The sequence below is a fragment of the Argentina silus genome (assembly GCF_951799395.1).
Source record: "Argentina silus genome assembly, chromosome: X".
Lineage (NCBI taxonomy): Eukaryota > Metazoa > Chordata > Actinopteri > Argentiniformes > Argentinidae > Argentina > Argentina silus.
Window position 1 is genome coordinate 18254697 of NC_139653.1, and position 60948 is coordinate 18315644.

General features: G+C 39.3%; 1 protein-coding gene across 1 annotated transcript; it reads right to left on the minus strand.

Moving 5' to 3' along the window:
* Positions 1 to 37212: 37212 nt before the first annotated feature.
* On the minus strand, positions 37213 to 60590 carry fam204a (family with sequence similarity 204 member A). The gene is made up of 7 exons (XM_083694996.1): positions 60245 to 60590; positions 60052 to 60139; positions 58181 to 58223; positions 57800 to 57902; positions 49988 to 50077; positions 39270 to 39379; positions 37213 to 38822 (listed from the first exon to the last, which is right to left on the minus strand). The coding sequence occupies exons 1-7, from the start codon at positions 60500 to 60502 to the stop codon at positions 38771 to 38773; spliced, it is 744 nt and encodes a 247-aa protein (XP_083551122.1). The 5' UTR covers positions 60503 to 60590; the 3' UTR covers positions 37213 to 38770.
* Between the last annotated feature and the right edge of the window lie 358 nt (positions 60591 to 60948).

Here is a 60948-nt window from a genome sequence, read left to right on the forward strand (position 1 = left end):
CAGAGTGTCGAACACTCTGATTAGGGTGAGGGGTAGGGTTGGAGTAGGATAATAATAGATAATAATAGTTTATAATAATAAACTTGAAATTAATCTCAACCATTTAAGAGGTATTGAGATATGAGATTGAAGTTTTCTAGCTATGATTGCTACAAAATTGCTACAAAGTGCATGCTGAATATATGAAGTGAATGTGATCTTGACAGAGGTGTTGAGATGTGAATAGAATGTGGTTCATGTTACAGAGATATAAGAATGTGTGAAAGCAATGCCCTCTACATCCCCTAATTTCACAACCCTATTATCCAATTGAAAACGGATCCCCAGTGAACTCCCATTGTGTGCCTCTTTCAAATAATAAATGCACAAAATTGATCTCAGGTCTCTTAAGTGGGCTGTGTAGTTTGAGTTACAGATGGGACCATTTTATTCACCTCTGGTGGCAATTTACACACATGAAAAACTGAGAGCTCTTCCAGAGAACCTGTGAGCCAGAAGTGTTCCACCTGTTTCATAACCTTGTTGGAGCACCATTTTCCAGCCCCCCCCCCCCCCTCTCTCTCTCTCTCTGAGAAATGTATTGGTGTGACAATGTCAAGCAGGGTATGTGTTAACAATTCATTCATGTACAGTATGCACGTGATGTTGAAAGAGCTCCCACTTGCTGGATCTCATAATGTATTGTGACTTCTGCTGTCAGCGACTCAGCTCTGTGCTCTTCTCCTGTAATTTTAACCCATCCTCACTGTTCTTGTGTGCTTTCAAAAACTTGCTCCCAATAGTTTATGTCAAACCAGTAAGGGGGTTATTCAAAGTATTTATACTAGCAGTATGGACGAACGGAAACAGATGACACCGGCAGAAGTAAGTCCAGCCTACTGTACCGCCCCTGCAAAACATATGCACAGATGTGTGCATCCTAATGCGCCCATATTCACATTTTAATTTGGTCTGCATTCACTTTTTCATTTAAAACGTGGTTTTAACAGAAACATATGAACATACATGCAATCATGTCAGCTCTGTATATTGCATTTTTATCTGCAATTTCCTTCAGTGAAGAAGCTCAATGATGCAAGGCTTATGTTTTAGATGCCTATGAAGACCTAATAGTTTTACCCAAATAACCAATAACCACGCCCAGGAATCAATTGTATAGCAGAGGAAAAAAGAATTCTCAGCACTTACAACTTTTTCAATGGATCCTTTTCATGCGGCCGGAACCACTATTTCATTTGTTCATCTGACTGGTGATGCAATCCCTGAAGCCAAAGCCTTCCATTCACTAGATTGTTTTAATGTGGCTGAAAGCACTTGTGCAAATAAACAGCCAGTTACATCGGATAGAATGGAATCCCTGAGTCCATGCGTGAACCAACAGTGACTGATTCCAAGTTGTGCCTTTTATCTTATTAATCCCATGCAATGGAGTTTGCAGGTCTCAGAAAATACTTTAAATTACATCTAAAAGGCTTCAAATCAAGTACTAATTAAATCTGCATTAGCCTTAATGAATCAGAAAAATTGAGACCCCAATTTATTGGAGTTGTATTTATACAAGAGCTGGTTTCAATAATACATGACGCAATCCACTCTTTGGGATGAACTCCTTTTCCTAATGTGAACCTTGTGTGCATGTGTGTGTGCGGTCTGTTTGGTGTGTACCGTGTGTTTGGCCCTCCTCGTCATTACGAGCCTTGTTAGAGGTTAACTTAGCAACATTAAGGCATCTTTAGAGTCAGGAAAACAGATGGAGCAGCATGGTGCCAATCAGCGTCACAGGTGTTTTTAATTGTCTGTCTAATTGCTTCATTACTTATTTCAAGGCCTGAGCCCTGTTGAGCACCCTCTGTGGTTCTATCACATCTGCATTTTGGGAAGCCCACTTCAGCTTCAATGAGCGCTGTCTCCAGAGTTTTAACATGTATCTGCTTGTTACCTTGATTTCCCAAGAGGACATAATTTATTTATTCGCTGGTTCCAACTCAAACACCTTTAATGGAAATTCCCATGACAGTATGTGAGCGTGATGCTTATGACAATTTGTTGTCAGCCATGTCATTTGTGATAGAGTGGGGAGAAAACATAGATGATGCCATTCAAGTCGCTGTTTTTATTAACTGTTTAGAGAACAGTGTCCTAGCGAGGTGCAGTGTAATATTGGCAAGGTTTTCCTGTGTATGCTTTGTTTTACAGCCTCAGTCTCAGTCTGATGCTGAGCAGACCCATGAGAATTCCCATAGAGACTTGCTGTCCTAATGAATCAGCAACCACAAATGAGTGGAGAAACTTAGGAACACTATGTGATTTTTTATTACTGAGATGTCAGCAAATTTGCCAGGTTACCAGAGATCCAATTTCACCCCGTTGATACAGTATGTCAAGATTCTTTGCGAATGACAAAACAAAGCTACTCATTTGTGAACCCTTTATGGCCCTTAAATGAACATATCAAAATATGTTCTAATTTGTCATCCTTACCTTTAAATGACCCTATTTCTGATCAGATTAGCATTGTAAGTGTACAAAAGATAACACTCAGGTCATCAGTGATAATGGAACATTTAACATGCTATGTGCAGGGAGTAGGGAAAATGACATGAGAAAGGACCCACCCTCCAAACCACAGGCACCTTTGCCCACCCACAGAGGCAGATAACCATCCATGCTCATGTCATCAAGTCTGGACTTGTGTAGACCAATTATCTTCTAACCATATGGATGTGAACTGTGACCCTTGGCAGATGTTTGTCAAAGCCCTCATGTACTATATGTGAATGACTGATGGGATTTGTGTCATTTTATGTTATGCTGGGTATGTAACAAGCAATGCCATCTTTGATTATCAAACTACCTTAATTCAGAGCCAGACCTTTCCCCAACAGTAAATTCCAAATGAATGGTCACATTATATACATTTTTATGAATGCATGTGATGGCATTGAGATACAATACCAATAATCAATGGAGACCTGTCCCAAAACGGCTACAAATGTATAAAACAACAATATCAATGGGCATGGATAAAGTCATATTTAGTTATCAGTTCCATGAAATTACATAATGGTCTAGAAACCACTGACGTTCCTTGGTGTGAGAGTGTTGATGATAGTGCCCTATCCAACAGTTTTTAAACAAATTCCATGTTAAAGGGGCAATCTGATTGGTCATCATTTTTTTCTACTTTTAAATTAATGATACATAGCCATTGATTCTTGAAGAATATAACATGAGCATAGTTTAACCCTCTTACCCCATCAGAACCCAAAATATAAGCTCGTTTTACTCCATTGTTTGTAAACAATGTAATTGTAAACAAACACTCTATAGCTTCAAAACATGGTTTAAACTATAACTTTGATATCATGGATGGTCCGTCCTTGTATCCATTGCTCCGTAGATTAATTGAATTGAATTTGTATTTAATAAAGCATTTCATTACACCGTCTACGGCTGTATTCTGTGTATATGACAAATAAACTTTGAATTTCATCCAATTTCTCCAGCCCCATCCCTCAGCTGTTTATCAAAAAAAGTGGCGGGGAGACCACTTTGTTATTGTTTGAATCCCGGATTGCCAAAGCAAAAGTATAAGTACTGTAGATTCCTGAAAACTACAGTAGTTAGACCTCTGGACTCCACAGCTGTTGGGTTGTACATTCATAGAGCTGATGCAAAGATGACAGAGGAGGATAACAGAGGAGAGGTGAAGAGGGAAAGTTTACAATAAAGGATAAGTACGCACTAATGCATAACAGCGTGTGCATTAACAGCTGATATCCGGATATTGGCTGTTAATGCGCTGGAGTGAATAAATGTGTTTATAAAACGGATCCCATAGGTTTTTCGCAAGGATTCCCCCTGAAACTTGGCATTTTAGCTGTAAAAAGTTGACTCCTCAAACAACCGAAAGAGTGCAGATATCCTTGTCAATCCACACCTCCATTGTTCTACATACCCTACAATACCTTGGAATTCTGCAGTGTTAATACGCCACATTATTATGGTTCCCTCAAAATGCTCCCACACAGGCTGTAACACGTAACTTTGTGACAGGCATATTTGGCTATTGTCACTTGTCACAAACTTCCTAGGGGGAATGTCTCTATAAATATTTCCTAGGGGGAATGTCCATAAATATTTCCTCAGGATTTCACAATGTTGCTGCTTGAATACCTATAGCAAATCTGATGTGCAGTTCCCTCCAGTTCATGTGTAAAGTGTCTAGTCTAGAAATAAAATGTCAACATTAATATGCATTAAATATGATTAATGCAAGGCTTGGAACGCAGTTATAGCCAATCAGATCACATTTTATGAATGTGTTTTATAAGAATGAAAGATTGTTACTTTCCCCAAGATCTTTTAATAGGATATTGACATTCTGGAGCAGTGTCCCTAGTGGGGGCTGGTGCCGTTCAAGATTAGGGAACAATGATTTATTTTTTAGTATGCCATTATTTCTATTACAGCATACTGGATGACTGCATTCATATTCCATTCACCCAGCTCAATGTAACATCTATAGGTTTAGGCTATTGCATACCCAGCCAAGGTTTGATACTACAATTTACCCACCCTATACCCATCATGAGGTTGCTACAACCTAGCCTACACATGAAAGTTGCGCAGGAGGAGAGATAGATTGACCAAGGTGACAGTGACACATTCAATACCGCCTTGCACACTCTTGCCTGGATCTAGCTGTGAACACACAGTTCACTTTCATAGCAGTCACATACAGCATCATCACTTTGCTTGTTGTATAATTCCTTCTCTCATCCATGCACTCTTCTCCTCTCACCGTTGTCACCATATTAACGATAATAGTCTGGTCATCTGTGGCTCAGTTGGTAGAGCATGGCACTAACAACGCTTAGATTGTGGGTTTGATTCCCGCTGGGACCAAATATACTGAAAAATGTATGCACTCACTGCAATGTAAGACGTTTTGGATAAAAGCGTCAGCTAAATGGCATATATTAGTTAAGAAACTGAGAACTAACGCACATAACCTACAATTCCAATCAATATTTACAATCACGGAAACTGCAAGCCAGTACACCAGCGAGCCATGGTGGCAACACATTAATAAAACCTAAAGCCTACCTTTAATTGGAACAGTTGCAGTTGGACAGCCTAGTCAGCTAGCTAACATAGTTGTTGAGTAGGCTAAATTAGCTGCATTGGCTAAGTAAGTGAAAGGTAAACTAAGACAGACAAAAAAATACAACAAAAAATACTCTCTCACTCTCTTTCGACTCCTTCTCCTTAATTTTTGAAGAAATTAATTTGTATTTCTCTCTCTAAATACATCTCTCACTCCAGAATTTTGCCCCAGAAAGACACACACACAGACAGTGAGAGTGAACTAGCTAGCCAATGTCCTCTCCACGAGCCCTCACAACTGGGGTCCCCCAGGGCTCCATCCTAGGGCCCTTACTGTCTTTATACCAAATCACATTTCTGCTTGGATGTCATCCCACCACCTCAAGCTCAATGCCTACCGGGCGGCAAAGAGAACAGCCCCTCCCTACTTGCAAGCAATGGTCATCCCCCAATCACTGCCCAATCACTCCACTCTTCTACCTCGGCTGGCCGCCTGGCACCGCCGCCTCTACGTGCAGCGGTCGCGTTATTCAGTGACGGCATTTCACTGTCCTTGCGCCCCGGTGGTGGAAAGAGCATCCCACTGCTGTCATGACTGTAGAGTCACTACCTATCTCCCGCCCTAGACTGAAGACCCATCTCTTCAGGCTACATCTTGACTGTGCCTCCTAAAGACCTCTTCATCCCCACTACCCCCCAGTACAGTTTCTCTACTGTAAATTAAAAAAAATACACTACTTCTAGCATTGTGACTGCTAATGGCCCCTGGTCCTAGTATAGATTTGTTTTTCTTATGATGACTGATGTATATATGATTTAGACACTTTAGATAAATGTACTTGTTATAAGTCGCTTTGGATAAAGGCGTCTGCTAAATGTCTAAAATGTATATTTTTGATTGGATGGTGAGGACGTAAGGTTTGAGAAGCATCCTCGGAAGTTGCTCACTTAGCAGAGAAAATGTGAATTGAAAAAATAAAACCACAATGAATGGGGCTTAACAGAGCAGCGAGGGAGTCTCCAAATTCGCTCTCCTCCATTCCCATTCAGCCTGCAGATACCGAGTTTAACCATTTGGGACCATTGTTGAGACTACTTCTATCTGAATCGATTTTTGGATGTTTGTGTGAGCTGTTTCAGTGCATTTTGTGCAGGAGAATCAATTTACAGTTTTTGTACAGAGGTTTTTATTTTCATCCTCCACTGGTCACTTTATGACACCATTATCTTGTGTACAAATTATTATGTAGTATACAAATACACTGTACCTTCTGGTCATCTGTTTATAGGTCCTCTACAGACAGTCACCTCTGTGCCTTTGGGCTCATGAGAGTTCCTTGAAGTCCCTGTCTAAAACAATACACACTTCTATTAGGAGGTGTATGTAAGACTTGGCCATCTATGGCCTTACAAAACAAGTAACACAAACAACCTTCCTATTTACACCTGTACACCTTAGAAATCATTCCATTACAGAGGAAAGAGTTAATTAAATTACAAAACATTTAAACATAGAATCTCGTCTCCCCCTTGCAAGGTGATGGTGGGCATGTCCAAACTTGATTCTCCCTGACAACAGAGATAATCTACTTATTCAGGCATGCTTGAATCTTCAGAGAATTCAGGACTGTCTCATTTAATGTCAACATTCTAGATAACTCATGCTATACATGATTTATATCATGGGTAAGATAACCATAATTATTGTAATGCAGGAATGATAATGTACAAAGACCTCAAAGAGAGTTGACAATAAGGTGATGTGAAGATCATCTTGAGTTGAAAGTATCAAAATAGTTTGACATTATACTCTTTGTGCAATATACTATATCATTAATAATAAACAATAGTAAGTACTGCATTTCATAGCATTGCCAATACATTTAGTATCTTAAACAGTGGGTATTTCAAAAACAAGTGGTGAAATATGTCATGTGCTTTGCAGTTTATGTGCAATAGACTTGGCATCAGTACAATAGCTATGAGAAGTGATTTATTTTCTTAAAGCAATTAAATGCCTACTTGATCATTTTCTGGGAAAATTTGAGAATGTGGCAAACAAATTAAAAGAGCATTCCGTGACTAAACCTATCCCTTGGATTGGGTGAAACATCACATTCACATGGAAGCCAAACCTTTTAATCTACATTTGGAGGTTTGTGAAAACAATTCAAAATGTGCATTCTATTTATGTTTGCAGCCAATTATTAATTTCAATTTATGTAACCCCACTTACTCCCACAGTTTAATTAATGATGCTTGTTATCAGCTATGTTTAAGAGGTAATGGACAATGCTGAATTTTGAGTGTTTACAGTGCTGAAGAAAAATCCAGCTTTACCCCTTTGTAATGTATTGCCAGCAAGCAAGAGATTAACAGTGTTTGTCATTCTTCCTGCAGCTGTGTTATAATGCATAACAAGGAGGAGAGAAAAAAGCGACAAGCCTATGACTTTGAAATGGTGACTTGAAATAGCTACCATGGTCAGAGTTACTGGCATCCCCCTCCATCACCTAATCCACACCGTAATTCCTGATCTAATTAGAGAAAAGCTTTGCACTAGGCCTGCCGCAAAAAAACACAGGAGGAGAACTGGAGAGGGGAGGAGGGAGGGAGAGAGGGAGGGGAGAGCAAAAATATATAAATTATATAGAGAGGAAGTCCATGCTGTGTCAAGGCCTTGAAAACCACCAAATTCAGTAATCACAGAGGAATGTAGCCTACTATGGCTGCTGCATTGATCTATCGGCTTTATCACAAGAGTCAATACATCATTACATAACATGACATTAATTATTAAATCGTATTGCTTTCTCCACTCAATACAGTAGACATGAATCATTATTTCACTTGACTGCTTCGGCGCCATCACGTAGAGCACCATATTGTCTGTACATATAGGACCTAGCAGTCCTATTGTTTTGTCAACTAGAATACGCTGGTTTAGCCACACTTTGGGCACGTTCCCCAAAAATTTACAATTGACTGGTTTATGCTGCACCTGTGAGTGTGTAGATCATGATTGCTCTGTTGAATGAATCATGGGTTTTGCTAACCTTCAAAAATGTTTAAGTTAATGACCATCAAGTCACACCTAAAAAATAACCAGATTTTGTCCTCTTTTTTGCCAATACTCTAAAGCACAAGTCCACAGGGAGTCTGGCCTCTCTCTCGAACATGAGGAAATAAGTTGAATAGCCAGTGGCCTCATTTCTTGTGCAATTATATGCATGCACCAAATGAGATGCTCTGACTCCACCTTCTGGCTGTGGTCCAGGGTGCCCAACATGTTGAGAAGAATACGGTTAAAACTTTCAGGTTGGGGATTCCCTTGTGGTTGGTACAGGAGTATGGAGGCATTCAGGATTTCTTTACTCATAGCAGGTTAAGCATTTTACAGACCAGTTTGCTGTCAAAGTTACGTCCTTGGTCAGAGTGGATTCGTAGGGGCAGACCATAGAGGACAAAGAAATTCTCCCGGAGAGTCTTTACCACTGTGATGGCTCGTTGATCCTTTGTTGAGTATGCTTCGTACCGTGTTAAGTGGTTAGTAATTACTAACACTGACATTCTTTGAGTCAGGTTCAATAGAAAGGAAGTCCATGCATACTAAATCCATTGGTCCAGAGTTTTGCATATGTCCTCTTTGGCCGAGAGTTTATTCGCATCCAAGTGCTGCACGGAGTGCATCAACAATCTTGTCCGCCATGTGGTTTTCTGGAAAAAAGCTAGACTCTAGGCATTTTGACTGTAGTTTCCAGTCGGGTGTGACAAAGTGGATGGTTAATGACATGTATGGCATGTCATGTTAACTGTGTATATCCCATGCATGCAGCTGTTAATTGGTGTTTCAGTTTCAGGTGAGAGGGTAAATTAGTTTCCATTAGTGTTTCCATCTCTGGCTGTCATCTTTGTCATGTAAATCTTGCAAATAACCTCATCCAAATCTGCAGACTCTCCTTTATCATCGGGTCTAAACCCGAAATGCTGCCATATAACAGCAGTGACATTTATTTTTTTTGGGACCAAGTCATTAGCGCTAATCTTAGCGCTAATTTTTTTCTTAGGTGGAAGAGGTCACGTGCAGCACCCTAAAAGTTACACTTGTAATTCTTTCTCCGACCACGCTAGCAGAGGCGCTGTTATACATTGTGAATTGACAAACAACACTTAATTTGCCAGTTTGATAGATAATGGAGCAGAAATGTTATGACAGTTTTGAAAAGCATACCGTGGGCATTTTCAAATCTTGCGGGATACTGTATTACCATTATACCACCCAACCCTACGCTGTACCACCTGGACTGGTAGATCTGTTGTGATTTTCAAACAGGACGACTTGCAGAAGGTGGGTATGTCAGGCACTGGGATTTCTACCACTCATCATCATTGCTGTCACTTGAGTGCCAATGGTGAAACAGCAAGTCAAGTGTCCACATTCAGGCCTACAGTTGGCAGGGGTTTAATCCCTACACACTGCCGCTGTACTTCAAAGCTGCCGGTGCACCGTATACAGTGTGAAGTGCTACCGAAAGCCACCACAATGTGGTGAGAAGAGTTGTGAAGGATGTTTGAAAAGAGAATGGTTTACCTTATCAGATATAGTGTACATGTAGATTGGCAAAATCAAGTTTATTATTACAGCTCATGAATTGCAGATCACACATTGTCTCACAGCGAAACAGGGTAATTTTAGCGCAGTCTAACATGAATAAGCATGAGTTGGCTTTAATAATGTAAGAGACAGCAGTAAGTATGTTGGGTTTCAGTGGGATTGAGACTGGGTAGAAAATTAGCCCACAGTTATAATAGGGTGTGAACGTCCACATTTTCAGCAAGGGCAGCCTACTGGACATAATCCATCCCCCTGCTCCTGGTTTAACACACCACTCTGGCATCATGACTTGCATCTACATGGAGGATATATGGCTTGTATGAGTCAGCAAAAGCCAAGACAGGAGCATTTACTAGATATGTCTTGAGGTCTTGGAATGCCTTCTCACAGTCCCATCTTGAGCCGAAGGATTCAGAGAGTTTGTAGTACCCCTTGCTTGTCGGTATAGCAACTCCTTTCTTAGACTTGGGAAGGTATCCTTGCAGCAGCTGTTTTAAAGTATGGCAGTGCTTTACAAATTCCTCAACAAAGCATCAATAGTACCCACAAAACCACCAAAAGGAGCAAAGAATAGACACAGTTTGGGGTCTGGGCCAGGTGATGACACCTTCTGTTTTGGCTGGATCGGTGGAAAAATGCCATTCTGTGAGACAAGGTGGCCAACATGTATCACTGAGGTCCTGCAAAACTGGCACTTATCCAAGGTCAAGCTCTCATCGTTCAGCCTGTCCAGCATTTTCAGCAGCTTCTGTTCATGTTCTTCTACCATTTGCTGAAAATCCTCCAGATATACTAGTATTTCCAGGAAGTTCATACCGTCGCCACTGCATTCCATTGACCCTCTGAAAAGTTGCTCGAGAGATCCTCTGTGGCAGGCGAGCTGCTACCAGGAGCCAGGGGTGCGGAGGAGGGGAGTGACATGGGAGAATTTGGGGAGATTGAACACAAGATGGGTGGCAGCGTTCTGGATGAGCTGCAGAGGCCTGATGGTGGAGGCGGGGAGTCCGGCCAAGAGTGTGTTGCAGTAGTAAGGCGAGAGATCACAAGTGTTTGGACCAAAAGTTCTGCTGCTTCTCTGGTGAGGAATGGACGTATCCTTCTGATGTTGTAGAGGAAGAATCTACAGAAGTGTGCTGTCGCTGTGATGTTCGCCACACAGGATAAGTGGTTGTCAAGGATCACCCCAAGGTTCTTGGGAGGAGGTCACAGTAGAGTTCTCTACTGCGATGGAGAAGTCTTGGAGAGGGCAGGCTTTCTCTGGGAGGAAGAGCGGCTCAGTCTTGTCAAGGTTGAGCTTGAAGTGGTGGGCTGACATCCAAGCAGAAATGTCTGCAAGACATGCCGAGACACGTGTTGCCATCTGTGAGTCAGAAGGGGGGAAAGAGAGAAAGAGTTGAGTGTCATCTGCTTAGCTGTGGTAGGAGAAACCATGTGAGGAAATTACAGAGCCAAGAGATTTGGTATAGACAGAGAACAATAAGGGCCCTAGGATGGAGCCCTGGGGGACCCCAGTTGTGAGGGCTCGTGAGCAGGAGTTGTATACCTTGCAGGATAGTGTTAGGCCCTCCCACTAGAGATTGACAGCACTTCATAGCAAATGACTTCAAACAGATGGCTTCCAATAGAAACTAGGTTCTGAGGTTAAGGCAGGATAGCCACAGCAAAATAAACAGCTACCAACAGCACACTGACTATAAACAAGATTAAACTAACTTACTTAGACTGGAGAACAGGCTTCACCACTCACTCAATCCCAAATGCATTAGTCCTGGTCCAAGGTGAGCAGGAGTAGGAGGTGAGTGCAGTAGTTTAGTCTCTGGTAATACGTACAAGCCCCAGACTTCTTGCGAACCACCACAATTGGTGATGCAAAGGGATTTATTGATTCCGAGATTATACTGTTTTTCTGCAACTCCTTTAGATGCTGCTGCACATCTTCCATGTCAGCAGCAGTGAGGCGTCCCATTCATCCCACATCCCATTCATCACATCCTGCCTATCCTTTCTTCCATTCCTTAGGTATGGGAGAATCACCAAAGTTAAAGGATGCAGGTGTAATGAATTTGACAGCTGGAGTATGGTGTGGCACTAGCTCAACAGGGAAGATATGAGCAATGGGCATGCCCCGGTTCAGAGTTACCTCCTTGGCTGAGGTATTCCTTACAGTGATTCCTTACGTTTCACACACACCACACTGGCAGACTGGACCTCTGGTGTTACTTCTACAGCTCTGGGGAGGAAGGGCTCCTTTGGCTGGTCTATGAACACTAAGTTGTCATTGAGTTCTCCAGGGTATTTAGTAATGCCAGTGCCAAGTCTTCCCCAACTGCAGTTAGGGGCTTGTGCTGAGTGAACCATACATTCCCATGTCTCTCTGGGGTGTCACTGACATTGGTTTGTTGCAGGTTCTCGTATGCTTCTCAGATAACAGGGTGGATGGTCAGTGTGTTAAGACAACAGCCGGAAATGGGGGCATTGTGAGGAGTAGTGGAGCACCAGTCTGTTAATTCATCATGTGGAGCACCAGTCTGCCCCTTTACCGGGCTCCAGCTTAGTTGAATTCTGCCATTGAATTCTGATCAGCTTCTGATTGACTCTCCTCATGTCTCTGACAGTCTCCCTTCAGATGACCGTCCTCTCCACAGTTGTAGCAGAAGATTCTAGCCTGAGGGAAGGGTCTGACAGTGGTAAGAAGAGGAGGACCTTCAGGTATACTACTCTGATGAAAGGCCTGACTGGACAGTTCTCTCACTTCCTTCCTAAGGTCATTCAATTCAGCCACTACAGTCACTTGTGGCACAGAGGAGACTCTCACCTCTCTCAGAAGTTGGGAGAATGAGGGGGGGGGGGGGGGGGGGGTTCATGGAATCTGTGGGTCATTTGAAGTACTAGGGCTACCATGTCATTAGTCTGTGTTTCTTTGACTACTTGTTCCATCCTCACTTTATCCATGTCTTCAACAGCAACCCTGCCTTTGAGAAGCAGTCTGGAGCAGTTTGTCCAGTCGATACAGGTAGGCAGACAATTTCTCTCCATTCTCCTGAAATGTGCCTCTAAACTTCACCATAAGATCCTGACAATTCTCCATAGTACCATAGGCAATCTCCAAACTATCAGGTAGTCTCCAGTGGTCGCAGCAGTTCCCAATTTTCATGAATCTCACTATATCTGCAGCTGGGCCCTTTAGACTTTCCATGACTCTCTGCCATTTGGATGACTCAGCGCATTGCCATTCATCAACCATCTGCATTGCTTGCTCCATCCATGCATCATATTCTTTTTCCCCTGGCAGAACAGGCCTCAGTCCTGAGAAGAGTCACAGTTTCCTAGATCTGGGCCCATCTATAGATACTTGACTGCACTTGTCCACTAGCTTACTGATGGCTGTCACCAGTTCAGTGTTAACCTCCAGAGAAGCAGTGGGTGTAGGTTGTACAAGGGTTCTAATATCCCCTATTAAGTTTTCCTGCAATAGCATTCGTAACTTGGCATGAACATCGCTATCACTCTGACCACGTATTCTGATGGAACTCTCTACTACAATCAATAAAGCTTTATCAGTGTAGTGCCCACTCTGACCACGTATTCTAAGACAGCCCAATATACAGATGCCAGACATTAATCTTAAATCGCTCAGGGAAGCCACAGCACTGTAGATATCTAATTCAAGCCATTGATGATTAGTTGAGTCAGGTGTGTTAGCACTGGGCTGGGATAAAAGCCTGCACACACAATTAAACGTCCTGGGACTGAAGAACACTGAATTAATATTATTCACCCAATAAATGATTTATTTGAAATTGTTAACTTAATCTCAACACTTGATAGGAGTCTTGCTTTGACATCTAAAAAAGGTCACTGTTGATACTGACTTTTGTGTCTCCTATAACGTCCGACTGCAGCGGATGTTAGAGTTGCAATGTTAAAGGTGCAATATATAGTTTTTCCCCTCTAAATTGTCACTAAATTACCTTGCTGAATCACTACTTGATGCATTGACAGTCTGTGACAATGCGTGCACCTGGCAAGACCCTGCCCTTCTGCCTGAAAACACTTTTCCAAAATGTTTCTCTGCGCCTACCATTTTCTGTGGCCGTGTAACCTGTGACTTGCATTTATGTGGCTCATTGGCTAGATACTGCCTGGGAGCCACAAGTACAGTACAGTACAGTATAGTAAGCCTTAAGTACAGTAAGCCTGTATTTCTCAGTGCTGAGCAACAGAAGCCTTTGTGTGTGAGTGCCTCTGCTGCTGCGAATGTGAGTGTCCTTGTTTCCGCAAACATTGCCAAACTAAATAACGACTACATTTCAACCACACAGGTTCTTTGCTAGTTTCAAGGTCATGTAACTAAGACGTTCATTGGATAAAAACCTGAATATGATTGACAGATTCATTGTTTCAGTCAGAAGTAGCTTGCATTGAGCAAAGGAAGGGAGAAGAGGACACACTATTCTGAATTGTCATTACAATTCCCATTCCCATTCTCACCTCAAGTTAGCAGTGTTACACAGTGTACAGCCAATCAGGTTGCTTAAAATGAAAGTATAAACGTTCAAAATCAATGTGACCCTTACTGTACAAGAAGCCAACAATTGAAACAAGTCCTTGTTCGGTTCAAGCATCACTTTGATTTTGAACTTTCATCTCTGTCTCTCAGATGTCATCTGCCTTTTGCAGTCCTTACTCGCAGAGAATCCTCTCTCTCACCACCAGTGGCAGTACATTTTCATTGTTGCCAAAGGTTTGCTGGAGGTTTCCTGCTACTGGCAAAATGTCTGCCACTAGTGGCAATAAATGTTCAATTTTGCCAAAGGTTTGCTAGAGATTCACTGATAATGGCAATGGGCTGCAAATTTCTGGCAATATTTTGCGGCAAACTATATAGTTACATATAGTTTGTTGCAAATACACCACAAGTTATTTCAGTAAAACCCACAAACAGGATAATCAACAAAGTCTCAGTTTCAAGCTAACACTAGCCAGGTTAGCCAACAAACTAACGATTGCAGTACTCGTGAACAAGACCGGTGTTGGAAAAGCATCTGTGGTAGGCAGTCCATAAAGTATCTGAAGAGCAAATATATCCGAACAAGGTCCGGTGACCAATATAATCCAACAAAATCTGATGACCAAAAAACAATTAACAAAATCTCGCAATCCAAGAGAACAGATATCCTGCCTGATCAAGGCATGCTGACAGAAAAAGAAACTAAATTAGCTAGCTGATGCTAAAGGGCTGCTATGGCTGTCTAACTCAATGACTGTAAAAGATGGACACATTAAAGTCTGACATCACCTAATTCATTTAAATTGTAGTAGTTTGTGTAGTTGCTACCTTATGACGTCAGCACTTTATGGAAGTAAGGGAAATGCTTCTATCGTCCAATCTGGGCTATCAAAAAAAGAAAAGAAAACGATGGCCAAGGCATGAATGTGTATATTTTTAAATAATTGTAGAACATGAAAGTCACGCTGTAATCATCACACTGTGTCCTGGTCCTTCTGGGAGTCAAATTCCAAAACAGATGCTAGGTTCAAACCTGTTTTAGGCAACTTTCCTGACAGAAAACAACAAAAAGATCAACACTTAATTCCTATCGTCCTTCTCTCTCTCACTCACTTTTTTTCTCAGACAAAACCAACTCTTCTCCCTCAGGCTCTAACATTCAACCTCATAGGTTGTTAAGAACTTGTCATTCATGTTGTTTTATAAGCCTATAGGTTAATGGACATGGAACAGTTTGACTCTATATCACACATGAGAAAATACTGATTTGTCACAGGGCTAGAGTTAAAACTATAATTTATAATAGGTCTCTATAAAGATCTTTATATCTTTTCTTCAGCCCCATCCCTCAGGTGTTTACCATAAAAGTGGTGGGGAGCCTGCTTTGTTGTTTGAATTACACATTGCTCTTTTAATACTAGTCATCCCAAACGGGGGACTGGTGTCATCATTGTTCTGTTTACCTGTTATCAAGCATTGGGGCTTCACATTTGACAGCAGTTTTTTTTTTTTTTTTTTTTTTACAAATAGGCTATTTACAGTAGGTCAGTGTTTAAACAGTTCATACTGCCATCGTAATGGTGGGCTACGTCAATGCCGCCATTGTGGCAGACACCAGTTGTGACACCAGTGCTGACAAAAGCTGTGAAGGATGTTTGAAAAGATCAATTTTTCTGTTGGTATAAATTACTGATAATGCTGACATTATTGGTGTTCCCGACAAATAATCACTAAAATAAAAATTACAGAGAATGGTTTGTGATTGTAGAGCCTTGCTTAATCAGCTTGTTAGATTACGTCCTTCCATGAATGAATATCTTCTAGCGCTCACCAGTGCTTTTTGTGATGATGTTCCAAACTGTTGATTTTGGCAAGCCTAAGGCGTCTGATAATTTTTTTTCCTTTCCAGACTAATAATGGCTTCCTTGACTTTCATTGACACCTCTTTGGTCCTCATGTTGACAGACACTAATAGCAGACACCAAAGGCAAATGTAACGCCTAGAATCAATACTAGACATTGACAGCTCTCTTATGCCTGCACAAATGATGTGACGGAACACACCTGACTTACCAGAAACACCTGTCAAGGAAACTGCCCCATGACATGAAATAGGGAGACTATGTATGTAAAAGTGTTGTCATTCTAGATGGTGGAACCAATATGTACCATATACCATCCAATAAAAGTTGAGAATCTCTACTTTAACCTGAATTTCAAATTAAAATCTTTAGAGGATAGAGCCAAAAGGACAAAAAAAATGTCCCATTACTTATGCAGGGCACTGTAATTTTCCAAGTAATTCAAAACATCCCATTGTTTTTAGATTTCTTTTTAATGTATTGGACTGAGGGTGTTTAGTTTGTAAAGGGCTGTAAAGTATCTGAACAAAGGAGAGATCGGATAAATGGGCTTCTCTATTACCCTTTTCAGACAGAAAATAAAGCTTTAATTGCGCTTCGATAACAGTGTTGATCATTCCGAGCGCACCCTTTCAGACTGATGAAAAAGTGTCGCTTCTGAAGCGTCTGTACCCTTTCACATAAATAGAATATTGCGTTACTTTGTAGAACGTTCGTTTTTTTCCCTGACAACCGTAGTAGCTGTTTACCTAATTGATGATTTTGCTCGAGTAGGATACCTAAACAGTTGGTTTCTCTTTACCAAAGTTGGCTTAACCTCAACTGATTTTATATAAACACCCACTAATGACATGGAGATGCAATTGATCAAATTCTTTTTCGTTTATGTCTTTGACACTGGAAATTCAGTCCTTTTTTCTTTACCAAGTGTTTGCACTACACGCAGCCCTCAGTTCGCAGACAAGGCATAGGAGACACATTTTCTTAAGTAAGAAAAGAAGAAGGATGCGCAAATTTAGCAGGAATCAGAAGTAAAAACTGCAACGGCCACTTTATTAGGTACACCTTGCTAGTACTGGTTTGGACCCCCTTTTGAACTGCCTTAATTCTTTGTGGCATAGATTCAACAAGGTGCTGGAAACTTTCCTCAGAGATTTTGGTCCATATTGACATCATAGCATCATTGCTGCAGATTTGTCGGCTGCACATCCATGATGCGAATCTCCCGTTCCACCACATCCCAAAGGTGCTCTATTGGATTGAGATCTGGTGACTGTGGAGGCCATTGGAGTACAGTGAACTCATTGTTATGTTCAAGAAACCAGTTTGAGATGATGTGAGCTTTGTGACATGGCGGGTTATCCTGCTGGAAGTAGCCATCAGAAGATGGGTACACTGTGGTCATAAAGGGATGGACATGGTCAGCAACAATACTCAGGTAGACTGTGGCGTTTAAACGATGCTCAATTGGTACTAAGGGGCCCAAAGTGTGCCAAGAAAAAATCCCCCGCACCATTACACCACCACCACCAGCCTGAACCGTTGATACAAGGCAGGATGGATCCATGCTTTCATGCCAAATTCTGACCCTACCATCTGAATGTCGTAGCAGAAATCGAGACTCATCAGACCAGGCAATGTTTTTCCAATCTTCTATTGTTCAATTTTGGTGACCCCATGTGAATTGTAGCCTCAGTTTCCTGTTCTTAGCTTGACAGGAGTGGCACCCGGTGTGGTCTTCTGCTGCTGTAGCCCATCTGCTTCAGGGTTCAACGTGTTGTGCATTCAGAGATGGTATCTGCATACCTTGGTTGTAACGTGTGGTTATGTTGCTTTTCTATCATCTCGAACCAGTCTGGCCATTCTTGTCTGACCTCTGGCATCAACAAGGTATTTTCGCCCAGAGAACTGCTGCTCACTGGATATTTTCTCTTTTTCAGACCATTCTCTGTAAACCCTAGAGATGGTTGTGCGTGAAAATCCCAGTAGATCACCAGTTTCTGAAATACTCAACAACCATGCCACGTTCAAAGTCACTTAAATCACCTTTCTTCCCCATTCTGATGCTCGGTTTGAACTTCAGAAGGTCGTCTTGACCATGGCTACATGCCTAAATGCATTGAGTTGCTGCCATGTGATTGACTGATTAGATATTTGCATTAACGCGCAGTTGAACAGGTGTACCTAATAAAGTGGCCGCTGAGTGATGACATCATGATATCAGTGATGACAGTAGCTAATGGTCTCTCATCACACAGTGCACCACTCTCATGGTGATGTCTTTTGGAGATCTGTCCAAAACTATACGGACAGCAAATTTATGCATGACAAGGAGCACTTTTGAATATGTAGCATCCCAAATACGACCTTTGAGAAGAAAACAACAAACTGGAAAACCCCCATCTGCTATAGAAAGCGCACGGCTGTGGTGGTGTTTTGCAACCTCTTTCGAATACCGGACAGTGGCCACTCTTTGGCATCGGTATCTCAACTTTAACTGCTCTTGTCTGTGACATCTGCATGGTAATAAATCTGGTCTTACACAAGAAATATATCAAGTTGCCAACAGGACCAATGCTTGACATAATGGTGGCAGGTTTCTGTAGGAGAGGTTTCCCTATGTGTGCCGGTGCCATCGATGGCACACACATTCCTATAATTGCTCCCCGACAAAATCCTACAGACTACTACAATAGAAAAGGCTGGCAATTGTTATCCAGGCAGTGGTTGACCATGAATATTGGTCAGTTTAGGGTAGGCTATAGTAAGCATATTAGCAAAGTAGTAATTGATCAAAACAATGAAATCAAAGTCAACCTTTAGGCTATAGGCTATGCCATGGCACTGGCAGCAACGGCAGTCTGAGCCTGCCTTGCCAATGTCGCAGAATTGAGCTTTGTCATCAATGTAACAATGTTGCACCTCTAATTGTAGCCAGTACAATGTGTCAGTTTCACAGATAATTATGTTGGATGGCCTGGATAAACCCACAACGCAAAGTTAACTCAGACCTGTACATTTTAGCTGAGGAACATCACCAGTTACCTTTTCCCACAAGGGGTAGGCAGGTTAGAACAAATGTAAGACACACACCCAACGAAATGAGGGCAAAAACCACAGTAGGCCACGATTTACAGCAAAACTAGCTATAATTTTTCGAACCTAACCTACAGGAGTGCCATCTGCTGGTACTTATCCAAATACTCCCACTCAAAACATAGACATTAAACTATTCCTTTTGCTAAATCAATGCCAAATTGTGTAGTTATTGTCCACATGTTGTGAAACAGATCCAGTGTTTATTTGCTTCACTAGTACACCAATATAAGCATAAGACCCCATATAACCCCATGTGAACCACTAGTCTGTTCAGCTCGGATGTTAACTAACTACCAGTATCTTAATTAACTTATTGATCAGCAAGCGGCTTGTCTGATGATGAGAGATGAGTGAGTGAGCACTTGTGTTAATGTTTAAACTTTAACTGTCTTTGGTTTTCGGTTACAGCTGCAGGCTACTCAAGCTACAACTTATATTTACATTTTAGACATTTAGCAGATGCCTTTATCCAAAGCTACTTACAACAAGTACATTTGTCTGAGTAAGTGAATCATCAAGACATCAGTCATCATAAGAAAAACAAATCTATGCTAGGACCAGGGGCCATTGGCAATCACAATGCTAGAAGAAGGAAGAATTACTTTTTTTTCCTCCTTTTTTTTCAGCAGAGTAGTGGGGATGAAGAGGTCTTTAGGAGGGACAGTCAAGATGTAGCCTGAAGAGATTGGTCTTCAGTCTACGGTGGAAGACAGTTAGTGACTCTGCAGTCCTGACAGCCGTGGGAAGCTCGTTACACCAGCAGGGCGCCAGGACAACTGGAGTGACAGCTGTCTCTTCACAAGAGCCTCCTAAAATGCCGCTTCAGCTGCAGCTTGCCTTTTAAGAATATAGCTATCAATCTTTTCAGGTTGCCATCAGTGTTTGAGGAAGATTCAGTCATATGACACCACAGGTGAAGTTCCTGTTCACAGACATAGATCTGATAACAAGATCTGATAACTACCTCAAGCCCCTACCCTCTACCCACTTTTCAGCCTCAAACCAGTCATGACTATTCAATAAAACAATAAATCCATAAGTGATTCAAGTATCTTTCGAGCAAATTTCTTAATTACACAATTGCATGACTAGCAAAGGAGTTTTGAAGTTTGAGTGTGCACTATTTATTACATTCGGTAATCAGTAGAAAAACTAGCATAGATTGGTCAGCTAGCCAGCTGGTTTAGCCAGTCACATTTCATATGAAACAAAACGGGTGTTCATCATACTTCTGTGTACACAAAACAGTGCATATAAGTACATCTAAAAGTACCCAGTTTTCAGCCAGTAGCCAACAGTTTTAAGTCCTGATAGTTTGTAAAATAGGTTGTAATACCACTGAAAGCAATGCGGTGGACCTATTTTTTTTTTATGTGATGGCATTATATTTCTGCAAATGCGTAAATTATTTAAAAATCAATAATCGTGGAACAATTTATAAGACAGGTATTTCAGGCGAAGCGTCATCGCGCTCTACTGACGACACCTGAGGTAAAACAATGGGTACACCTATCTAATCTCAGGTCCACACAAATGCATAAGGGTAGGGATTTGTGGTTAATGAGAATCATGTATAAAAGGCAAAAAGCAAAGATGCTGTTACTGATATTATTGACTGTGGACAAATTTTTGGTCTGTACAATGGAAGTCACCCAATGTCGTGTGATGATGCGTGACAATTGCAGATTCTACCTTTCCTGCAACTCTTTCATGACATGTACCCTTTTAGAAATCTGAGATGCCTATATGACTGACGATTATACAGTGCCTTACTACGCCAATCATGAATAAGAAAGCTAAAGCATTCTAGCAACAATTACAGCTTGAATCAGCTAGGTAGCTACCATTAGGTCCATCATTGTAGCCTTAGTTGAAATCTAAAACTGACAACGACACATTACCTGTGCAAACTGGTAGAAAATGATGACGTTCTATGGTATCACTGGCTGTAGCCTAGAACCAAGAACCCTAGGTTCATTATTTTTTAACGTTAGCTAGCTAGCTACAAGGTTACATGCTTGCTTATCAAGAATACGACAGGCCCTGCATTAAGCCAGAAAGACCGTCGAAAACGGACGGCGCATAGGCTTAGGCTTAATCAGCTTAATGTATCAACCAATCATCTCCAACAACACCTTCCCACTAACCCTCCCCCTTGTTTACGTTCCCCAAGAATGCGCTCGCCTACTTTGCAACATGGACTTTTCCAAAAAAGTTTTTGATGCAGTTCTTTCATTAGTGTTCAAACTGCACGCAGTAACATCAATAAAGAATGTACAGAGGATGTGTTTGAGAAAGACGTTTTTGCTGACTTGCCAACAGGTAATGGCAAAAGCTTAATCTACCAGCCTGGGTTAGGGGACTCCGCTGGATGTTTGTACCTGCTATTGTGAATCCTGGATGTTTGTACCTGCTATTGTGGCACCTCATGCACGACACACATCGACCACAGATTTTGAGGGAGTATCAGGCTTTTTTCCTCCTCTGTGAAGCCGTTATTAGCCAGCTTGCTATGTCTTCTGTGAACTAGCTAGCTAGTATTGTTTTTTGTCTCCCTTTGAGCTCAGGGGGAATGTTTTTGCTAGCACACCTCAAGTTCCTGTCCGGGTTCGGCCTCCATTTTAGAGCCACGCCTTGTAGTCATGTGATTTGCTAAAATTGAATGATGACAAAGGTCATTGCCACTAAGGCCAATTTTTAGTGGTTGATATTCCAGGTTTATGTGCGTTGTGTGCAATAGCCTGTGACAAGGTTAATGTAGGCCAGACAAACAACTGCACCAACATTTAAAATCAGTTTAAAGTGATAGTTCACCCAAATTACCAAGTGGACAACCAATACAGAATAATCATTACATCATATTTGAATTATTTAATTATTGATGTCACTATCAATGGACACCATAATATGATTGTGACATCAATAATTAAATTATAATGTAATGATTATTCTGTATACCTTAGTAATGTGATTGCATCACAATCAAAGGATACCATGACAACGAAAATGTCTGTAGACAAACATAGGAAGTTTGAATAGGAAGTTCCATAGGATACTGTAAACACAGCTATTTTAGCTAGATTGTTGAATGTGATCAAATATTTTATTTAATATTCAAGACGTGTGCTAGTACAAGTTAACTATGACCAGACCCGAATATAGCTGAAAACTTTTAAAATAAATATCTAACCAGCACAGTTTACACACTGTCTCAGTTTCTGGGATGATGGGGAATGCAAAACAATCATGGGAGTACATTTAACAGCCATATATGTCAATTTTCATGTCAGTTTTGCAGCACTGAGTGTTTGTTTGGCTGTCCAGTGATGTTCCACTTTACTAGCATATTGGGAAAACATGTGCCTAAGGTGTTTATATGTTTGTACATATGTGTGTGTACAACCACACTGTGACCATTTACACTCTGAAACGTCAATGATTTTTGCATTAAGTAAGCAGTGTTGCATGTGAGTTTGAGTTTTTCTTTACAGTTTCAAAACACAATATTTTGACATTTTTACTAACCCTAACCCTTCTTAAGCCCAACCTTAACCATAACTCTATCCCTTATCTAAACATAGTGAATATTCAACTTTGCCCATCACGTTAAAGGCACCATATGCAGGGTTGCACTCTCTTTTGACGTCTTCAGGCTTCCATTGCTTATGTCGGCTTCCAGCACTGAGAAATGCTTGTGGCTCCCAGGCAATAGGTAGCTAATGAGTCACACACAAGAGTGACAGGGTATGAGCCCACAGCAAGTGGTAGATGCCCAGAAATGTCCCAAACATTTTGGAAAAGCAAATTCAGGCAGAAGGGCAGGGTCTTGGCAGGTGCACGCACTGTCACAGGCTGCCAATGCATCATAAGTAATGATTCAGCATGGTTATTTAGTGATGTTTTCAAGGGGGAAAAGCTACATATTGCACCTTTAACATTTACACTAATAAAGCATTATCAGACCAGGTACTGCAGCAGCCACAGTTCTTCAGCCGGTTTGTTATGGCATTAAAGCATGACAGTGACTTTGGAAGAGCCAGCCAGTGCAATCTCCCCTTCCTAGTGGGAGAAGGTTGTGCAGCTGATGGTCAGGGTGGTGCATGTCTGTTAACACTCACTGCTGCCAGTTCTCTCCTAGTTGGACTGCTCCATAGTTTGTTGTCATTTTCCAATGATCTTCTCTGCTCTCTGTCCTGACATGCTTGCTGTTTCTTGTTGTCATCCAGAAGTAACACACTGGCTTGGAAATTAGATAGGTATCAGACCCACAGAGTCATGACAGATCATTGTCAAGAAGGTATTTCTAGTTACTCTTCTTCTACACAGAATTACTGATAACTACTGTACATTGGTGGTTACAATCCAGCAAACTCCCTGGTGATGTTATTCCTTGGGTTAACAAATGAAATACATTGATCCAGGCATAAGATAGACAGTGCTTACCAAGGTCAAGGAAGCTCCCAAACGTAATTACTGACACTCAAAACACAAAGGCATTGTTATTCGACAAGTATAATGCCAGACATTACCAGAGAAAGACTGCAGTTTCTATCAGGGAACAGCCTAGGAAGACATAGGGCGGGCATCAATTTAGCCTACTTATCTAAAGTCTCTAATTACTTGGTTTATTTGATAAACAGAACAAGGAGAATCCTTAAATGATTCCACAAGATCCAAAGGGGATTAATTTCTCACTCCTTGAAAAAACAAATCACTGGTAGCATCCCTTATTTCACTCTTTAATCACACATTAATTAGGAGCAATCGGGGCACCAGTTACACTTGGCATTTTATGAGATTGGAGGAGAAAAAATGCCTGCATTAGCCTCTCCAGAGGAAGAACCAAGTACATCAGGCTAAGACAAAGACGACACAATCATAGAGAACAGCAGGAAGTGAGAGTTGGGGGAATGAGGATTCGGGCTTGTGAAAGTCCCACACAATGCAGATCTTTGCTCACTGCAATGGCACATTAGAAACTCACACTAGCACTGTTTAGAAAGATATTCTATCACAAAGAATGTGATAGCATACATTATGTGTGAAGAAGGATATTCTATCAATTAATTCTACATCATGTTTACTCATTTAATCTCTACCGCAGGAGGGGATGTTAGATGTGTACTTTCCTTCCCTTTACACTTAAACTAAACACAATAGATCAAAAATTTAATATGTTTTAAAGCCACAATCTGAAGCTGTTTTTGGATATATAAATGTATGACATAACCATTGATTCTTGATTCTCTATATCATGTATAGATGCCTCATGAGCTTAAAGAGACATTGCAGGATTTTGGTTGCTAAATCTTTACATCAGATTTTGGGTAACGGGTCGACTGTATGGTTCATGATATAATGTTAATCAATTTCTTATTTCATTATACCACACAGTCCTCAATTGAAGGCTAACAAACGTTTTAACAAAACAAATAAGCTTTTGGTCATGGAAGTGGGGAGGTGTGCCCCTCCAATCAGGTAATTTCTTGACAATATTTCTGTCTATTACAGGGACCTGTTTTTGGCTAAAGAGCACCAATTTTAGAACTAGTGGCTAAAATGATAAAAACAATCCTCTTTAATACAACTGTCTTACCCCATCATAACCCAATCTATAAGGCTGTTTTACTCCAATGTATACAAACAACACAAATGTAAATAAACACTGTATACAGTAGCTTCAAAATATGTTAAAAACTTCCATGTTGTCACAGACTGTCAGTCCTTGCATCCATAGTTCTCTTTTTGAATTTGAGAGTGGTAACATTTCTCTAATCCCATCCCTCAGCTTTATGTGGCGCCCCGCAGAAAAATCATTGCCACTTCTTATATATATATATATATATATATATATATATATATATATATATATATATATATATATATATATATATATATCATCAGTCACCTTCTGCACCATACGGACTCTGGCACTCCAACAGCAACTACTGAACAGTGGAAGAGATTTGATGAGTTCTTTAAGGCTTAAATCATCAACATCCGACAGAACATTGTATCTTCCAACCCCAAGCCCACTCTGGCTTCTACTCCACCACCCAGGTTGGCCACCTGGGCCCTATTCCAACATCACTGTTCAAAACATGCTCAGCTGCTCTCATCCAGTTTCTTACCAACCTGTTCAACAAGTCCCTCCACACTGGGCAGGTGCTATCACTGTTCAAAATGGCTGCCATCACCCCCTTGCTCAAGAAACCATCCCTTGATCAAGACCTTCTCTCAAACTACAGGCCTATTTCCAACCTCCCATTTGTATCTAAAATCCTGGAGAAAATAATGGCATGTCAACTTCACTCACACCTCAGTGCTAACCAGCAAAACTCAGTTAAAACCGTTGGCATTTATAGTAACCCATGCACAATACTGAGACAGCCCTGCTGAAGCTTGTAACTGACCTGCTCATGGCTGTACATACAGGATCCATTACCATCTTGATTCTTTTGGACCTCAGTGCTGCTTTTGACACAGTAGATCACACCATTCTACTGCAGTGCCTCAGAGAGCACACTGCCATCTGTGTGACTGCTCTAAACTGGATCACCTGCTAATTCCCTAACCGCAAGCAGTATATCACTCTCGGTGAGGCAAGATCAGAGGAGTCCACTGTTACCTGCGGTGTCCCACAAGGGTCGGATTTAGGACATATCCTCTTCCTTCTCTACATGCTCCCACTTGGCCAAATCCTCAGACAGCACAGTGTCCATTTCCACTGCTACACAGATGACACACAGGTGTACATAAAAACCAAGCCTGACACAACATCTGCTTTGTCAACCTTGTCCAATTTTGTCAGGAAGAGATAAAATCTTGAAAGAAAGTGAGTCTTATTATGGTAGCGGATAAAGTTAGTTGGTTGGATGGATGGATGAATGGTTGGTTGGTAGGTTTGATGGATGGTATGGATGGATTAATTGATAGATAATAGATAGATAGGTTAGCTAGATGAGAGAAGGTTAGATAGGTCAATACTGTAGATATAGGAGATAGACAGATGAAGGTAGATAGATGATTGAAGATTAGATAGATTAGATAAGGTTAAATAGATAGATGAGAGGTATTATGGTAGCGGATAAAGTTAAAGATGGGTTGGATGGTTGGTTGGTTGGTTGGTTGGTTGGATGGATGGATAGATAGGTGAGAGAGGGGAGGTATAGATAGATCAATACAATTAAGAGGTTAATCAGTTTGTTATACAGAGTGAAGCAGTAGTGACTGGTGAAAGTAAGAAAGGATGTATAGTTGAAAGGTTAGATAGATAGAAGGTTAGATAGATAGATAGATAGATAGATAGATAGATAGATAGATAGATAGATAGATAGATAGATAGATAGATAGATAGATAGATAGTATGAACCTGGGGTAGTTCAGTGGAGTGGGTAAAGAGTTGGTTGCCTGAGTGGTTGGGAGTAGTGTTCCACGGTAGTACCGGGACCACAATAGTACCGCAATACCAAAAATAACTTTCAGTCTAATACTGCTGTGTGCATTCTTTCAGTTTACGGCATGTGCTAAAAAGTATGACACATTTGTATCAAAAGCCCTGCTGCCATGGCCACATACTGTGCAACATTGTATCAATTGTCATGCTGCTGGCCACATTTGTGAACAGTGCAACATTGTGTCAAAAAGATAGCTAGCAAGATGTGAGCTCCAAGTTGAGTTGAGAGGTTTTTCACATGTTGCTGATTTCTCAAAGTTGAATTATAGACTGCTTGAATGCACAGTCCAATAGTGTTTGTTGTCACAATACTTAATTAGTTCATCCTTTTTTTGCCCAGTGTGATGTATTTATTTTGAGTTTTCCATGTATGTAGTAAACAACTAAACTAAATATATACTAATAGTGATATAAAAATAAATATACTGTAGTAAATTAATCAGTTTGTTGTACTTAGGCTTTTTTTCCTTTGCCGTGGTATCGTATCAGTATCATGATACTGAACTGGTATCAGTATCGAAGTTTAAAATGTTGGTATCGTGACAACCCTAGTTGAGAGTGATAGAGTTAGTTTGTTACATGGTTGAGACTGGTTTCAGTGGGGTAGAGCTGGTAGCCAAGAGTGAATTGAGGTGCCAAGCTTAAAAAATTAAATAAATAGAAATAGAAATGTCCCCATTCAGACCAATGGCCATAGGAATGAATAGGATTTCAGGCAAGTTCGGGTACCGCTTAAAAAGTATAAATGGTATGAAAAAGTTGTTTTCTAGCAAGTCTAGTTAGACAAGTCTGGGCATTTTAACGTTAATTTAAGTTAATAGGTTTTAGTGCTCATGGCTGTGCTCATGGCGATATAGGCATGGGGATGTCATGCAAATTCGAGTAAAGCTGAGAAAAGGTCTTTAGGTGGAGTCAGTCTACACAGTTAAGATGTGTTTTTCTGCTCAAATAGTATAAATGGTATGAAAAGGAGAGAAGGTAGAATAGCTGAGAATCTCTACTTTAACCTCATAGTAATTGTTTCAAGCTTTTGCAGTGTAGAGCCAAAAGAACAAAAAATGCTTCACTGTCCCATTACTTATGCAGGACACAGAGATAAAGACAGACAGACAGACAGACAGACAGACAGACAGACAGATGGACGAGAGAGGGTCAGTATAGATAGACAAAGATTTGGAGGTTAATCAGTATGGGTTAGAAGGTTAATTAGATATAATGTTGTCAGGTTTGGTAGTTAAGTGTAGTGGGTAAAGAGTTGGCTGGTTGGTTGGTTGGTTGAGTGATTGACAGTGGTAGAGTTAGTTGGTTAACCGGATGAGAGTTTTTGGAATTACAAAAAGTGTAATAGTTAAAAATGTTCTGGGTAGTTGAAAGAGAGTGATATAGTCTAATGGTAGTGGATCAAGTTAAAGATGGTTTGGTTGGTTGGTTGGATGGATGGATGGATGGATGGATGGATGGATGGATGGATGGATGGATGGATGGATGGATGGATGGATTAATGGATTAATGGATTAATGGATTAATGGATTAATGGATGGATGAGAGAGGGGAGGAATAGACAGACTGGTGAAGTGGTAGGAGGAGCAGAAGCGGAAACATTCGGAAGAAAAGGAATAATAAGTATGTTGAAGAACAATAGTTGGACTTCCTGAAGCAAGCCCACTAATAAGTACTGTGCCCTCCATAAGTATTGGAAAGAGGAAGCACTTTGTCTTCTCTTAGCTCTATACTCAACAGTTTGGATTCTAAATTAAACAATAACTACGCGGGTAAAGTAGAGATTCTCAGCTTTAATTCAATGTTTTCTTTTTTCAGATTGGTTTCACCATTTAGAAATTACAACCCTTTTTATACATATTCCCCCTATTTCAGGGCACCAAAAGTATTGGAAAATTGGCTTGACAGTTGTTTTGTGGTTAGTCAGGTGTGTTCCGTCACATCATTTGTGCAGGCATAAGAGAGCTGTCAATGTCAAGTATTGATTCTCGGCTTTGCATTTGCCCTTGGAGTTTGATATTGGTGTCAGTCAACATGAGGACTAAATAGACTTCAATGAAAGTCAAGGAAGCCATTATGAGTGTACATTTGTGTAGAGCTGTGGAAACTTATTTCTTCATGATTGGCTGAGTAGAATTCCTACTGTATTTGATTTACGTGTGACACTCTACTGTGTCCCCCTCACAGCAATGAATCTTGGGATGATCCTGGACAACCAACTGTCCTGTGTGGCTAACAACACAGCGATGGCCCACTCCTGTAGATTCTTTCTCTCTCTTCTTTCTTACTTAGTGTAAGTCACATTGAAAAAAAGTGTCTGCTAAATTACTTCAATGAAAATGAATGAAATGAAATGTAAACTGGTCATCAGCAAAAACACCAGCTTGAACTGATCACCAGTAAGAACAGAATAAAAGTGTCAAAAAACACAACGTAAACTGATCACCAGCATGACCCTCTAATGCTGGTTTAAGATGGATTTTTCAGCAGGGTTACCCAAACACCTGGCCCAAGCTACAAACGCTTAACAGCTTTGTGATGTCTATTGACTTGTTACTATATAATCTTTTCGTTTATTCCTTTTCCAAATACAAAATTGTATGGAACAAAACAAAAAACAAAGTTTGTTTTGAAATCATAATGCTCTCACTCTATTTTCTTATTTCACCAGTTCAAATAAAGAGGTAGCTTCTCAAGCAATCTTGGCCTTGTTTGTTTAAGGTAATTACTACTTGTCCTCCCATCCAGCCAGCCCAGATGATGCATGAAAATTACCGTTCCCCTACTTCAATCAAAGCTGAGAAAAGAAAAGGGAGAATGGGGAACAGAGGAAAGCAGATGGGAGGGGGTGTTGGTGAGAGAGAAACTCTATGAGACACACACAGCTCCCTCCCTGCATGACAAGAAAGGGCAGTGTCTCTGATTAATTAGCTGGAGTTGGTAATCAGTTTAATAAGTCTGAAGTTGATGGTGAGAGGTCCCCCTTGGCGTGGCCTGGCTAAGCTTAGCGCTCCGTTCAGGGCCCTCTCTTTCTTCCATCGAGTAAACACGCCGCTCTATTTACATAAACAGTTGTTTCTTTTTTTGTAGGGACCCATTTTGCCAAAACTGCCTGAAAGCCTAACACCACTGCTTAAGTCTCTTCCAACAACGGAAGGAGGAGTAAGGGAAAAATTCATGAATTTTTCAACATTTGAGAACTAATTAAAATCTTTGAATAAATATATGGTGAAAGCACTTCTCCTGGTCTCTGGTTACTCAAAGGGGTTATAATAATGCAGTGTGAGATGGTATATCTACTTGCTGTTTCAATCGTACACCAGTGTGAACTACAGAAACGGTCAGAATCTTTATCGCTCATTCTTGATTGCAAATCTCATTAGGACAATTTAAACTAACTTTAAACTCCATTTTCGTGAACAGGAGCCTGCTAATACCATTCCATATAAGTCAGCATTCTGGCTATTTTTTTTAAAGATTTCCTTAAGCCAGTGTATACTTTGCATATCTGCACTACTCATCATAGATGGGTGTGATGAGGGCATCAGCCATGGTCTGAAACACAAAGACCACCCAGAACAGCATCATCTCTCCTTTTTGAAGATGATTCATCTAGTTACTCTTTGTCTCTGCTGAATTTTCAAACAGCAAACCCTGAAATCAAACAAAAGGAAAATAAATGGGATGCATGCTCTATTCACCATTAAAGGTGTAGCATGTAGTTTTGTGCTTTGCTGCCCTCTATGGTGACACTGAACATTTTAAAAAGTACAATATACTACTTTTATAATAGCGGCAGGTTTGTTTGTTTTCCATGTAAACAAACAAACCTGTCAAATTGTTTGTATAGGCCAGTGCTCGACCATGACAACAGATTTTAGAAAGTGCTTTGTGTAGACCAAAACAGCTCTCGTAAATGAACATTCTTTGTCATGCGATCTCATTCTTTGATCACTACCAATTTATCATGGCCATGTAGCACTATTTTAAAGCTCAAATCTACATACTAGACCTTTAAGGAATAAAATAAACCATTTATATAAATGTGATTGGGTCAATGAGAACACCCCTTTAAAAATAAATGACTTTCATGGCTTTCAATTACTTACTTGGGCAAGATATAACAGATGCTATAAATCTTACATAACTTGAAATATTTCACAATCTAACGTGGGGTCTTGTCCTCAATGAATTTACTATAAAACACTGTGGTACACAGTATACCGTGTTGTGCTGAACGTGAGTGAAAAACTAATTTCTAGCAGCAGGTTTGGAATACATGCCACTGTTTAGGTCAGCTCACGACCACTAGCTTGTGTGATAAGGGTTTGTGTCATGACCATTTTAGTTTAGTTGTCATAAGCTGAAATCAGTTATCAAGACTATTACATCATCAGGTCATTAACAATAAAATAGACCTTATAGTCAACCTTTTTTTATCCAAGAACAAATCAAACAAAAATTATAAAGTGAAAGAGACTGCTTTTTCTGATATGTTTGTTTCTTTGAAAAGGTTTTTTTTTCTGTCATGGAACAGTAGCTGTTTCCAAATCAAACTCAGTTTACTCAGAGTACTTAGTCTCTGATAAGGGACTACCACATAACCTATACAGTTAATGATAGTCCGTTGTTACAACACAAAGACAGTCAAGTAGCTGATAGTGCACAGAAATAATTTAGGCAGTGTTAAGTAGCCTATTGTCATTCAAATGATAAATTATGCTTGGCAGGGGTTTTAGAATGGCTTTTACAAAGCATTGCTATTGTTTGTGTCGAGACATGGTTTTAGGAAGTCAGAATTTAGGGAATTACTTCAGAGAGTTTTGAGAAGTTCCTTGGGGTTTGAAGACAAATTGGTTCCACGCTCATCAGGCCTGCCCTGACAGTCAGATGAGCTTTCAACATGACAGGCCTCAGCTACAACAGCAAGGACTGGAGTGCACATAGCTGCAGAGGAGAGTGACAACATTTTTCATGTATGTTTTTTCAAGAAATTAAACACTATCATAATAAGAGCATGCATCAGTATTCATCAATCATCATATCAGTTAATGGTTTTCCAAAAGTATTTACGCCCTTATGCTAAATTCATCTTACAAATGAAAACAATATGTGCAAGGTACATGTTGAATCATTTGTTACAACTTCTGCATTGTCACAGTGTGCTATGATGCAGATCTAGTGATGTTTTGAGCTTAATAATGATGTTCATGTGCTAGGGCTCCCACATATACAATACTTCCCACAACAGGTAACCCAACCATGTATGGAGGATTGATGAGACAATTGACCTGATGTGCTGTCTCAGTTTTTTGCCACTGGACAGTAACTAGTAGTCTTATTCAACATGTAGAATAAGCCACAGACAGTCTGTGCCTACACATAACCTGTAACCGAATCAGAAATCAAGAGGGCAGCGCACACAACTAACATTGTTAACTTTCACTGAACACACAGAAAACTGGTTGACTGCCACCTACTGTTCTGGAGTTTGCGTATACTTAGAGCTCCATTTTCTCGCTGACATAATTGATTAAGGCATGCTAAATTTGGAGCATGCTAACAGGTGTCCTAGAAGTCCCAAAATGTTGCGAGCAATGACTCCAATGTGAAGATATGGGTAAGCAAAGCCATATTTTGGGTCACTCTCAGGTTCCATATTACTAATGTTATACAGTACATAATAAAATTGCACTTGCTATTTGGGTAAACTATCTCTGTTGTGAAAGAGGTTTTTAAACTTGTCCAACTGACCAGTGGCCTTATTATAACTTTCATAAGGGGAAACATGCCTATACCTTTTTGAGACAATGAGCTTCATAAGTTTTGATGTTTGAAAAATAATGTATGTATGAATGTATAGCAGTATTATTATCTGAACAATGACTGAACAACCCAGAATGTAGCTGGTTGTTTTCAATCAAGCAATGCTCTATAATTACTTGCTGTAAGTGGTTGCTCTGTCTCTAGGAAGTAGGCAATAAATGATCACAAAAGCCAGACTCACTATCCTCATTCATGAGAATAATCAAGTTAATGTTAATCACCACACGTTAATTTGGGTAAATCCCCAGAGGCTATTTATGATCACTTAGTGTCCATTTGTAAGACAAAGGCATTATTTTTGGACTGTCAGTGCTGTATTGACCTAAGGTTATGGTGAATCATTTGATGCAGGTGTGTTTATACTGTAAATGGCTGCACTAGTCATTCATTCTACTCAGTTACCCTGCACCAATTACCTAGCTGCAACTAATCCACTATATGTTTGATTGGTGGTCACTCTATTCTCCGTTTTCTCATCTCAGAATTTCACAATAAAAGTCACTGTACAGTACAGTCTCTGGATGGACTAGAATTCCAAATACAATTTGTTTTATTAGAGGTTTTTCGGTCTCTTTCAGCAGGCTCACTATGAAAAGGAACACCTACAGTAGAACATTATAAATCAATAAATGCAGAGGTTACATGCACACACATTGCATATCCATTCCATTCAAATCTCTGTTAGGCAAAGTACAGTATGCAGGGGATACCTGCAGTAATTTTTTAAAGTATTGCTATTATCTTGCTTAACAAACTACCAACAGAAGTCTGGCCTATACACTCACTGGCCACTTTATTAGGTACACCTTGCTATTACCGGGTTGGACCCCTTTTTGCATTCAGAACTGCCTTAATTCTTTGTGGCATAGATTCAACAAGGTGCTGGAAACTTTCCTCAGAGATTTTGGTCCATATTGACATCATAGCATCATTGCTGCAGATTTGTCGGCTGCACATCCATGATGCGAATCTCCCGTTCCACCACATCCCAAAGGTGCTCTATTGGATTGAGATCTGGTGACTGTGGAGGCCATTGGAGTACAGTGAACTCATTGTTATGTTCAAGAAACCAGTTTGAGATGATGTGAGCTTTGTGACATGGCGGGTTATCCTGCTGGAAGTAGCCATCAGAAGATGGGTACACTGTGGTCATAAAGGGATGGACATGGTCAGCAACAATACTCAGGTAGACTGTGGCGTTTAAACGATGCTCAATTGGTACTAAGGGGCCCAAAGTGTGCCAAAAAAATATCTCCCACACCATTAGATATTTGCGTTAACGAGCAGTTGAACAGGTGTACCTAATAAAGTGGCCGGTGAGTGTGTGTGTGTGTATATATATATATCAAGAAGAAGTGGAAGCTATATATATATTCTGAGCTTCCAATTCTTCTTGATTTATTTGGTGTCAAGTATTAACTTGGTATTCAGAACATTTCATTTGTTATGTGTTCAGGCAAAAAAGGGAGGGTGAAAAACTGATTTGGGGCATGTGGGGCATGTGATCTAATTGGTTTTATCTTCTTAACTATTAAAGTGTATAAATTGCCAAACTTTTTAGGAAAACAAATAATTTCCTGTTGTTTTATATAATTATATAATAATTATGAAGAAAAAGTATTTCTTTTTCAAAATTGTGGCTTTTTACAATTTTTGCAGTATTGGGGTCTGGCCAGACCCCTTTTGTTAAAACGTATGAGAAATATGTTGGTAGTTTGAAGGTTTAAGATGTCATTACCTTTGTTTACATTGTTAAATGGTTCTGTAAAGAAAAATGAAATATTCATTAAGTAGGTTAATAATTCATACAGATAAAATGCAATATGCGGTTTGCTTAGTCAACATGAATGCATAATGACTGCGTATTCAGCATATTTGTTCTTGGGAACATTTTATTTAATTCTGAGATAGCAAAAAGTAATTGAAAGTACATTTTAATTGTGTTTTATTTCAGTTATGTAAAATGATAATACATACTTTCTAAGTAGTTTCTGACTAAAACACAATTTGTGGCTCATATAACTAATCCATATAAAGTATATCTTACTTATTATGGAATTGTATTCAAACATTCATTTTTTTTTTAATTATGAATGTCTACTTGACCTCATTCCCACAGCTTGACAGAAGTTGTAGTTCCAGAAAACTTATGAGTATGTTACAGCTAATCGAAGCATGATACAGTGGGAATATTTCTTGCTTGGTACTTGGCAGCTTGGGTATTGGAATTTATCATGAGTTCCAAACTTCAATTAATTAAACAAATTTGAAATAACATACACTCATAATTTAATGTGAAGCTTTGTCGTGACCCAAGAGATGCTCTGTTCCTGCTTTGGATTTCATACGAAAATAGTCATTTAAATCTGTGGACTTAGGTTCTCTCTTTAATTACGAAGTTAACGCCAGCTAAAACTGAAAAGTTGACATTACGTATAGTCTTCATTTACTTCCACATCCCTGTAAATTATGTACATTATCCATTGCCTCCCTCTCTTTGGTACAATCTGCAATCATACTTAACTAGTTGAGAAATTGTAAGTGAGGCATTGATACTTCAGCCATTGCATGCTTAAATGACAGTTCCTCTTTGTGAAGTATTTCTGTTTTCTGTGCAGTGAGTGACTTTATTTCGGTTGCTGAATACTGAAGACCACACCTGGACTGAAAAGGTAGGTATACCCAAACACTGTCAAACAAATCTGTTCAAAGCACAAGAGTAAATTTGTCTTTGAGTGATTAATTTTTGGTCTTATTATTAATCATGACACCCATAATAATTTAAGGACTGTTACATTAGAATAAATTGCATGTCTTTTGTGTTACAATTCTGCACATGTTGACAAACTGTGGCCTTTTTCAAGAGTGATAATTACGCTAATTAAAACTGAAAAACATCTGTGAGAACCATGGACGTGCCAGCATTAAACAGGTCATTAAATCAAACGAGTAACATGTCAACATCTACACTGCCTGTCACTCTTTACATTTGCGATGATAATAAATGAGACATGATTTTTCTCAATAAGGAAGCAGCAAAATCTACAAGTCTTCTAATTCTTTTTTTCGAAGCAAGAAAACACCCATGGGTGTTTACCCTTTGCAAAGTAATCATATCTAATAATTACACATATTCTGTGTCATCCATCTGAAATACGTTGATAGTATGGGGTATTTCTGGGACACCTTTTACATTAGTTATTACAACATTATGATACTGTATATGATATTGTGAAAGATCCCTCCTAGGAGTTACTGTAAGTGTACTGTAAGGGTCCTTAATGTCAGATGTTTTGCTTTCTTTATCTGTGGCATCTTGATGAAGACAATGAGATATTTTCCTTCAGGTTTGGGAACAAAATCTATTTTTATGTTTATTTGTTTTTAATCTAGTGATAACAGCTAGTGATACTATTGATATCTTTTTACCAAGTACATCTGTTCCTTTTCATGGCAGAACCTACATCTCAGTGCACAACAACCACTTTTCAACCATTTAATAGGATTGTTGTTGTTTTTATTCCACTCCTTACAACAACCACTTCTCCCCGTAAGTGTTTCAACATGTGCCCTAGGAGTCTGTCTATGCATTTCACAACAAATCAACATAGGTCAGGGGCCAAGCTTGGCCTGCAGTAAAAACCCATAGAAAATGGCTCTTTAACATGGAGAGAAGGAAAGTGGATTTTCTTTCTTTTTTAACAGCATCTTCTGTGCTTAAGGCATTATGCAGTGTTCAAAGAGATTAATAAACTGAGATGCAATTGATATGATAGTGCGCTGCTCTTGGCTGAGCACTGCTCATGTTCAATGACAATCCTAGTCTTGCAAACATTCAAATAGCTAAATGCCTTTTATATATGGCTAAAGCATACTCAAAGATGGTTATAGCTTCTGAACATTGTTTTGAGTCCATTGTTTCACAGCATATTGCAAAGGACACGGGATGAGATTATGTACAAAAGAGCCTTTCTTGGAGAAGGTAAACATAATCCAAGAACAGGTCAAATGGAACACCACCTTCATGAAAAGCATTCATTATCTCTGAGACTTGAGGTGGAGCAATGTTTATGAAATTGAACCAAAATAATCACACTGCATTTGCATTCAGACATTTGAGTCAGTAAGGCGTACTTCTTTGATTGAAATTGACTGTAATAGACCTAATGTATCATATCACTTGTGAAATCTTGATGACTGTAGCACACAAATCAAAACCCAGTGTTATGTGATGTGCATGGAACATTTGAACATCCCATTTGTTTTTTTCTGTGCTTAGTCAAGATATATCTTTAGATAGCAATCATCAAAGTGAAGACAACCCATGTTGTATTTAATATCATCAAACTCTTTTTTTGATGAGATGTTAAACTGTTGAATTATCTCACCTTCTTACAGAATGACAGCCTAACTCAAATAGTCCTGCACTGGAAATAGGCTACAGTGTGGAAAATGTGCTAATCTTCACTTAAATAAAAATAAAAACTTAAACTCTACACACTGCAGATCATGCACCTGCCCAGAGCTATTGAATGTGTGAATATCCTTTTTCACACTAGTCTTTGCTCAGTCATTCTGTCTTCACCTGACAGTTCCAAATACTTTGCACAGAATTCTATTGTGACACATTTAATGCTTCAAATTGCAAATATTCACACTGCATGGTTCACATAAGTATTTCAAGGATGGGTGTGGCTTCGCGTCAATACCCACTGGAAATGCAAGCAAGATGTCAATCTTTTTAAAATACCTTATTTATGAGTTTCCTATTTTTTTTTAGGAACAAACAAGTACACCATTCTCAATCACCCTCTTGTCCCCTGACAACAATACTGTACAAAATAAAGTTAAATAAAATACACAGAGTTTAAACAAATAAACAAGCAACCTGTGTAGATGAGCAGGATGGGAAGCAGCTTGGTTGAGGCATTGGCAGCTGACAGCATAAACAACATGAAAAATCACATTGCAGAAACTCCACTGCACTCAACAATTGAATTCCAACCTTTCTCTAGAGGGCAAAAATTATGGCATGACCTAGTTAATAAATAAGCAAGTACATTGTATGCATATAATGTAGGCTAATCAGGAAGTAAATGTGTATTCTTTATCTTACCAAAATTCCACCCATGAGCAAACAACAGTGACAATAAAAGTAGTTAAGGAAAAAACTATTGCGAGTGACAATACTAAAATAAAATAAACTGTCATGCCCTTGATGCTCCAGCACTAAAATAGGGGGAAAATCCCATTTCAGGTGTTTTTATTCTTATTATAAAATCCTCACAGTTTTATGTTGTTTTGCACAAGCAAACTTTTTATGCTGATGTTCTGCCAATTTTCTATTGAAGTGAGACTGATTCAGCATTCACAGCAAGACTATGAGAATAGCATACAGCATTTGTGAGGGGTGTGCACAAATGAGTGCAATGCAAACAACTAAAGTGGATTAATCCAGGTTGCCTTGGAGCAAAGCAATCATTTTACATTGTTGAAAAACCATATAGCTTGATGAATAATGCCAATTACCAGACTTGCACTTTTTTGCATGCAACTTGCAATTATGATAATAATTATTGCAACAATCTGCATGTGAAAAAATACATTACAGAGGTGGGCCCAGTTGAAGAGAGAATCATTGCAGATTAAAAAAAGATCAAAGTTAAAAGAAACAAAAAAGAGGAATATCACAACTGCTGAATAGACAACAACGTTAATCATCACACTTTACAGCTAGAGTTGCTTTCTCAGAAATATCCTGTGCCTCTTGCTTAAGCTGAGGAACAATAGCATCTCTCTCAGCATGGGTGAAGGCCAACTGCAAAGCCTCTGTTTCATGTCTCACACGCTCTCTGTACACTCAATTTACAGTTTACGACTGCTCAGAACAGTTTGCAGCAGCCAAATTTCATTTTGCACAGGCAAATCCTATCACACTTTATCCTGTACATTGCATTAGGACCCTAATCTCTCCTTTCTCTACCTCCTCAGAAGAAAGGAGCGCCTTCCTGATTAACCCACTTTACAGCAATAAATAAATGCATCATCCAGTAATATACACCAGATTTAATTTGAGGGAAAAATACCAGAAATGCTCATATCACAGAAATGTAATGAAAAAGAACACACAATGCAGCCACCATGGAGTGCTTGGAGAATTCATTTGAACATTCCTTGATTCCTGCCTTATACTTTTATTGTAAGTAATGTATATTTCTCTCAAGACCTCATTAAAAACACTGAGAAATTACACTTTAAATAACGGCCTAAAATGCAGTCTCTTTTCTACAATGTCACATATAGCCCATGTTACTTTTGGTTTCCCATCTTCTCTTGGCTTCAAAACTAAAAAGAAAAAGAAAAACACATTTAGTAAAATACAGTTTGTTTACCTAAACATTTAGACTAAAACATCATGCAAAATGTATTGGTCCTCACACATGGGGTTTCATCTACATCTATATGATATTTACTGTACATATTCTTGCAGGCTTCAAATAACGGTGAGAGCTCACAAGGTAGTCATTGGCATAACACATATTAAACTGGATATTCTCAGCGTATCATCCTCTCCCAACAGTGAGCTCCGAATGGAGTCCATCTAATGACAAATGTCTACAATACACCCACTTACTCAAGGTGATCTTAAGCATTTACCTCTTCCTGTAAATAAAATAAACAGGAAAGAAGCTAATGAACCAGTCAATATTTGTAATAAATGCATATAGCTAACATACTGTGGTTTGATATGTATACATTAAGGAGATAATTGTGGCAAAAAACACAACAAACCCCCAAGCAATTTGCTCCTTCCTTTTCTGGGCTGCCTGCGATGCCCCTGCTTCCTGTTTGCTTTGCACAAAGTCACGGCAATCGGCAGCCTGTGCGATTTTCACGGCCAGCTATTGAGAAGGAGACAGAAACAAGGCCCATTAGAGGATGTAAATCAGTCTCTCTGGCAAGCACAGCTATTCTAACTGATGTGTCAGGGTGGCTTCCCATAAGTGCCTCCGGTCTCTGTTTTGTCTCACCCCAACCATGATGGTACCGAGATCGTGGGTTGGCGGAAAGAATATATGCTTTATTACTGTACATATGCAACTGCTTAAGAGCTATATGGAGTACGACAATCAATCCTTTAACATGAATGTGCAAAAATAATGTTGTGACATGTAATCAAATCAGATAATGTACAGTAAGAAAGACATTTCATTTGGAATATTTGCAGTCCCTGAAATTAGAAGTAGAATGAATGACCGTGACTGCAAGTGGCAAACACATTTGTTCAAATCCCAGGAAGGAAGTGCATGTATTGTGGAGCAGAATAATCCCAATAACCCCAGTCACACAGAAGCACTGGAAACAAAAGGAAAAACCCTGCCTCCTCTGTCACTCCTGAGATAGGTTTATTATTCGACCGAAGAAAAACTTTGATAAACACTTGGAACAAATCACCAAACCTTTTGGTAATTCTTCATAATATTCATAGAGTACAATCAGGAAAAAGAAAAAAAAAGTCTTAAGGTAATGAAGAAATGTGCCACCATTTCTCTGCTTAGAAAAAACCTGGTGAAAAAAATGTTTCAATTATAATTAAGTGGGATAAACTTTATTAGAAAGACTGAAACTAAAATATCTCCTAATGCATGCTGGGATTAAGCAGGTCAGAGCGAGCAGCCAGGAAAAATTAAACTCTAAAGGCTTTTTATCACCATATTTCAGGAACCAAGGGTGTAAAATGTTCTAATTTGGGATACATTAAAAGCCATAAAGGTCTTTCAAAAAGATTAATGGTACTTTGCTTGGATTTAAGATAAGGGCTTCAGCTGGCTGCAAGTGCTGGGCTCTGGCTGGGCCCTCGAGGCATTCATCTATACAGTCACTTGGAAGATTTGTAAAAGCGTCTGCATAACCTGAGGCTAACATACTATGACAGTTTTCTAATTCCTTGTCATTTTTTATAGGTTTTAAAAGCCCCTAAATCATGTTTTCTAGTCAAACGCTGGAGAAAGGGAAAGTTACAATGGGTGATCATTCTTATGTTTGGAGTAGATTTGCCAGTAGATAATTTTCACCAGTGCTTTTTGAGCACCATGTTTAAGTGGTGTAGGTGTTAAATATTTTTTCTTGGCTGGGGAGCACGCTGAGATCATAAATCTGAGGTTTATTAAATAGTTTCCGAATCTCAGAATGGCTCTTGCTTTCACATTTGCCCAAAATAAAGTAATTGGGTAAATGGCAAAATTGTAATGAAATTGGAGGATGCTAAATGGCTTATTTTGAGGTTTATACCCAAAGATTGATCATTTTTTCTACACAAGGATTACCCACATTAACCTGCTCTCCTGCAGGGAGCATTTGAAATGCAAAGGTCTATAAAAACATGTTTAACTAAACATTCTAAAACATAAATTAAAACCCAAACGCATAGCCCCCACTCTCCCCCTCTCCCTATTTCAAATTCAGCACTGAGCAGTTACTATATTTAAAGCGTTAAAGGTCTTTAATTTTTTATCAGTTCAGTCTACAATCCCTGATTGTCTTTACTGGGGCTCAACATTAATGTCAACCAAGTTACCTAGGAGACAGAACAGATCAAAGAGACAAAAAAGCCCTCAAATGTCTGATTAATCAAGCCTGCAAACAGCTTATTTCTTTTAGCCTGCATGCAAGTATGAAAATGAGATTCTGAGAGCAGTACATTGTGCAGATTTGTTCATTCTTATCTGAACAAAGCCAGCGGCAGCTTATTTCATGGATCACTGGCACTGTCAGCGCTGCAGCGCCGAGCAGGTGACGGCTCCTCTTTCTGTGGCGAGAACAAAATTAGCAAAAAGTCGGCACAAATTAGCCTCTCATATTTTCAGTAATATGACATTATTTTTCATTTACTTTTTTGATCCACTTTTCAGGATTTTTCCCCCTCCCCTTTTGTGCGTCTTAGTGCCAAATCCGTTCACATCAGAAGCTAGCAAAAATGAAAACGTGCTGCAGGAATAAAAATACAAAGCTAGAAAAAAATCATAGATCGCACAAACCTCATGTGTTCTTTGTTTAAGGCAGTCATAAAAGACTATTCCATGTTTCCATGAGACCCATATAAAATTAAGATAAAGTGTCTGATACTTTCTTGGGGGTTTCTAACAGTCTTCTCTTAAGTCTGTCCTGAGCACAGCCTCTGTTTAACACAAGGTTTATTCAAAGGATTAATACTGTGACCTTTGGAAGGTTTTGCAGGCAGCAAATTCATGCTGCATAATACTGCCACTACAGCAGCAGCTTGAGGCCAATAGGAGGGTTAGGTCAATAGCACTACTTTCTGTTGTCAGTCACGTTGGGTCGTCATGGAGATTCAAGTGGACTCCCAAACATGGGGCCCCAGTATGTCACTCCAGCATAAAATGTTGAAGCTAAAGATATTTTCATTGTATTGACATATACTAATATTTGAGCAAATTCAACTTGCTACAATTACCTATGAGCTAACCTGTACTCTATGCTATGTCAGCATATAGCTTTGTGACACAAATTGTATTAGTTTCAAAGTACAACTTAATACAGAATACTTACCAACGTACATGAGTATGCACAGTCTCCACAATGAACAATATCAATAACTCTATCCATTTTATATGATAAAAATACCCCCAACATTTACAAATACCCCCAACATATACTTGTTTTCAAACAGAAACATCTAAAAACAATGAGACAACATTCAACTTGGCAACATAAATGCTTCTTTATATGGATAAAATGTTAAAGCTGCCTGGTATTAACAATATGAAATAAATGATGGCTTTAAGGAAGAAATGGCCTTAAACCCATTCATAAATGTCCTATCCAGAGAAGCCTCTTCCAATTAAAACGTGTGAGAGGTGGATTAACAGGGGCTATGTGGCTTTGCCTCACTAAATCACCTCCCCGAGCTGCTCCGCTGCATTTGACGTGTAAACGATTAATGACCAGTCTAATTCCCTTATCACACTACCTTAATGCCTAAATAATGTGCCCTTAGTCAACTTTGGGAAGCAGGGCTATATAAGAATGGAATGAATATCAGATTAGGCAGCTCATATGTAATTTCAGTCTAATTTCTAAGTATTGAGGAAGGGGGGCGGGGGGTGGGGGGTGGATTTCTGCCTGAAAAGTCAGATTGTTACACTGAAAATGGACCTTGTTTATGCAATGCAAAAGCATTACTCCGACAATGTGACACAAGGAAGGGTATCTATTAAATCTCTTTGATTTAATGTTATTACTATTGGTTATCCTATGTATGCAGATTAAATTAAGAAAGTACCATATTGATAAGAATTGGGTCAAGTTAAACCACCTGAAAAACCAGGGAGGATTCAAAATACAGTGCTCTCGATAAGTATTGGAAAGAGGAAGGATTTTGTCTTCTTTTGGGTCTATACTCAATTACTATGGGGGTCAAAGTAGAGATTCTTAGCTTTAATTCAATGGGGTTTTTTTCAGATTGGGTTAACCATTTAGAAAGTTTTTTTAAAACATACTCCCCCCTATTTCTGGGCTCCAAAGATATTGGAAAAAAATCATACAACATCCAAATAAAGTACTCATGTTTAGTATTTGGTTGACCCACTGACCCCACCAGACGCTGGGTATATTCTCTGGTGATGCTCTGCCAGGCCTGTACTGCAGCCATCTTCAGTTGTTGTTTGTCTTGAGGTAGTTTTGCTTAAAATCTGATCATCAGGAAATTAATTGCATGTTCAATTGGATTTAAATCTGAAGATTGACTTGGCCAGTCAAGGACCTTCTGCTTTTTGGCCCTGAGAAACTCCCTAGTTGCTATGGCAATAGCCAATTTAGAGGCATTTGCTTGTACTCAAGCAGACAGGATGTTTCTGTACACTTAGAATAAATTCTGCTGCTGCTGTCAGCAGTTACATTGTCAATGAAGACAAGTTTGCCAGTTCTTGTGGCAACTATACATGTCCAAACCATAGCACGACCTCTCCACCATGTTTCACAGATGAGGTTGAATGCTATATATCTTGGGTAAACCCTTTTTCTCCAAACTTTCCTCTTGCAATCACTCTGGTACATGATAATATTCATCTTATCTTTCCACAATACCGTTTTCCAGACCTCTGCAGACTTTTTAAGTAATTGTTAGCAAATTGTAAACTGACCATTCTTTTAAGGATAACTACTGGTTTGCACTCTCTGAAACATTCATGCCTACCTCCTGGAGAGTGTTCCTGATCTGTGGAACAGATGTTTTTTTGTTTTTTTTTCTTAATTATGGTAAGCATTCTTCGTTCATCCACTGTAGAAGTCTTCCTTGGCCTACCAGCCTGTTTGTGACTGCTGAGCTCACCAGTGCTTTCTTTCTTTTTTAATGTTACAAACTGTTGATTTTGGTAAGTCTAAGGTTTTGGCTATGTGTCTGATTGATTTTTATTATATTTCAGCCTCCATTCCCTTGACTTTCATTGACGTCTCTTTGGTCCTCATGTTGACAGACACTAATAGTAGGCAAATGCAAAGCCTAGAATCAATACATTGACAGCTCTTTTATGCCTACACAAATGATGTGATGGAACACAGCTCCAGAAACACCTGTCAAGACAATTTTCCAATATTGTTGGTGCCCTGAAATGGACTATGTATAAAAAGGGTTGTAATTTCTAATTGGTGAAACCAATCTGAAAAAAGAAAAACACTGAATTAAAGCTGAGTGAATTAAAGTCTTGTTGATGAATACACAGGCCTAAAGTTTAGCCAACTAATTATCGAAAAGTAGCAAGGCCCACCATGTCATTTTGTTCGACACAGATCATCCTAAATTGCCCAATAGCTGCTTCCGTCATAACTATATTGTCTTCTCCAAAGTTACATAGTTTGAGGTCATTATCAATAAGTGAATTGAAATGTCCTCCAGGACACAGGCTGATTAGCACTCGTCAAACTCGGGGAAAGTAACCACTGGGAAATTGTGGACAAACCTTTGAGACACAGTAGCTAGTTTATCTTTGTGACACTCCTAAGATAGGGTCAATAATGCAGCTGCTTTAGATGTTCTGCCCATAATGCGCAAAACAAAAGTACAACAAACCTTCTAGTTTTCCTGATGGAAAACGTTTTACTTTATCTAATCAATACCAAGAGCTGTATCCTCAATAGTATAGATGTATAGATCTGATACTGAGCATCAGTAATGGGACGATATTGGCCTAAAATGCTCTATTGGGAATTATAAATATGGATGTTATTTACCGATCCGAAGCCGTGAGGCAAACTGTTGTAAAAACTTGCCAACCACGTGCTTCGTCGACTGACTGCTGCACATCTGAGATGACACGTGGGTGACAACAATAACCCCCATTGTTGTGTCTCAATCCAATGCCTGCTGCCTCTCTGTCTCTAAAGTCACTATCCTTCCAAGGTATCGTTTTTGGCTTAAGGTAACTGAAAAGGAACTGATTTGAGACAGATTCTAAGGTAACAGCTAAATTATAATTGAACACAGAACATACCTGATTCTTGTTGCTAAGCTATCACATACCGTGCGTTAGCTGGCAAGCTAGCTAGCAACGATGAGCGCTTATGCTAACACAAACATCGTAAAATACATTAAGAGGCTGTATTTTCAAACAAAAATAGTGCCTATTTATTTACAAAATTGTATTGGAAGAAATCCTTATTTTCACTGCTCACCGCCTCTGGAATTAAATAAAAGACAGTTGTATGGCATAATTCAATTTATGTTGTATGTATTTCTTCTTTAATTACTTCTTGAATCAGCTTTCCAAGCTTGAACATGGTGCTTACTGTCTTTAGATGGACATAAACGATGCCAAGCATAGCACATCCATACACAGCTTGTATACAGCTGTTTAAAATAAAGAGCCTTTTATCAGATCGGTATATACGGTATCTGCAATGAAAAAGTGGTATCGGTGCATCCCTACTTAATAGCCTATATTATTTTACGGTACACATTCCCACCTTTCCATATTCTGTTGATAAAGATAATCAGTCTTTCATAGGGCACTCACGTATGTCGTCTTGCCACCAATTTGACAAACAGCATTAGATGACACGCAAAAAGAGACCCACTTATGGGAAGATACAGTATAGTTGAACAGCCAGTGGTATAATGCATGTCTCTATTTTTCTGTTCTAATAATCTGATTTTAGATACACACGACTGCCATCTTTAGGGACTGAAAAAAGTCTGAAAGTTCGCCTGCTTTGTGCCCATTCATTATCTTGCCTCTTCTGAGTAGGGGAGGCTTATTAGCAAGCTTTGAACTCACACTTACAATAATGTGCCATCAACAGTTTTATAAGCTAATTAGAAAAACAGTTTAATTAATGACTGACTGGCAATAAAATGGCAATCATGAAAAAAGAAACCGAGGGTGCTAAGCTTCCACTACCACCAATTAAGGCCTAATTACAAACAAATTATATATGTGTTTTGCTGTGGGCTTTAATTTTAAAAATGGCTTTAATTAAAAGAGAAAACATGCTAATTAATTAAACAGCCCAAAAAATCTACATTGAAAACTATGCTTTGTCTATCAAGTAATTAATGAAATACAATAATCCAAATGAGATTCCCAAGCATTTGATAAAAGCTTAGTACCCATTTCAAAATCCATTTCAAAATTAAGGGGCGAAAATTTAATGTGAGTCATCCAGAGATACAATAAAAGTTCATTCTGTGATAAATTGCTTATGCTGAAGGAAAAAGGAACAAAGAGGAGACTTTTCCTTAACTGTTTCCCAGTCGCCTGGGGGCCTTGCAGGGGAGTCGGAGAGAGCCTCATGTTCTGATGTGGGGCGGGGACAGTGAAAATCTGATAAGAGCAGTTTTCCACAAAAGCAATGCTCATTAATTTTTTATTACAAACATGTGGCATGGAAGGCTAAGGCACTCAAAAGGAAAAATACACAAATAACATAAATAACATGAAACACTCTTAGTTCAGCTCTTTGTTTCATCTAACTAGCCATGTCCCTTCTAACAAAGCTAGTCATACAACATTGTTTCACAGTACTTAAGCAAGGCTTTCCAAACGGTTCATGGATGGTATGGAGTATTTTCCTATAGCTACTCTCATTGAAATACGGTAGTAGATACAGTAAAATTAGGGTTATGATATCATTTTGAGTGGTAGAGAAGTAGAGATAGCCAAGTTACCCTGCGGACAAAAAACCGCTGGGCCTTATGCAGGGCCCCATTTATAGCAAACTGTGGCTCTGAGCCTATATCTCAGACTGACAATGATCTAAAGCCAGGTGACTGTTAAGTTGTTTACCATACTGACTGCCATAGCTATAAGTTACTGTATGAATCTGGTGTGCCACAATCAGTACAGGTGGATAATTTGTCTTGAGTTTTTGTTTTAGAAAATATCACTATTAATCTCTGTAGAATTTTACCAGTTGTTCACAAGTGGTTAGGAAACATGCAGGTGTTTCTTTACAGTACTTAACGTTCATATTATTTTGCCCCTGGAACTCATGAAATGGACATGACACCCTCCATTGTGTCAGACCAACGAGTTTATGTTTTGAAGTGGTAAACAGGTAATGCTAGACTAATGGCTGTGATCAGTGCTAAGGGGAAACTGTAAGCAGTAATATGGTGTGACAGTCCTTTGTCTTGTACTATTCTCACTTACTCTATAAAGGACTGCCTCTGAGTATTTCAAAAGAGGAGTATTGCTCAGTTTCATATAAGAGAAGAAAATTAAGAGGTTGGTTTGGCTTGAAAATACCTCCTGAAAAGTTGAGCACAATAGGTGAAGGGGTGATAGTGTCTGATAAGATATAGTGACGTGCTCAATGAACCATCTGTGTAACGCATTATAAATGAACTTAATGTATGCTCTGAAGTCGATTATGAGTATCCATGAGGCGTTATGAATGCTTATCATACTGTAATAGCAAGTCTGGTACTATACCATGTGTGTGTAATTATGAATACATTTTTACAGGCTGGATATCATAATGTATCTTATAGTAAGTCTTACAATGTGCTACTGCTATGATCGGGGGAAATCTAAATGCTATAGTATGTACTGTATATACACACATGGTTTGTAGACAGTGTTACCATGTGGCAATGTTACATTTATATGTCAGGATTCCAAAATGGAACTACATTCTTCAGAGTTTCATCAGAAACAAGACTGATTAGAGCTCTGACTGTTTTTATTTCCGGAATGCTCTAGAAATCCAGATTTCAAATATGAGCTGGCAGATCATATCAACTCTTTTAACAGAGGGTGAGTGAGTTATATATAGCAGTCACTTAATGTTATGCTAATTAGGGAAATAAATTACTTCATATGCATTTTACAGCTGTGTACAATAATGTGCAATAATCAAAGATTACAAGATCAATGAACCAAGCTGCATATACAAAATAATAAAAAACTTGCAACCCTATCTATGCAACCTTTCTCAAAAAGTAAGGATATTAAGGATGAAAAGTGAATGCACTTGCAATATAGTAGCCTAACAACTTGTTCTCAGTAAAGTACCAGTTCATAATATTCAAATACTGTACCTAGGAGGGAATGTGATTACTTTGTATCACATTTAAGTGGTTTTATTACTTAACTTTAACTTTTAAGCAGCACGTAACTTTAACAAGTATCTAAAACAAAGAATTGCAGCCTCTGTTGGGGAATTTTTCCAATATATACTTTAAAGAGAAGACAATCTCAAAGCAACCTGTAATATCCTGGCAGTGTGTCAGAACTTGGAAAGATGAAAGTGAATGTATCACATAGTTTGTAAAAAAAAAAAGAAAAAGAAAAAAAAGCCTTCAAAAAGGTTTTTACCAAATTGTTTTAATATTCAGATTAAAAGAAGAAAGCAAGGAAATCATTAATTGATTGCGTGAGCTCAAAACAGCAGAAACAAACAATTTTATTGGAGGAACATTCTGACAGAAAAGCCCTCCATCTTGAGCCATTTCACTTTGGTTTAAAGAGATACATGCTATTCTGGTAGATTGAGGATGAAATGCAGTAATATAGTCATCCAAAGTGTACCAGGTTTTTTTTCCAGAAATAAATAATGGGCCTAATGGGACAGACAGACACAGCCCTCCTTAGCTCCTCACAGCTGGAAAAATATATTTCCAGTCCTGCTACAAAAACCTGTTACTATTGCTCCTCTAAAACGCCTGCCACAATTATGTCCCCAGTGTTATGACTGTAAACAAATTATACATATTAAACATTCCACATCAAGTGAGACACTCAATAATTACCTTGAAATCGATTGTGGCCACAGTGGGGTTTATTGATCCTCTAAATGTTTGTCTCGAAAGCCCTGTCCAAAGTAAACCCTACTGTCTCAAACATAACAGTGTGCATGTTAAACTCAAGATGAACAAGACATGTGGGTTTAAAGTCCTTCACCAATGCACAATGCCCAAATGGATGCTTTACCAACCATATATTTTTACAGTAGGTAGCAAAAGTATGGTCACTCATTGTGTTATGTCTTTATGTTTTTGTATTGGTCAATTCCCTATTCTCGTCATGAAGTGAATACTGCTACACAATGAGTTATGGCTGCCAGACTGCTGTCAAGTCCACCCTTCATGTTCCTGGCAAGCCATAGCAGGTGACAGAGAGGCAAGAACCTCAGCTAAGTCTCTCCAAATCCACTAGTCCACTAAGAGGCTTTCTGAAACTACAGTGCAGGTGCCACTTTGTAAAGAAAGGACTTTAATTTATCTTCCTGTATTTTGGACACCTGCATTGTCATCAATTCCTTACACAGTGGAGATAGAATGTAAAGGAGTGTTGATGGTACGACTCTGGTATATTTGATGGATTTCATGTATCTATTTTTTGCATGCCCTGCCTAACTTTTGTTGTTGTCCAAATGTTTGTCCAAATGTTAGCATCGGTAAACATGCTTTTGGGTAAATCCTGCAATTGACAGTATGCTGCAGTGTTGCATGAGTAATAATACCCCTAGAAGAGCATTATACAGCATATCTTACATAAACAATATTCCATTCAAGTTGTGACATTTGAAACTACTATATTCCCTAACTATAAAACGTAGCAGCTGCAGTTTGTCTGCTTAACCACAATTATGGTTGTGTGTGGGCTACATTTTCTGCTAAATTAGCTCTGAACCGCTTGATCCCCAATACCTGCCAAAACTAGCGGTTTCAAAACTGCAGGCACTGCATTAGGGACGTATGCACTTCAAAGGTATGAAACTCGCACCTCGAAAATGTTTTAGCAGTTGGCTTGAAAGCAATGTACCCTTCATTAAAAAGCAGAGCCAAAAGTCCTTTAGACACTGCAGTACTTCAAAACTAAGGGGAGGGCTTTCCATTAACTCAATGGAAAAGGGCTGCAGGACTTGTCAATGGTGTGTGCCTGTGTGTGTTTTTGTTCCCCTGTGTCTTTGCAGGAGAAATGGCCGCGGATCCATTAGTTCGATTTGTCACAGCGGGAGCACCCCAAAGATCTCTTATCAGCACAACGTACCTCTCGAGTGGCGAGTCTGTCGCTCATCTCCTCCGCCTTTCCAAAGTCCCCTTCAGCGATGGCGCTCTCTATGCTCTTTTCTAGGCCGGACTGGAGAGAAGGAGAAATTGAGTGATTTTGAAATAGAAAGAAAAAAATCAAAGAGTAACTTCAAAAGTCCCCTGGGCCTTATTTTTAATATGATTGCCATTACTACAAATATGTAGATTTTTTCTCACAAATGAAAACCTTTTTGATTGGATATTAGTGGGGAAATCAAAAAAAAATGTTACAGGAGATTACCCAACATAAATGTGACTCTTTAATTACACATTTCCATTACAGGCCAGAGAAGAGGGGGTTGGGGTGGGGGGGTTGTTGCCCCTGGTTAGTGATGGGAGGACAGTTCTCCAAAGAGACTATCCGACCAGAGCAAGGAGCCTTTCTCCCACACAAATAAATGCCTGTACATGTAGCTGTATCAGAACACATGAAAGCAAGAAGCCATTATTCTAAATAAGGTGATCCTTCTCTCATAAATGATTGTAAGAGTGATTCAAGCACTGCAGTTTATGGACTCTGGTCACATAAATTCAAACATCAAAATGCAGAACAAGGACAGACATTTTAGACAATAGTGACATAGCAAACTATTGTTTTTAGGCTCTCTAGAGGTTATAGTACAACTTATTAACACATTGGTCAGATATTATGTATCATGAATGTGTCTAGGATAATTAAATGACACTTATAGAAATGTATCAAAGTGGTCACATGAACAGATGCATTTTTCTTCAAGGTGCACTTTTAAGGAGGGATTTAACTGCTTATTAAACATAACATAAAATAAATGTTTGAAATAGAACAATATATGTTTGTAGACATAATGTTAGAAGGGTCTAGTTTACATATATTCTTTCATTTCTTATACATTCCATACATATTTCTCTATTTCATGAGATATCTAAGCAGTCACAATTGTGACCAATGGGACAATACTGTACATAGACACTAATGTATCACATACATTCAGTCATAGCAGATTAATTTCTTTTATAGTAGATTTAGGTTTGGACCAACGTTCCCTCACACACTGAGAAAAAATAAATATCTACTGAGCAAAAATGTAGATCAAGTGGATTAAATGATATGTACATAAAACAAGTAATGAAAAATTATTGTTCACTTTTATCCAACATGTACTTATTTCTAGGACATCTGGCTGTTCACTGTGGTGGTCTTGCAAGTTCAGTGTTTGATCCAGATTGGATTTTGAGGGGGGTCAATATGGAGGGTAATACAAGCAAATTAGATCCCAAAAGTACAGTAGGTCAGTGTTTTAAAGGTTCATACTGCCATTACAGCGGTGGACTACCTCAATGCTGCTGCTGCTGCGGCAGACACAAGTTTTGAAGACGTGAAGTGCTCCCGAAAGCCAGCAAAGGGTGGTGACAAGAGCTGGGAAGGATGTTTGAAAATATCTCTCCTATATTTGGTAAAATCAAGCTGATTAGACAGCAGATCGTCTCATGAATTACAGGAAGATGAAGAGTGGACATTTTTTAAATATCAACAATGACCAACTGGTATTTTTCAAATATTATTATGTACTCTCATATGATTTGTTGTAGTCATCACTCATTCTCTCTACCTAAGCGCTCTGATATGGGCAGCCAGGAAAATTAGGGTAAATGTTTTAGCAGTATTTTTGACATGAATAAGCGCGTCGGCTTTCATAATGCATCATATGGACAGAATAAAGGAGACTAATTCCCCCCTTACCTTCCCCCACCCCGCCCCATAAGGTACCCTAGATTGCTGCCTATTAAAGATGCCCATTGATTTGTTAACAATGGCCATGGTGCCAATTAAGGGACCTGAGCTGTGAAGGACAATGAAAATTAAAAGAGAGAATGGTTTGTGATTCCGAAGTATTTTTATTGTCGGTACACTCCCCCAAATAAATTAAACAATAAAGTTATTGTTACTATAAGAGCCTATACACTCAGTGGCGCCATTTCAGCCAAACCTGTGGCATAATCACTGGTGCTAATGAGGAGGGTCTGAGACTCTGGCGGCATTGACTTTGGATTGTTTTCCCATCACAAGAACTCCAGATGATGGCAGGGTTCTGTGATCTGTCTAATGAGACTAAAGGGTGTATTAGGCTGTGACCTTGAATATAGCCTCACTAGGCTATGTTACGTTATGTTGCCATGTTACGCTACAGCTATCATAGAGAACATAAGTCATTTATTTCATTTTCTCTACCTTACAGTAGCTCACTCCTTAATATACCGATAGCAACTTGTGCTCTGGTAGAAAAATGTGTAGCCTACAGATCATGAATGTCACACATATCAAGAACTGTCCGATGATATGACTATCATATATATTCTATATCAATGTTATTCGTTTGTAGCCAACTATGATACATGGTATGCCGGACAGCGGCGAAAAAAAATGGTAAAAATATAGACAGTTAGGCAACTACAAATGACTTACGGGCAGTAAAACAGTGAAAATATAGTTAGTTTACAGATGAACATTCGTGAGTTTTATAAACAATTGCCTACAGAATTATATGAATAATAGCATGTCAACATGACAGCTTACAGTAGGTCAGAGTTTAATAAGTTCATGGTTGAGTGACGGTAGCATGGCAGTACCGCAAAGGCATTCATGTTTTATTTGAGATATTTCACCTTGGTAAAACAACCACCAGCGGGCATCATGAGCAATTATAATGGATAGGCTTACAATGTGTTTTCAACCCCTTTCAGTGTTTACTAACATTGCCGCCTGTGGGCTGGAGTAAACTAAATTAACTCTTCATGTATGTCTGGGTGCCTTCCTAAAAATTTATCTAATTTGTTACCCAATAGGGTGAAGCATTTTTAGTTGTTGTTATGTAATTCGTGGAGCTCCAGCACCTTAGTTGGGCTATTATGGCGTTCACCCGCAATTTCATGTAGTAAACTCAAGCCCTTTTTAGGCTACCACCTAGTCAAATGTATTTTGGGTAGTAAGATTATCTGTAATTAATTAATCATTCAGAGATTTTTTCAAAATTAATGTGCTGCCCTGCAAATATTTGCCTGTCTGCAGCGTACTTGCAGGTAATGGTCAGCCCCAAACCCCTGCCCGATCACTCTGCTCTTCCACCTCGGCTGGCCGCCTGGCACCGCCGCCTCTATGTGGATACAGCAGCCGCGCTACTCGGTCACAGCTTTTCACTGCCATAAATGTAATGTAAATATTTTAGAGATCTGCGTGCGCGCCCCCCCCCCTTCACTTTGTTATCATGAAAAATGTCAAATGCATGGCGACTGTCTGAATTGTCCGACAGATCGACTGCATAAACATCCAGCTGATTTAGCCTCATTTGTCACTGATTAGATATCAGTTATCACAATGAAGTGTGCAAGGATTTGGCAGAGCCTATTGTGACGCTTAATGATAACAACTTGGGTTGGGCGGTATACATTTTTTCATACCTTTATACCATCATAAAGTTTTCCCCGATGCTCCAGATGGCCAGTCCACTACTGGTTGTGGTCAAAACAGTCGAGCCATGGCCAATTCAGAGCCCTGATGGCGGCTGCAATATTAGCAGCATTGTCAGTCATTATGGCCGAGAGTTTATTCACATCTAAGTGCCGCGCAGAGTGCATCAACAATGTTGTCCACTGTGTGGTTTTCTGGAAAAAAAGCTAGTCTGTAGGCATTTTGACTGTAGTTTCCAGTCGGATGTGACAAAGTGTATATGTTAACTGACAACCATATCTGTTGTCAGCGAATAGCTGTTTGAACCCAGCACTTACAGCCAGATATCTCATCCATGCAGCTGTTAATGGGTGTTTCAGTTTGAGGTGCGAGTGTAGATTAGTTCCCATTAGTGTTTCCATCTCTGTCCATCATCTTTTCATGCAAGTCTTGCAGGCTCACCTTTATCTTTGGGTCAGAACCCGAAATGCTGCCATATAGCAGCATTGGCATTTTTTTTAGGGACCAAGTCATTAGCACTAGTTTTTTCTTAGATGGATGAGGTCACGTGCACCCTAGGGGCCGGTTTCACAGACAAGGCTTAAGCCTAGTCCTCGACTAATTGACACTTTCAATGGCAAATTGCTTTTTAATCTAGGACTAGGCTTCAGCCTTGTCTGTGAAACCAGCCCTAAAAGTTATAATTGTAATTCTTTCTCCGACCACGCTAGCAGCGGCGCTGTTACACATTGTGAATTGAGAAATATTGCATAATTTGGCACTTTGATAGATAATGGAGCAGAAATGTTATGACACCAACCCTAACAACCTATATAGGACAGCAGAAGATGACATCAGCCCACATTTGCTGAGAAATTTGCTCACAGCTAGTACTGGGTTGGACCCCCTTTTGTAGCCCATCTGCTTCAAGGTTCGACGTGTTGTGCATTCAGAGATGGTCTTCTGCATACCTTGGTTGTAACGAGTGGTTCTTTGAGTTACTATTGCTTTTCTATCATCTCGAACCAGTCTGGCCATTCTCCTCTGACCTATGGCATCAAGAAGGCATTTTTGCCCAGAGAACTGCCGCACACTGGATATTTTCTCTTTTTCGGACCATTCTCTGTAAACCCTAGAGATGGTTTTGTGTGAAAATGCCAGTAGATCAGCAGTTTCTGAAATATTCAGACCAGCCCGTCTGGCACCAACAACCATGCCACGTTCAAAGTCACTTAAATCACCTTTCTTCCCCATTCTGATGCTCAGTTTGAACTTCAGCAGGTCGTCTTGACCATGTCTACATGCCTAAATGCATTGAGTTGCTGCCATGTGATTGGCTGATTAGATATTTGCGTTACCGAGCAGTTGAACAGGTGTACCTAATAAAGTGGTGAGTGTATGTGATCACTTTGTGTAGTGGTGCGCGTTGGCATAGGTTCCTGCTAGATTGTAGTGCAGGTTTGGGTCGGTTGATATACTGACAAAAATATGCAATGCTCTCATGATCAGAGCTGTTTATTGGGTCCGGAAGGGTGCACTCAGATGAATCAAACTTGTGTCATTTACCGGAGACCCAATAATTTAATGCTTTTCACTAACCACTATGTTATTCTCCCATCAACCGAAATGTGATCAAGAACGTGAGTTTGGAATAAAAATCTAATAACAGCACAAACCAACATTGTTAACAAATGGGTGGGGATTAAATATCGGTGTGTGCTTGTGCTCCTCTTACAACAAGCTCAAATCGTTTCCGATTAACAAACAAAAGCGTGACAATTTATCCAACACACTCTCCCCCTTCAAACAATCCCCAAAAAGCGGTATACAAAATAAATACATTGTTATTACCATTATTATTACTACATTGTGTGAATGAGAGAAGGCTGCCCTTGCCGAAAATGTTGACGTTCTCACCCTATTATGACGATTTTAATGATAACAACTGTAGACTACTTCGTCTCAATCTCACTGAAACCCAACTTCCTTACTCCTGTCTCGCATGAAAATTCCTAACTTCATTCTATAAATCAATAGGTTACATTATTAAAGCCGACTCGTGATTATTCATGTCAGACTGCGCTAAAACATTTCCCCATTTCTCTGCGCTGTGAGTGAATGTGTGATGACGGTATGAGAGTAGATAGGAGTTGGCTCCATTGCTTGGTCCTCATTAAAATAACCAGATATTTAAACCATTTACACTCTTCATCTCTGCAATTCATGAGCTGCTATAATAAACTTGATTTTGACAATCTATATTATAAGGCAAACCATTCTCTTTTCAAACATCCTTTCACAGCCTGTTACCACCTTATGATGGCTTTCAGCAACACTTCACACCGTGTGTCCGTTGCAGCAGTGGCATGAGTTATACCCTGCTGCGATGTCGGTGTACTCCTATTAACCCCCTGCCAACTGTAGTGCTTATTTTATAAATGTTCATTAATTTTAAATTTAGTTTTGTTTGAGTACTATCTGAAAACAGTCCAAGGGTTTGAGGGTTAGTTTGGGATAAATGCAATAGTAGGGGCCAACAAATCTGATGTGCTACCCATGGATGCGCCACTTATCCATGATGTTAAAAAACCATTGAATCCTTTCACTTGATGTTATTCTACCTTAAGGCCTAGACCAGGGGCGCCCAATACGTCGATTACGATCGACCGGTCGATCGCGAGAGTAGTGCGGGTCGATCGCGTGACGTTAAAAAAATCATGTCGTATTAAGTTTTTTGCTTGAGGCCCATGTTGTACTGCATGATTCATTAGCAGCCCAGTGACAGTTATTTGAAAGCAATCTATCAATGTTTAACAAATGGACACATTAAGCAGTCTCTTGATCAAATCAAAAGTTGCTGGTTTTGTGTATAAAAGCTCATGTTTGTACACTACAGGTGATTCTTTGATGTGTGTGAATTTATGAAGCCTACATATTTGGGTGAGATGGGATTAAGGATGAGAGCACAGTTTGGGTGAGGCAGGTAACTATATTCGTAGCCCAAGATGTAGTGCATAGCCTGTTTAATTTCGTATCAACCTTGTTTTCTTTTAACATTAGATGTACTTGAAAGGAAGGCCACTGAGCTTAAGCATTTGACAGTTGGTTTAGGAGTTGAGCTGAATGGGACATCGTGGATGTGAAGTTGTTAGCCTACAGTATGCCATGGACATGGACTTGCGCGCACTGTATGGGGATCAGAAACACCAATGAAAAACTTTTTTTCATTTCATTAAGAAAAAACATAATATTTTATACAGATAATTCTAGGTAATGTACAGGGCTCCAGACTAAGCTTTTCCCAACTTTTTCATTTGGTGGCACCAGTACATGATTAGGTCGCACCAAAACATTGTCACTCAATAGAAAAACATTAGTAGTATGAGACAACTTGTGCAATGTGTGCGCTAAACATTCCTCGTCATTACAGTGGTCTTACTATTTACACAATTTTACGCATGCAGAAACGCATTACAGTACATGCTACATCACCTATTCTTTGATAATTATAATAATAATTAAAAAAACGTTGTTTGATCATGACATCGCAATTGCATGCAGAAGAAGGCACTTCCAGGCAGCATGCATAGCACTGAAAGTGTAGGCCAAGACAAGTCATATGGATATTGAATGGAAAGAAAATGTGAAATTGGGCTTTTAAACAACTATCCCCACACAGAGTTTTCCATACAAATTATAAGGCACTGCAGATCATGAGATCTCATGAGAGAAATATGTTCTTACTGGACATTTTGGGCTGCATTGGTGAAAGAATCTGGGTGGTGAGTTCCTTGTTACCGACCACCAAAAATCACAAATATACACATTAATTACTATTTGAGATTACAAACTAAACTCTTCTAAGTCATATTATATCAGTGTATTTAATCAAATAATGAATCTGCTTGTGCTGAGTGAGGCTAGTAGTCACACCGATGTTACAGCAAATGTCGTCCTGTGGCTAGCTTGCTATACTTCCAAATGCGTATCCTTGGCCAAAAAGGAACTCACCACCCTCATTTATTTTCTAAGCAGGTGAACGGGTTGTCAGGTTTTTGTAAAGACATATTGTGCAGATGTTTAAAATCTAACTCTTACTCACACCCAAAGAAGAGAGAGTGGAGAATCATCTCGATGTCAAGCTTAAATTATTTTTTATCGTTAAATGTAACACCATCTTTTATATTCTAATGTATGACAGGTTTGATTCAAGAAAAAACTTGATTTGTCTGTCATATCTTGTAAAACAATGAGATGTTACAAAGGCATGGATATGGAAAGACATTTTCAATGCTTTTGCCACAACCTGATAGTATTAAACGGCGAATAAGAAGAAATCGTTGTTACCTTGGGATAGGGCTTGCTACAGGCAGGGGGGTGAAATTTATCATTGATGCCAAAGTACTGCTCAAGCCCATCCCAAAGCTTTTCATGCTCCGCTTGAGGCTCTCTAGTGAGGAGAAAAAAGCATTCATGGTTATCTGTTCAGTGCTATACTATGTTTATGGATGCCAAGTACCCATGCATTGTTTTTACCATTATCAAGTACGCCAACTCTGTTCTCAAGTGATGGCTCTCTTAAATCAATGTAGAATTGTTTGTAATCTCATTCAAATCAAGCATTAATGCTGGCAACAGCTAGCACAACTTGTGAGTGAGAATTTACTGAAAAATATTAGACTATACTGTAGAACATAATTTTCACTTCACAATATACATTTTCTTTACCTGTCTTTGTTTGATTCAATGGTCCTAGATTGTAGTTCATTATCTGTTTAGTGACCAAAAAAACAAAGGAACAAATCTTAGGTCACTGGCATGTAAGACAGCTCACAAACAATAAGTTAAGAAGATTTTCCATATACCACAGTTGTTGATCGACCCAAGACAAACTTTAGCTATATAAATGTTTTCAGCAGCCCCTGACTACCATTAAATTCACCAGTCTAAAAGATAATCTAACCTGTTTTATAAAACGGGTTCAGAGAATTACGTGAGATCTGATTGGCTAAAACTGCGTTTCAAGCAGAAAGCGGTGCCGGTATGGGGTCGAGGATGACTCGGGTCTAGCTTCCGACCCGAGTCATCCTCGACTCCACACCGGTTAAGGGTTGTCATATACATGCGCCAACCCGATGGCTTTTCAAAACAAAAAAACATGGCCGACATCTCTCACACCTCGAATTATGTTACACCTGGTTGCCACAACCAACTCAGTATCTCAAACATAAAATACATATCTAACATCCCACTGTAAGAACACTACCGATTTTTTTGGCTGCACGGTCATTTTCGAGTTAAACTGACAGGTAGCATCGGAGAAATGCTAGCAAGTTAACATTCGTTCTCTAGCTACTCTACTTGCTTTTCTACAAGACTCTTGTCAACAGAATTCAGCTGGCTAACTAGTTTGCTAAATGGGAAATAGTAACAGTATACCCATATTGGCATATTAAACTTGTAATTTCAATTTGAGACTAGCCCAAATCTGTGACAAGGCGTACTACTTTTACATTTGGATATTGTTGATCTCTAGTCACACAGGATGATAGGCACAGAGGATGCGGGGATTTACTAGCTTTAAAAGTAGCAGACCGCTATTCGACGTCGCGGATTAGAGTCACAGATTGACATGTTTAGAGCCTGTATGGCAGCATTTTGATGGAAATATAATTACGTGGCATATTAACACTGCAGAATTGCAGGGTGTGTGGAGGTGTGCATTAACAAGGATAGCCGCACTCTTCCGGTCATTTGAGTAGTAAACGTTTAACAGATAAATTAGCAAGTTTCAGGGGGAATTCTTGTACAAACAAAAAAACGATGGGATCCGTTTTATAAACGCATTAATTCACTCCAGCGTGTGCATTAACAGCCGATATCCGCACACTTCCGGCAGTAAGCGCACAACCGCCAGAAATGTGCGGATATCAGCTATTCATGCACACCCTGTCATGCATTATTATAATATAATGAACTACATTTATAAAGAACTTCAACTTAATATAGGAACCCTTTTTTTTTTTTTTTTTTTTTAAAGAAGAAATAATAATAGTAATATAGGACAGTTTGTTAATATGGAATATTGATGATTTCCCCCCCCCCCCCCAATTGTGATAAAAAAATGAAGTAGCAAGGCATTTGTAAATTGATTGGATTAAATAACCAAGGCTAATTGTCTCTTTTTTTTTTTATCATCACTTTATTTGTATGACTTGATCAGGAATATTAGCCTATGCTCCCATAACACTGAAAAGGGCAGGCCTGTCACATGGGATAACAACATAGGCCGACAGGTATGAATCTGTCACTAATTTGAATAAGTATCTGGCCATAAGACTTTTCAACTCATTTATCATGTGGAATTGACCAAAGATAAAGGAATGTTTCACTTTCTTATACAGGTTAAAGTCAGGAATGAGGAGACACTTTTCTGCTGTTTGCATATGATCCCTCAGATTTTTTCTTTCCCACATTATCTGTGATGTCAGTACAAGATGCATCTGATGAGGAAAAGATGGATGTTTAAGCTATCTACTGTATGAGCAATTATTGTCGTCATCATCTGTTAAAAATATGTATTTGACCTAAGTATTGACCTTTTTGATGTCGTCTTTTTCTCTGTTGCCTTCTTCTGGGTAGCTTCATCTTGACCTCATCATTTTTCTTCTGGAGCCCTTTAAATTTCTAAAGAACATACAATGTAACTATTCACACAGAAACAGCAAACATAACCAAATGCAGTCTAAGATTGTATTCATCTTTGATTTTGCTAGTTCGTGGCTAACTTACTTGCCACATCTGATGAGAAATCCCTGGTAAACTGTAGTCCTGAGGATTGAGATCTTCTATGACAGGGGGAGTGCAAGACGAACCCGTTTTCACAACTGACTCACAACTTTCCCCCACACCGGCACGCGAAGGTTCAGCAAGACATTTAGATATGGATTCTATTTCTTGGGTTTTAACAACACTCTTGTCGTCCTCATCATCTGAACTAAGTTCAGCATCAGTCAAGCTCAAACCTTTAGGTAAAAGTCCGCTATACATTTTCTGGGAAAAACAGGTTCACAGCGTCAACATTTAATTGGTTTATCACTCAACACAACCGAAAACATGAGGTGAAACTGGACTACAAATGGATCGAGATCTGTTGAAATATAACAGAGCCGCAAACACAACAGATAAGACTAATATAAAATTCATTTCCTGGTGAACAGTATGACGTTTGAAAAACAAACGCACTCATTGGGTAAAAATATCGCTTCAACCAATGAAAACTGTGTTTATATGCCTGTGCTTGATAGAAGAGCAAGCCGCATTGGTCGTACGAGCAACTCTGACTGCCATCCAATGATACTAAATATAGTATCTAGTATAGATACTAGATTGCCCACGCAATTAATTGATTAACTAGCGTTTGATTAGTCTTTAAGTTGGTTATCTCTACTCTATAAGCTTATTGATTTTCAAGTTTTGAACTAATGACAATAATT

Bases quoted from the DNA above. Each gene is read 5' to 3' on its own strand.
- fam204a (XM_083694996.1), bottom strand. From the start codon at position 60,502: ATGTATAGCGGACTTTTACCTAAAGGTTTGAGCTTGACTGATGCTGAA. The intron at 58,224-60,051 runs GTCAATACTTAG...GTCACTAAACAG, and splicing joins AAAAAGACGACATCAAAAAG to ATAATGAACTACAATCTAGG. The intron at 57,903-58,180 runs GTAAAGAAAATG...TCTCCTCACTAG, and splicing joins ATTGAATCAAACAAAGACAG to AGAGCCTCAAGCGGAGCATG.